Source organism: Uloborus diversus, chromosome 3, assembly GCF_026930045.1.
Source record: "Uloborus diversus isolate 005 chromosome 3, Udiv.v.3.1, whole genome shotgun sequence".
In the NCBI taxonomy this organism is placed as follows: Eukaryota; Metazoa; Arthropoda; class Arachnida; order Araneae; family Uloboridae; genus Uloborus; species Uloborus diversus.
This window is the reverse complement of record NC_072733.1, coordinates 18,383,366-18,455,454: the sequence shown is the minus strand read 5'-3', so window position 1 is coordinate 18,455,454 and position 72,089 is coordinate 18,383,366. Positions and strand designations below refer to the sequence as shown.

At 34.3% G+C, this 72,089-nt stretch overlaps 1 protein-coding gene across 1 annotated transcript; it reads right to left on the bottom strand.

The window, feature by feature from the left end:
* Nucleotides 1-14,733: 14,733 nt before the first annotated feature.
* LOC129218145 (lysyl oxidase homolog 3B-like) lies at nucleotides 14,734-71,009 on the bottom strand. The gene is made up of 8 exons (XM_054852358.1): nucleotides 69,463-71,009; nucleotides 35,279-35,460; nucleotides 33,194-33,376; nucleotides 27,674-27,830; nucleotides 19,542-19,682; nucleotides 17,591-17,708; nucleotides 15,977-16,229; nucleotides 14,734-15,101 (listed from the first exon to the last, which is right to left on the bottom strand). The coding sequence occupies exons 1-8, from the start codon at nucleotides 69,761-69,763 to the stop codon at nucleotides 14,979-14,981; spliced, it is 1,458 nt and encodes a 485-aa protein (XP_054708333.1). The 5' UTR covers nucleotides 69,764-71,009; the 3' UTR covers nucleotides 14,734-14,978.
* Nucleotides 71,010-72,089: the final 1,080 nt, after the last annotated feature.

Here is a 72,089-nt window from a genome sequence, read left to right as displayed (position 1 = left end):
CTATCCAGATTCTACAGCACACACCCACCTTTCATCATTTCTGATGTGTTTTTCATATACAGTTCAATTTTACAGAGGAAAAAAAAGAGAAAACACATTTTATGTTTTCATTTATTAAATCTGAAATTATTGTTGCTTTCACTTGGAATTATTTTACGTACTACATAAATAGGATTACAGTCGATCACAAAACTAAGGAGCGATGGGAGCGGTTCCGATCCGACCCTCCCTTGTGTGCGCCGCTGCTCCTTTGTGAGGTGACACAATTTCATTCTTCTGTGACCAAAATCCATACAAACTTTATTAAAAACTTCGAAAAATGTCGTCAGTATGACAGTATATTTTGTGATTTGGTTACCATTCGTTATTTTCTAAATTAATTTTTCGGTCTCACAAAGTCACTCATCCCTGCTTTGTCTTCTGTGTCCTTAGACGAGGTGAAGGGCTGTTTGTCTTTTCTTTTCTCCGCACTGCTTTTGACTCCTGCAATTAACTTGAGTCATTTCACTAACTCCGAAATAAAGTACTGTTTTGAACTTGACGCATATGTCAGTGATCCATTCGTGTTAAGAGCAATTTTTTCGGACTTTGTCCGAGTTGGGTTCCAACATACTCGCAGATGCGAGTGTGTTGGAACCCAACTCACCCCTGCGTCGGCCGATGGGCGCGCCGGCTCATCGGCCGACGCGCCCTCCCGCTTCACAGTTGGGCAGATTAATTTTGGACATTGGGCGGAAAATTAAACCATTTAATATTTAATTTTTACTGTTGTATTGACAAACTAAGAACATGTTTGAACTAAACTAACTAGTTTTTAGCATTATTACCCAAAGTTAATACTTTTTATTCGAAAAACTAACTTGCTATTTCGTTAGTAGACAATTTAGTAAACAGTAGGTAACATAAGATAAATAAATACCTTTGTGCTGAATAGTAAAGTCAGACAAAACAACGTAAGTAGAAGCACAAATTTGTAAATTACAGCAGACTCGTGTTTCGGCGTTACAGGGAACGCCTTTTTCAATGCAAAAAATAATGAGCTTATGGATGAAAAGACTTTGTCGCATGTCTTTTCATCCATAAGCTCATTATTTTTTGCATTGAAAAAGGCGTTCCCTGTAACGCCGAAACACGTGTCTGCTGTAATTTACAAATTTGTGCTTCTACTTACGTTGTTTTGTCTGACTTTAGTAGGTAACATGTTTAAAAACTCAACAAATTTAATTCTGTGAGGTGCTGTGCTTTATGCTCCCCTAATAAATAACAAAAACACCCAAAAACATATCTTAGGAAATAAGAAAAGTTTCGAGATGATTTTCAAAATATTTTGAATATATTTTTGAATTACGAAAATCGCTAACAAACATTAACAAAACTATTAAATCCCACCCATTGTAGAGCGTTTCAGCTTTTATAACCCGGTGTCAGTTCTTGCCTAAACCTGCCTATTCAAAAGATATTGACAATTAAAGTCAAGTAATCATTTTACATTTTTCAGTTCGTTTACTTTTTATTGCAAATCCTTTCAATTTAATTCCTTCGGAGAATCAGTTTCATTTTATCCTTTGTAGAGTGTGGGACGAAAGCATGAAAGAGACTAAGAAACATGGTTTTGTTTGCCAATTTCGAGGACTACAAAAATTTTTACTTTTCTGAGTTCTTAGAGTCGACAAATGAAACTAGTATGTTGTGGACATCACGAAACTTTCTCCTATTTCTTTCTTTTGAATTCTGATCCCTTCCATGCTCCACGAGAAAGCAATATTCATAACAAAAACAAAACTGCACATGCAAGAACTTGACGAGAATCCCAATTTCCGAATGATCGCAAAAACAAAGCAAAGAGCGAAAATTGACAATCATTTTAAAAGCCTTGCTTGAATTAATTACAAATATTTTATTTGTTAACAAAAGTAAGATGGCAACAGTGAAAATTTTTAAATCATTAAGATATTATTTCCGACCATTTCCGAGCAATTAAAATCACGCGAAATAAGCAGACGACAGTCTATTACATTTATCTTTCTTATTGTATGCATTATTAAAACTAGTATTTTTATTCGCACAAAAAAGAAAAAAATCAGCCCCCCTCGGAGCGATTGGCGTGAAAAATTGAACCAACGTCTATTTTCATATAGGTTCACATTTAATCCGAACTTCATCCAGAACGTAGCATTAATTCATGAGATATAACACTCGCAATGAAAAAGGAAGAACGTTCGAATGCACCACCCCCTTTTCAGATATTGACGCGAAACTAGAACCAACTCTTGTACCCTCTAAAGGCTATTTGTCAATAAATTTTTGTTTGATTCCGTACATTATTTCTTGAGGTATAGCAGTCACAAGTGACGACAAAAAACGTTCGATTGCTCGTTCCCCCGTTCGATAGCAAACGATAGCCCCCGTTTGAGCTATTGACACCAAAATTGAATTAGCACCTGTACTTGTTGAGGGCAACATAGGGACCAAATTTTGTTTGATTCCACCTGTTACTTCTTATGGAATAGCAGACACGCATAACTCAAGAAACGTTTCATTGCTCCACCCCCTTGGAGGAATTCGCGCCAAAAACTAATGGGCACAAGTTCCATAAATAACAATTTATTAATCATTTCTGATCCTCTGATTTCAAGTTTGCGATCAAAGGCTTACAATTTGCAACACGAAATGCCTCAAGAAGTGAAGAATTTGCTTGAGGAGGATGCAATGGAAATTGGATAAATATTAATGTTTCATATTTCTATGAAGTTTGTGTTTAATTGTTAATTACTTACTTTATTCTGCATTAATTACTTAGTATTTCATTATTTTTACACTTTAAATAATAAAATACGATCAAATTGTTAAATAGAAATTGGTTTTACCGAAATGTCCAACCTCTCCATACACTTGCACCAGTGTGGGCCAGTACGCCCTCTCTGTACCTTCGGTTTTTTTTTTTTTTTTTTTTTTTTTTTTTGCACCCTCAAACCTATACGCCTTCGTTTTTTACTTCCTTTTACAAAAAAGGATGTATCGTATTCTCGAAAAAATTTTCATTCAAAAATCGACCTTAATTTCCTTTTTGCTTGCCCCCGAATGAATACTGATTTTTCTTTTCAACCCGACTACACGTGGATACATGCCTAAGAACGTATAGACACCTGTAGATTCCATTTTGACGATTCCCGAGTTAATTACAACAAGTTTTCTCGTAACGTCTGTATGCACGTATGTATGTATGTGCGGATGTGCGTATGTATGTCGCATAACTCAAGAACGGTATGTCCTAGAAAGTTGAAATTTGGTACGTAGACTCCTAGTGGGGTCTAGTTGTGCACCTTCTCTTTTGGTTGCATTCAGATGTTCTAAAGGGGGTCTTTTACACCTTTTTGGGGTAACATCATTGTTAATTTCAATGTAAACTCAAGCGGTGCTATAAGTTGGCAAACATTTTGGCAATATATCGCCAAGCTTTGTCGCCAACTTGGCGACAAATTTTTTTTTAAAAGCTGGTTTCAATTTGGCCATATTTAGAGAGTTAACCATTGAATCACATTAAAACTGTCAATATTGCGAAAATTTATCTCTATAAAACGTTTTCTTTGCTTCGGTTCGCAACAAACTTGAGGTGAAAATATTTAAAGTGTTTCTTTGCTCACTCCGAGGCTTTAAATAGGAGTAAAAGGAAGTCATCTGATGCACACATCAGCTCAGCTCGTTTATTTATTTATTTATTTTCGTTCTTAAACTTGTGCGCCTTCGGGTTTTTTTTTTTTTTTTTTTTTTTTTGTGCCCTCGAATCTGTGAGCCATCTGTTTCTTCTCCCCGCCCTCTAACCATTTTTCTATTTTTTTTTAATCTCATTTGCGCCCTCGAAAGTGTGCGCCTTCGTTTTTTTTTCTTTTCACTTTTTATTTCTTTTTGTGCCCTCAAACCAGTGTCCCTTTTCTTTTTTACTTTTGCACCTTCACATATGTGCACTTTTTTCTCCCCCCCCCCCCCGCCTTCAAACCTGTGCGCCGTCATTTTTTTTTTCTTTCATCGCCCTTTGAGAGCCAACGTTGGCGCCCCTTTGGGGTATCCAGTCCACACCTGCATACTCGTATATACATGCATGAAGCAAACTTAAAAATAAATAAGTAAATAAAGTTTTAAAAAAATCAAGTATCTGTCAAAAAAATAGTTTAACAATTTACAAAAATCAAAGTTGAGTCGTTAATTGATGATTTAACTGTTTTTTTGCTACATGCAAAAAAACTACATGCAATTTTTTAGCAGTAAAAATTTTAAAAGTCCTAAAAAAAAAAAAAACACACACACACACAATAATTGTGTACCTGTTGAAACATCAAACTTAAAAAAAAATGTTTTCTAAGAAACTGTATTTTATAGAAACTTCATTTCAGAAACTTTACATATAGACACTTTTATAATGGAAACTTTTAACTTCTAAAAAATCAATTTTTTCATCTTTTCCAATCAGTGGCGGCGCGAAAGCCAAATTAGACGTCTGCGATGCAGTTTTGCGAGGCCCTTTTAAACAAAAAATATTCTCAGACAAATAATTGAATTCATAGAATTAATTTTTGTACTAACTATTGGCACTTAAAATTACCAATTCATTTCATAATTGTTATAGCAAAAACATTTCGTTACTAGTAGCGCAATCAAAAAGAAGTTATTTGGTGGTAAAGGGCGCCATTTCGAAGGGGGGGGGGGGAATGACCCTATAGAAAGTGGGTTCCAGGGGCTCTACCCCGTGAAAATTTTGAAATTTGAAGTTTAAAAACGCCATTTTGGGCTTTCTTTGCTGATATAGGGAAAAAAAGTACAGGGGTATCAGTGGAAATTTCTAGAAATCGAAGCCTTAAAAACACAATTATAGGCCATATTTATTAACTCTAGGGTCAGAGACTATCCCCGATCGATTCTTTTTTTTAATAGGTTGAAATAAATTCCTCCCCCCCCCCCTGCTAATTTTCAAAATTGAAGTTTTAAAACAGAATTTCAGTCAAACTTTGAAGATTTTATGGAAAGGAGGTTCTGGGAGCTCTTCCCTGGAAAAATTTTGAAAACTAAGGTCCTAAAAACTTAAGCAATATTTATATTCAGGAGCCATTCCACTTAAACTTTCTGTTAGTGTAGTTTTAAAAACCTAATTGCTTATGATATATAAGAAAGGCGGTATGAGGACCCTTGCCCGAATATTTTCGGAAATTCAAGCCTTAAAAATGCGATTTTAAGGCCATATTTTGTAATATTAGGCTCAGTTATTTTTGAAATTAAAGCTCCAAAAACGCAATTTTAAGCGATTTTTGATGTTGTTGAGTATTTGGGGACTTTCAGATGGAAATATCGCGAAATTGAAGATTTGGAAACGAAATTTCAGATGCTCTATAATACGTTCGGTGTGTATGTGGGGAGGGGGGAGGGGAGTTCGGAGGAGCAGCATTTTGACTATTTTCTCATTTTTAGACGAACTAGGAAAAAAGAGAAAGGAGAAAGAATTAGGACGGGGGTGGGGGGAGTAGAGTTAGTTGATCAATAAGCTGTAACTATTGAATATTTTTAATTCAAAGATTTCTTCTTACAAGAAATTTCCCTCATTAATTTCTTTCAAAAGAATAAAATAAATAAAACGTGATGTAGAAACTTGAAGGAAAACGGATAATTGCAACAGTTTCAAGTCTTTTCCTGCGTCGAAAAAATCGACAATTAGGCACTGTTCAAATTTGTACAGTCATTTTGTATAAGGCCCAGACAGAATTCTCCAACCGGGCCCTGCATTTTCTAAGGCTGGCTCAGTGCAGTCTCCCCTTCTCGCACTATTTTGAAAACTTTTGTGTCAGTTGCATTTAATAAGAGCTTCAACTGAAAAAAATTTCTTATAACTTCTGAGAATTTTGCGAGGCCCTTTCTGCGCGAGGCCGTCGGCAATCGCCAACGTCGCCGACGCCTAGCGCCGCCGCTGTTTCCAATTCTAATTTTTCCAGACAAAGAACTGTTTTTTTTTTTTTTCCACTGCCTCAAACTTCCGAGAAATATTACATTTCTGGTGCGGTGGCCCTATGAAGTGTTTGACTTTGAATCTGCAAAGGTTAACTATCATATTAAACTATGCAGATTTCTGCTCTAAAAAATGCTGACGCGTCATTATATTTCTTCTACTCGTGTTCAATCAAAAAGTTTTCTTCGGAAAACTCCTCCCAGGCGATGGATTCAAAACCGGTCATTAGTTGGATGGGTCAACATTTACAAAAAGACTGCACAACCGCAATGCAACCCCGAAAGTATTCATTTCTTTGAAGGAAAAAAAATGAAAAAAAAAAAGAAGTATATATTATTTGAAAATGCACTTTTTTTTTTCAATTTAATGAATTCATGGTTGACGGATTTTTATTGTTTGGCCAAAAAAAGTTAGTTTAGATTACTTGGCCAGCTTCATTTTTAAAAGAAGCTATCTATGTATTATTTTATTTTTAATAGGTTATTTTGAATCCAATTTACAGGGTTTTTTTTTTTTTTTTTTTTTGTTGTTTTTTTACAATAAAAAAGTTATTATTTTGAGTTCTCTGAATCTCTCCCTTCCTGCTACAATACTATTCGTAATTAAAATCCTGAATCGCAGAATTAAGTAGCGACATGTTCGCCATCTTGGGGCTAAACGATGCGTTCTTCCTATGTCTGATATGGCTAGGTAGCGTATTTTGCATCTTGATTGTGGTTTCTAATTAATTATGTTAATCCACAATCAAGAAGCATAACACGTTACTTAATTGCAGCAGAAATACGAAAAAAGCGGCATTACCATAAGATGCCGGACTTGACGCTACAGTCGAACTGGCTTATAACGAGCATGAAAGGACCGCGATATTTGCTTGTTATAACCGAGTTCTCGTAAAAAAAAAGTTCAAGAAAAAACCATACAAATGCATGCATATAGCCCTTGTTTATATATATATATATATATATATATATATATATATATATATATATATATATATATATATATATATATATATATATATATATATATATTCTTTTGCTTTCAGTACTAATGAAGTTGATTAATTAGCTTTTAACTGTCTTCTTTGGCTCTTTCTTGTGTTGCGAGTATTCGAGGATTAATCAGGACCTGAAAAACATCGTTAGTAGGACCCCTGGGTTCAAAAAAAGAAAAAAAAAGAAAAGTTTCAAACAGAAAAAACCATTGAGTTTGTTGAGAGCAATTCAGCTTCAAATTCTTCACATTTGTCGTTCTCGTCGTGACTTTTATTACCTTTTTCATCTTCATTAGTTTGGATTTGAAACACCATGTCCTCGGAAGTATATCTTGGAAGTGATAATATTGGTGTCACTAAATTTGTAATTTTCTAATCCATCCCTAATTTTTACATGACTTCTGAGTGCTAATGGAATTTTTTTCAATAATGGATATGCTGAGCCTTGAGATCAGTTGAATGAATAAAAAATAAAAATATTGCTCGTTTTAAACGGGGTTTACTCGTTAAAAGCGAGTTATGCTCCTATAGATTTAACATTGTACCAGCCAAATTCTGATTTCCTCGTTAAATCCGGGTTCTCGTTAAATCAGGGATCGCTATAAGCGAGTTCGACTACTTAAGCTACGATATAGGGCTTTATTCGTAACTACAGCAAAGTTTGTTCGTGATGAGTATATTTACTTCAAAAACTCAGCTCATTACAATAAAATGTAAAGCATGGTTGAACATTTCGCCAAGAGAATAATGCGTACACATTAAGGTGGTCACAAGGTATATGGGGGAAAACTTTTTTCATCTAACCTTTTGCGGCACCCCCCTGAAATGTGCCAATAGACAAGAAAACGTGATTTGCAAAGTTTCTTGTCATTTCGATAATATTAACATGTGCCTCAAAGAGGTTAAACTTATGAAAAACAGCAATTTTAAACAAAAATAGTAGTTTTTCATCATTAAAACCAAAAGTATTCTTTCTAGAACCTTCGCTCTGGTTTCATTATGATCTCATCATCAACAAAATACGGATGCATGAATGAAATTATGGTTTTTATAGCTATATGATATCACATAAATATTTCCATTTCGTTCTTATTCCATTTACATAATTTTTTTATTGTTTCATTGCAATATGCTAAATGTAATAATATTTATCCACATGTCAAAATTTCAATATGTCTAACAAAAGGAAGTCATATAAGATATTTTGGAGATTTTTCTGAAACAGAATGGAAAGAAGCTGCTGTATTAGTGATAGACAAAGGATACAGTGAAAGCATTCCATCCTCATCAAATGCTACATTACAAGATCTAGAGCCATCAACATCATATTCTATCTCAGTCCTAAACAAATACGTGGTAGAAGTCACTACTGTGTGTTAAGACCAGGGCTGTGGAGTCGGAGAGTCGGAGTCGGACTGATTTTGGGGTAAAGGAGTCGGAGTCGGAGTTGTTGGAAAACATGCCGACTCCGACTCCGGGCTTCTTTTTTTCTTTCCCTTACTCTCCTTGCATTTTTTAAAAACTGATTACCAATTGGTTCGATTACATGTATAAAAAGATACTAATGAGAAAATAACTGCCATTATGGCAATCAGCTAGCTTGAGTGCTTACCGAACTTTCTGTAGCCGTCTCCTAGTTTGCTTGCTTTTTAACTTAACTAATAGCAACTGTCAGCAAACGGTTTTGTTGCCTAACATTTTCAAGTAATCACTTTCAAATAAAAATGGAAATATAGTGTTTTGTTCGATCTCAGTTACAAAATAGTAAAAGAAACGTAACAAATTAGTAAGTCGAGGACCGTAGCTAAGGTTGAAACGTTTAAGGGTGATCGGCAAATTCAAAAAAGTTAAGACGCGAAAGCACGAATCCAAAATATCCGATGAAATAATCTAATGTTTTTCAATAAAAAGTATGGAACAAAATAAGTGTAAATGATTTCTTGATTACAACTTTCAATAATTGCAGTTAATCTTGAAATCTTCATATTAAGGTTAATTCTAAAGCAGCCAATAAAATTTAAATTAAAAATTTAGCGAATTAGAAATATAGGTACAGTAAAAGCTATTCGTACAAATTTGTATACCGCCGCATTTTGTGTAAAATAAGCTCCTGACGTATATGTGCCCTATTTTCGTTGCAATTTTATTGATGAAATATAATTTAAAATATATTCGCGAAAATTTTCAGAATTAAAATATTTATATTTTTTATAAACTCTGAAATTAACTTTGGGTGCCATCTACCAGATGGTTGTCACCCGGGGCTCACCACCCCCTCTCAAGAACTTGGATTTAGAAAAAAAAGCTTTTTTTCAATCAAGTTACAGCTTTCAAAAATTGAAAGCACACGATTTGATCAATGTCTAGTTGTTAAACATTAAAAGGGGGTAAATTACAGATAATCCTTTTCAAATTTTTTAAAAGGGATTTTTAAGCCATCTCACTTTTTAACTCGTAACTATTGGAAAATTTGAATTTAAATTGAATTTCTGACGTTGTATGCCTCTTGGGTTTACAATAAAAAACAAAATGCGAAATTTTCATAAAAAGGAATTAATACTTCAGTCTCTGTTTAGAGGTTTTCCCCCTTCTCCTGAAGGGAGAGAGGGAGTTGAAAAAATACAATTTAAAAAAAAATCCGGAGTCGGAGTCTGAGTCGGACGTTTCAAAACCCAGGAGTCGGAGTCGGGGTCGGCCATTTTCCTTCCGACTCCGCAGCCCTGGTCAAGACGACATGAAATTTACCTTGCCTTCATACGAAAACCAAGCCACAACAATCGTTCATATTTTTCCATTTAAATTTAGATTCTTTCAAAGCTCGCTTATTCAAAAAATAAGTTTCTCGCTGTCCCCCTTTACCAGGAGAAAAGTGAGGCAAAATTGCATTTCATTTTTATTGAGCAATCACGATTGCTTATTGTTCTCACTTGACAGTTTTCGTGTGCTATCATTTTATTTTCCCGCCAGCACCCTCTGCCAGCACAACCGTCGCGTCGACCGGCGTCACGATGCTGCTCCCCTTGCGAAAACCGTCTCCAGGTTGCGTCCATATCCTACACACGCGCATACACACACACATGCCTACTCACACACACACTCATGTCTGCGCACAGACAAAAACACACACTCCTACACACACACGCATACACATACACACTTTCATACCTGCTCACAGACACAAACACGAATGCGTACACACACACACACACGCTCGTACACTGTAACACACAGTACTGCATACACAACACGCACACACACGGACCCACACACATGCGCCTACACAAACACACAAGCGCATTCATACACACACAAGCTCGTGATTGCGAAAAACATAATTTGAATTCAAGATGCCAAAAATTCAAATTAATATTTTTTTATTTATTTATTTGTTTTCTCGTTTGTGCGAATTCGAAGTTTTTCCAATATCCATTTTTATAATACCTATCACAGTGACAAATATTGTACCATTTGAAAGAATTTAATTTCTGTGTTTTTAATAATAAAAAACGTAGTTGAATTTTCGTGTCTCACTGTACGCACTTCCCCTACCTACTTCTCAATTTTTTTTTCTCGACATTGAACGTTATTCCAAGGTAATTATTTTATGATACGGATAGTCACTGGCACTGAAGCTTGAAAATCAGTAAGAATGCTCAACTGTATTGTAAAATTGATCGGATAACGGGGTAAATATGACCCTCATGAAAATATGCTAGAGCTTCAAATGTATTTTAATGAAAAATATTTGGCAGAAACCACCCAATATTGTTTTACTAGGCGTTTTCCCTACATGAATGTTTGTAAATGAAAAATCTTCATAAAAATAATATGTACATTTTTTTTAAATCTCGAAAATGCAAGGGGAAAGGGATCATTCTCGGTTCTTTACAAAAAAAAAAAAAAAAGTGTTTGACAGCCTTACAAACAGCCTTACTTCAGTCCCCACTCGGGTGTTAGCACCAAAGATGATAGCGTTGTTAACTTTTTTTAAAAATGTCAATGTGTTTTAAGGGGTCTAAGGACCTTTAATCTTCAGAATTTTCGATTTTCTGGAAAAAATATATGTTATGCATAATTTTATTCTGAACAATTTGATACCTTATTTATTACCATACGCCAAACACTTTTCGAGTTATTGTAAAAATGCGTAAACTTTCCCCGTAGAGATTAATGTTAACAGCAGCTATTTAAGCCTCTTTTTCTCAGGTGTCGATTTCTTCGGTTTTCTCGTTTTGCGCGCATGATATTTCAGAAAGTTCTTTATATATTTCCGTAAAACTTTTCACGCATGTTTGTCTGATACATCTTAACAATCTGAACCTAAATTTCAACTAAAAAGTTAAAGTTAATATTTAAAATTTAATATTTTTTACCCAAAATTTTGGAAATTTTCGATATTAACTTACCAAATTTCAAAAAAATAAATAAATAATTTTAATAAAATAAATAAATTTAGGTTCAGGTCATAAATATAAACTAGATAAACATACATTAAAAGTTTTACAGATATATATATAAGAAACTTTCTGAGATATCATGCGCGCAAAACGAGAAAACCGAAGAAACCGGCACCTGAGAAAAAGAGGCTTAGACAGCTACTGTTAACATACACTGTTAAAAAAATTTCCTGAAAATAACGGAGAAAGTACCGGCAGCAAAGTTGCCGTAAATATTACGTTTACGTTCAATGACTTTCCGTGATTTAACAGAAGTTCCATTTCTTATTTCTCCGTAGTTGTAGTTTTCCGTTTTTAAATTTCTCGTGACTGAACGAAAATTCCATTTCTTATTTTTCCGTTCATTTACGATCTTTCTGTGTTTTAACAGAATTTACGTTCCTTATTTTTTCATTGCGATATTTTTTCCATTTCTCACTTTCCCGTATTTAAGTAAAAAGATTTTATTTTCAAAAAATATTCAAAAAGTTATGTCAAGTATTGACTTTTCGTTTCATTAAAAATTTAGTTCTTTAAAATGATATATAATACAGATATAGTTAACTGTTCTAAAATTATTACTTTTTTTATTTGCATTTGTTACTCAAAGATTTTTTAAATTAACATCTGGAGAGAGAACTTACCTAACATACCAAGCATCCATTTGCTGACCAAAACTTTTTATATCAACTTCAGATGAGTTAAATTAATCAAATAGTACTAGCAGAAAAATTGATGGATTTGAATAGGACACCAATTATCCCTGCTGATACTGTTCGATATTCCCTTCGTCGTACATTGTCTGGGGTGGCATGGAAAAACATACATGAAAAATATGATATTTTTATTTGCAGAATATGTCAAACAAAATGCTATTAAAAACAGGTTGACGTTATCATATAATAATATACCTGATAGAGAGTACCGCATATCTATTGTGTTTAAAAACAGAATCATTGACATGCACGTGAAGAATTTTTGGTTCAGATACTACATCCCCCCCCCCCCCCAATGATATCCAAATTTTTCACTCATTGGAATCGCAACATAGACTTTTAGTACATAATCATTATTACTTAAGCATATATCAATATCAATCAGTTCGTTTTACCCGAACTGTTTTTCCAAGAAACTTGCAATAATCTCAAATAAGTTTGTTGGATAAGATCTTAATAAATTAAGTACTTACTGTTGCCAAAACTTTCATTGTATATATCAAAGATCAACGATACACCTTTATTTAGAGATTTAAAATAGTTACTTTCAGTATTCCAAACTGTGAAGCGAATCCCCCCCCCCCAAAAAAAAAACAGTGATTTTTTCTATTTTGCTCGCACACCACGATAATCTCCGGTATAGATACGAAATGGCATTTAGCGTATTAATGACTTTCAAGAATGCGTAAGAGCAATAAAAAATAACTCTATAATAGTTGTATAAATTCTAAATAAACTATCATCGGAATTCTAACAAATGCATATTAACAAGGAAAATACATTTGTATGTTAACATGTATAAAGATATTCAACTACACTTACATATGACCAGCGGTGCTAAATGCATCTGGATACAGCTAATCCAATAGGCTTTATTTTAAATTGATAACACGAGATACTTAAACTATTCTCACTGCTAGAGCACACAATATGACTAACGAATAGAATTGTTCAAAGTATTGAGCAAAATATTAAAACCTCAAAAATATTCTAATACTGACTCAGTAAAACCCACATCAAATCACCAGGGCGATCAAAACACATCTGCCAGTCTAAAAATGGCGCGAACATTTTTCCAAACCTACAAAGCTCAAAGGCGTATAAATAATTTTGACATACGAGTATATTACTCTCCAGACATGAAATAGCAAGCTATCTATTTTGTCTACAGCATCTGAGTTGTTATTCTAAATATGCTATTAATAAGCACTACCAATAAGTGATGTTTATCATGACTTGAATACTAATCGGAGCAAAGTACAGCACAGCGGCAACCCTAGAAATGGAAAAATTCTGTTTTCGTCGGGATGTTTACGTTTTTGTAAGGAAAAAATACATTTTGAAGCATTACGGAAATATTCTGTTAAAATCAGTCAGAAAACTACCTGAATTTTCAGTTTTTTTTAAACAGTGTAAATCTCTATGGGGAAAGTTTAGGCATTTTTACAATAACTCGAAAAGTTTTTGGCGTATAGTAATAAATAAGGTATCAAATTGTTCAAAATTAAACTGTGCATAACATATTTTTTCCAGAAAATCGAAAATTTTGAAGTTTAAAGGTCCTTAGACCCCTTAAGCTTTTTTCTCCTTTTCTCACTCATATTTAATTCATTTTCGGATGCTGTTTTTTAAGTCGAAGAAGAAAGATTGACAAAGCTCAAAGCAGCTGCATGGTTCAAAAAAGTCTTATTTTGAAACTAACAATTTTAGCTTGAGACTACTATTTTACATCCAGTCAACTTTTTTGTCGCTTAACTTGTTATGGAAACCCTTTCAGACGGAATTTTGAATAACTTAACCAAAAGTGTTTTTATTTGGTAGAGAGTGTACTATAGTCAAGAGTATCTAATAGACAAAATTTCAAGTTTACAGGTGAGAAATTAAAAGAGTTATGACACATCCAATAATCCGGACATATATTATTGAAATACACATTTCAGCTAATAAAACGATGAAACATCAAACAAACTTCTTTGTAAAATATTCTCTAAACAATAAAAACATACTATAAGCATTTGAAATGATTAATATAAGATTATATATTTTTTAAAAAATCAGGAAAAAAACTCGCTTTTGCGACGAGAATCCGTGGTTGGGAAAATGAGCCAGTCCCTTTCTCCCAACCCCTGTTTCTTTATGTTGTCAATCCCAAAATGAGAAATTCTTGTACATATAATAATAAGCAGACTGTAAAGAGTCATTTACGAAAAAAATCGCGTAGTTTATTCGATTGATAAATGATAAGCAGCTGTTTTAAGTTCATGTCCGGTATACCGGACGCCACGTCTGAAAGGTTTAAAATAATAACAATAATAAAACTAATTTGAATTTCTAGTAATTTTACGCCAAGACTTTATATATTATTCCGAATATTGTTTTACTCATGTGAGATTTTTGTGCAATAATATGCAAAAAAGAAAAAAAAAATCTAAATAAATTCACAATAGAAAATGCGATCAACACACAATTTCACAATAGAAAATTAAAAAAAAAAACTATATATATTTCAATTTTACTAAATATCAAAGCAAACTATAAAATGTCTCACATTTAGAAATAAATTAGCAGACATGAATGATTTGACAATGACACAAATGCAGATAGATTTATGGTTTAACTGAAAAATTAAGTCATCAAATAAATAAAATAAAAGTAATACAAGAAAATACATTACTAAGGCGTGAAAACACAAACACCACTTTTGAAGGAAACAAGCAATATGAAGACATTCGTAAAGAAGACAAACTCGTCGAAGACAAACGTAATAAAGGTATCGATACATCCGTTCATTTTGCTAAACGTAATCCACCCAAACAAATGGTCATCCAAATTTGAATTCTTCATGGTCTTTGCAAAGTACAGTTGAAAAGACGAGCAGAAACAGCATTATAGTACAGAGTACAGACAGCTGCGTTATTATCGTAGTTAAGTTCGGCTACTTTGAACTCGGGATTGATAGAGACCTAAAAGCAAAAATGAAAATCAAAGTTTTAAATGAATAAGAATTTGCTTCTGAAAATTTAATAAAATGGATACACAATGAATAATTGTAATATGTAGTAATTTAACGAGAATTACTAGACACGGATCCAGGGCTTTGATTTGGGACCAGATCTGAGACGCATATAAAATGTTGTCTAATACTCCTTGAAAAAAAAATCGATTTAAGATCCCCCCCCCCACACACAAACACCACACCACTACCACTGTAACACTACATTAAATCTCTTCTTTCTTATCATTAGATCAATACAGTCGACCCTTTTAAGTAAAAACAAATTTTACAAACAAAGGATAAGCTGCGCTGTAAGTCAATAAACATTTTTATAATTACAAAGTATTGCTCGCTTTAAGTAGGGTTTGCTCGTTAAAAGCGAATTGTAATTCCATGGACTTAACATTGCATCATCCAAATATTTATAATTTCCTGGTTAAATTCAGGCTCTTTGTAAGCGAGTTCGACTGAAAGTTAACGTATAAAACATCGTCTCAGCCGACCGATAATTTTTACTACTACATAATGCACACAAAATCATGATCCCGTTAAGTTAAAAAAAATGTTATATTTATCTGCAAACATTGTATACTTGGTCATGCTGTTAAGTTAACTGCGGGTCCTGGGGCCTTCTGCAAGCTTCTTCAGAAAGCAACGCTGAATTTCAGATTGCCCCTATCCCACTAAGTTACCAACGGCAAAAAAAAAAAAAAAAAACAAATTCGTAATAACGTGATATCACGTTCATGACTGTAAAAGGGTTAAACATTACGTATTAAATTCAAGTCTTTAAAGTCAGAGTGAAAACATAGATATACGTATAAATACGTATAATCGACTTACTTTAAAGTTGTAAATTCCTGGAGGAAGCTCTGTTATGTCAACCCACTGACAATCGATATTGTGTAGATAAGTATCCGTGCAGCCCACTGAGATGCCTTGATCACCATAATTAGCACAGGCATATTTTTTTTCAACACCTACTTCACAGTTGTTGTCTTCCAGGCAAAAACTCGCCTTGTGGCCCTCAGCCACCTTTTGACCTTGTAAGTTGATGATATCAAAGTGAGCAAATACTTCCATGCTGTGGTAATGCCTAGAATTTACAATGAAACGAGTGCTCAGTAAAAAAAACAATGTAATTTAATATATCTTTCATTGAATTACTCTCAGAGCCTGATTTAGCACACTATTTGACTCTCGGTCAGACTAAAGTCCTAGGTCGTAGTTTAAGTATAGTGACACGTCCGCCATCTTGGGGCTAAATGCCACTTTCTTCCTATGTCTGCTATAATGAAGTAGCCTGTTTTCTTCTTGATTGCGAAGCTCATTGATTGTGGATTAACATAGAGTTAATAAGAAACCACAATCAAGAAGCAAACACGCTACTTCACCATAGCAGACATTGGAAGAAAGCATCGTTTAGCCCCAAGATGGCGGACGTGTCGCTACTTTTTCTACGATTCAGGGCTTTAAGTCAGACATCTGAACCGCAGATTGAAGACTCCTCATTGGTCGAAAACAGCTTTAAACGGCTGTTTGACAATCTGGCGTGAACTCAGGTTTAACAATGAAACAGGCGGCAAGTTTCTCTCTCATGATTTTAAATAATTCACCAGTGTAATTAGGCTCACAATAGCTGTCATGTGTTTTCTGATTTCACGACTTGAGCGAAATTTGTCTTATGACTGAAGAATCCCCATAAGTGAGCGATTCCGTTCTGAGAGTGAAGTTTGAGGCAAAAATCATGTTTTATGAGCGTCTCTGAATTTAATTTGAAATTTAAAAATATATATGTAATAATAAAATGTTCTTCAATCTTATTTATTTGAACATCAGACGGAGTGATTCGGGGACGTTTTACAAATGAAAAGCTTAGAAGATACAGACAATACGGCAAATAATAAGTTTCAGAAAAACAGAGATAAAGTTTTACTCTTTATTCAAACAATTAGTTTTTCTTCCTACACGATGTTGATTTGTTGACATTTAAAAAAGGGTGCGAGTTTTGGGCTTTTCTACAGCTTTCTGTAATTGAAAGAAATAATAACAACTTCATCTGCAGTAAGAAGCCTTTACTCTTCTGAAATATCTCCTGATATGTTTATCTACCTGTAAGACGAGAACAAAATTCCTTTGAGTAAAACACTCGTTAAGTTCAAACCCTATAGTTAGGCTTTCATTGAAAAAAATTCCTAAATCTTGCTGCATAGCAGTATCTACCAGTGATACTAGTACCAACAGTTTTACTAAAACAGTTGAGTTTCGTTTACTAATTGTACTCCTAGGCATCATTAAAATTTTTGATTTTGGTGCTTAAACCCTTTGCTTCAATTGTTAACGAAGCGCAAATAATATTTTATTGCTATATGTTCAAAAGTGCGTTCATATATTTTTTAAAAACAGACCGAATTATATGTTATGAGACTGAATAATATTATTTGAAAATGTACTTACAAATGACACATATGCCATTGCCAAGCATGCTTTGGTAAAAATGGTCTGAAATCCGTTGTACCAATGTTACCTATTCGAGCTGTAAACCTAAGAAGTCGTCGTTGCTCATAAAGCCAGCCTAAATGTCAAAGAAAATATGTGAATTATCTTACTTCTTACATATTGTTTAGCATTTTGTAAAAAAATATTGTTCTAAAATTAGGTAAACTTCATTGTTTATCCCTTTGAGAAACATATCAGGTAGAGTATAAAAATTTAAGTTTTTTTTTTAAGTATACTATTTTTTACACAATCACTCATTATTTTTTAAAATATAGTATAATATGATGCCTAAATAACATGGAGGAAATGTAATTTATAAATCATTTATAATCAATTATTAGAAAATAAATTTTGAGCTTAGATGACTCATATGTCCTATGATCCTTAAATGGTTAAATGAAGCTGGACCCTTAAGGTATAAAAGTATAAGCATGAGAGAGAGAGAGAGAGTGTGTGTGTGTAATTGATAACTAATTTACATTTGCTAATTTACGTAATAATTTTTGAACTTGGGGGACATATATATCCTTCAAGGATTGAAAGAACAGAAAATTAAGGGTATCTTAAAGATATTTTGTTCTTAAAAGTTAAGAAACGATCATCGTTTTACATTATATACTACTAGCTGTACCTGAACCGACTGTGCTCGGGCTATACGGTTTAAGAAAAACTCTTTAAGCGAATGCAAATTTCCCTTTCCACTCCAAAATAGAATAAACGATTATTGTTTCTCTATTAAAATGTACACACATAATTTTACCAAAGCTCCAAGCACATTCCATGAGGTAATAAAAAAATATTTCTATAATGACATCAATTGCCCGTCAAAACTTTCTCTTTCAAAGAAAATCCGAAATGGTTTAATGCCGCCTCCCTGGCACTCCCCCAGTTTGGCCAACCAAAGGCATTTCTTTCTTGTATGGCCATCTGACGCCAGGTTAGCTTTGGACGCCCGCGCTTCCTCTTGCCATCAGGGGTCCACGTGAGAGCAGTTCTTGTAGGGTCTATTGCCAGCATTCTGAGAACATGTCCTATCCATGACCATCTGTGCTTTTTTTTTTATCAGTGTGGTTATCGGCTTGCAGTTTGTACGTTTGTACAGGTCTGAATTTGATATTTTATTTGGCCAGCATATGTTTAATATTTTTCTGTTTGAAAGGCATCAAGCTCTTTTTCTTGCTGTCTAGTTAGCTTCCACGTATTGCTGCCATAGAGTAGGACTGCTCTATCTGTTGAATTGAAAATTTGTATTTTGAGTTTTGTGTGTATGTTGTTAGATTTCCATATTTTATATAAAGATTTAAAGGTGCATTGAGCTTTTTTAATTCTTATTAATATATCATTATTTGTACCTCCCTCAGATGAAACATATGCTCCAAGATAAATAAAACTGTCAACTTCATCTATTTCCTTTCCATTACTACCGTTCTTGTACGTTATAAAATAAGAAAAACAAACAAATTACAATTATCACATTAATCATTGGCCATGACTCACCTCTATTGAAAGATTCTTTGTAGCAAGTTTCCCTGACCAAGGATTTTATAATACATTTCTACTAACAGTGTGGAGTACGATTGAAATCACATCCATTCAACTTTGGTTCCTAGTCTTTGGCGCCTTTTGGAAAAACAAGCTATTTACAATTATCACATTAATCATTGGTCATGGCTCGTCTCTACTGAAAGACTCTTTGTAGCAAGTTTCTGACCAAGGATTTTACAACATAATTTTATTAACAGTGTGGTGAACGATTGAAATCACATCAATCGAACTTTGATTTCTAGTCTTTGGCGCCTTTTGGCGTGGTGGTTAAAGCACGGAACTACAAAAGCCGTGGTACATAACTTTTACGGGAAATTAAGTTTAAAAAGAAAAAAAGACTCGATTTTGTGAAATTGGAAATTACCATAGTCATTTTTATCCAATTTGTATGCTTCAGATGATAAACAATTTTCTTCCATTGCACATTGAAGAAAAAGAAGCTGCCGATCTTCTAAATAAGCCGAGCGTTCAACTTCAACCTCATCAGGCACCAAATCAGGAAGTTCTATCGACAAGAAATAACCATATCTTAGTACGTATTACACAATACAAGCATTAAAGGATTATCCTGGTAAAAATTTGACTTAATGAAACTCAGTTTTAGCAGTTACATCTTCAGCATTTTTTCGTATTTACGTATATTACCATATTATTTCATTAAAAGTCCTTCAAAAACTTTTCCTTTTAAAAAGGAATAATTTGTTAAGGAGAGCTGAGAGTAATGTCGCCTTTTTCAAGCAAGTAAATTTTTGTAAAGTTTTATTTTTAACCAATGATGTACACTGCTTGACAATTGCTAAGGAACAAGTGATTTATGCAAATTTGTACCGCAACCACCTGGCCAATGGAAATAAATTCAAGTTCAGATGACATGGTAGATCAAGATTCGTTATCCGTATAAAAGGCAGTGCATACACGCTCAAGATTCGTACGAAAATTCATGCTGTTTGGTTTTTAACAAAAATAGTGCTGGATGTTAAAAAAAGGTTTTTCTCCGAAATTCTGTTTGGTTCTTGAAATACTTAAGAGTAAAATGTCAGCAAGACATCATTTGAGTATCTACGATCGTGGACGAGCGGTTGGACGACTGGAGGCAGGTCAAAGTGTCATCACTGTGACTGCTGCAATGGGTGTATAAAAAAGTGCCATCTCCCGATTAAAGACGGCCGCTGAAGGTGGAAATGTTTTGCAAAAGCATGCTGGGGATTGTAGTAGGAACACCACACCTTCAGAGGATCGCTATGTAGCCCTCGTAGCAAAAAGGATCAGAAATTTCACTCTTGGACAGATAGCTGCAAATTTAACAACCGCTACCGGTACGCATGTTTCTGCAAGAGCCATCTCACGGCGAGTAAATAATGTCGGTTTGTATGCAAGGAAGGCCGTACGTTGCATCCAAGTTCAACCACGCCATCGTCGAGAGAGATTACGCTGGTGTAAGGAACATGTTCGTGGGGTCATCAAAATTGGTCTAGAGTGATGTTCTCTGACGAATCTCGTTTCAGCGTCACAAGTGATTCTGGTCACCAATTACTGTGGAGAGAGCGTGGAACACGTTATGAACAAAAATTTGTTTGCGAACGTGATCGGTACGGCCCAGGTGTCATGGTGTGGGCAGGCATAATGCACAATGGCAGAACACCACTTCACATTTTTAAATAAGAAAGCGATACATCGCAAATGTATTGCAGATATGTTATGCTGGACCATGTTCGTCTTTTTAGGGGGGGGGGGCTGTAGGTCCAGACTTTCTCTTTACGGACGACGATACACGGCCACACTGGAGCATTGAAGTGTCAGACACATGAAAAAGTGAAAACATTCTCCGTATGCAGTGGCCTGCTTACTTTCCCGACTTAAATCCAATTGAACTTGACTGGGATGCTTTTGGCAGACGTGTTGCGCGAAGAACCGTCCTTCCCAAAACAGTACAAGAACTCAAATGCGCATTGGGAGAGGAGTGGGAAAACATCCCCCAAGCACTCCTCAATAATTAGTGGGGAGTATGGAAAACAGATGTGAATTGTGCATCGGTGTCCCTTGTAATCATACATCATACAGGGTCCATTATGAAAGTAATGAGCACAATGTTATTGTGACGCGACGATAGATGGCAGCACGGTAAAACTTGCTGGAAAATGTGGTGGGGACATGCCCTTTCAATGCATCCGGTCGTCAGTTGAGTTCGAGCAGTGTGAGAGGAGATACGTGCCTCCGCTTGAAGTGTGTTTTCAACTTTTGTAACATGACACGATGGAGCGTTCGCTTAAACAACGAAACGTCGTAAAGTTTTGCGTGAGGCTTGGAAAAAATGCAACCGAAACATTCCAGATGTTGCAAGAAGCCTTCAAGGACGATTGCATTTCAAGTCACAAAGCCTTCATCATTACCAATTTCCTGGCCCGGAGCAACACCCCGGTGATCCCTCACCCCCTTACAGTCCCGACTTAGCTCCATGTGACTTCTTTTTGTTTCCGCGACTCAAGAGAAAGATGAAAGGAAAACATTGGGAAACCGTGGAAAACATCCAACACCATGTTACAACGTTCCTGAGAGGCATTCCCTTCAAGGAGTTTCAGGGTGCTTTTCAGGCGTGGCTAACACGTCTCCGCAAGTGATTGATGCAGGAGGAATGTATTTTGAAGAATATTGAACATTTGTACAAATTACGATCAATAAACAAATTTTGCCAGTAAATGCTCATTACTTTCATAATGGACCCTGTACTAAGGTACTCATGTCTCCATCATTATGACCTAGATCATTTTTTTGTGGTTGTATGAAAATCATCTAAGTAGGATTATTTTTTTATTTTTAAGTTTTACTTCATTGATGCAGTAATATCTGTATTATTTTGTACTTATAATAAAGACACATCCTCCCTACTAACTATATATTTCGTTCTGTTTCTTTAATCTTTATCTATTCTTAACTATTCCAAAAACCGTAATTGTTCCTTAGCAATTGTCAAGCAGTGTATTTTTCATCTTTATCAACTACAGTGGGTAGCCAAGTTAAAGTGGAAAATCAGAAAATTCCATGATTTCCCATTTTACGTAAATTTATACGTGTTAAGATTAGAATAAAATGAAAATACTGCTTCTCACCCGTAAAAATAGAATTTAATTAACACAAGCTCCATATAATTTGAAGAATATAAAAACTCCGCTCCCACCGAACAAAAATTATCTTGTAAGCGAGCAGCGAGCTTACTTTCTTTAAAAAAATGACTACCAAAAGTGCAAAAGTGTCTACCATTTTTAATATATATACCAAAGACCAGATGGGCACCCCATACCAAAGACCATGAGCTAAAACCAAAACGGAGAAATATTCCATTCTTGCTTAATACCCCAGTTGATTGCATTCTAGAAAAACTAAAACATACTATTAAAGCAATACTGTAGGCAGGGGTGCCCACCTGGGGGGGGGGGACCATGGCGCACTCTGCGCCTTGACATTTTTATAAGGGGTGGTGTTTTGAGGGGTATTTTTCTCATTTTCGGGTGGTGGAGGCTTTTGCTTCTGAGAGGGGTGGGTACTTCTGTTGTAGGGGAAGGTGGGGTTAAGAGTTCCGGGGGTAAGTTGTTCATTTTGAAATAGCTCAATGAAGAAAAAGATAAATGCATTTTGTGAAGACCTGGTGAAATGCAATGTTGCAGTGCACCGATGGCAACCATTTTAGTCAATGCAGAGACGTCCGGTATATTAAAATCTGAACACGTGCATAGCATTACTGATCAACTTTTGCAAAGCATTTTTGTTTTTGAACTTTCTGGTCATATTTATGAATTTTAATAGATAGTTCTTAGGTCTTTGGTGTTTTTACGCAAATATAGATTGCATTCTAATAAACTACGCTGAAACGGTTTACATTTCGTTATCTAAACTAAAATTTGATTTTTCATGGACATGTGCATGTGGGGCTAGTTTCTCCTTTTTTTGTGGGGCATTTTGTTCCGAGGAACAACCTGTCTCAGAATAAAGAAGCAGCTTCCTCCAACGGAATTCACCATAAATATTCGGTCTTTCTCCAATAAACAGATAAAGAAATATGAAATTTTCGAAGACCAAAATATCTTCTATACTTTGATATTAAAATATGACATTTTTGAAGGAATTTTGTTCTAGGAGTTTGTTGCACCATCTTTTGGAGATTTAAGAAAGTAGCCAAAGAGGTAAAAAATATTTCAATTTTGCTCGGACAATGCAAATGTCTCATTTCTCATTGGGCAGATCTTATACTACGCACGCGGATAAGCAGAGCCCGATCAATCTTATATTGGACATGGGGCACATTTCTATTTCAGGGCCCCACCCCTATGGGGAGTAAGGTTTTTTGAAGACAATGGGCATGAAATTCATTTTGCGCCCCCCCCCCCCGCCCCCCCCTCTGTTTCCGCTTATTCTGAAGCTATAAAATATTTCGATACTTGCGTATTAACACAACTATGCTAAATTTAAATTTGGTGGTACCTCATATCACAATATTTAAAAAGTAGAAGAGATCTAGTATACGACAATTATATAAGACGTGGTTAAACTTTGCCAGTTTACGGTAAATATCAAAGTTATCTATGATATGACTTTCAATGGTAAACGCTGACTAAACTTGGAGTGGTTTTGAGATTTGCAAAGAGCTCAAATTTTTAAGGTGAATTTTTATCAACAAATAAGAGATTTTTTTCCTTATCTTGGCATTTGCAAAAAAACCAATGACATCATTATACTCTAGATTCTGAATGAAATCGTTATTTATTTTTAATTAGCATGTTAATTTACGGGGATTTTGGGCGCTCAGAAATCTTAGAGGAGGGACCTGTGCTCCACATGCCCCTGCGGTAATCAGGCTATGCGGATACGTCTAATCTTTATCTTTTTAGCCGGCACTAGCCAGAGACTGCAGCTCCTCCTTTGCCTTTGCGAGTTTAACATGGTCAAACCTGTGTAGGACTTTCATTATCAAAGGTGTAAATTAAAAACGTAACTAACTTTCTTTTCGTAATCTGAAGGAAGGTAAGATGTGACAGTTGCTGAAAGTAGCAATCAGAATATTATGCATGTGCAGTAAACTCCCACTGTCCCGATCTTTCGCGGAATAGGGTGTCACTGTAAACGCGGATAAGCGAATTTCGTGGATATTCGTTTAATGTTGCACAATAGGTGAAAAGAACAATACCAGTAAATACAAGAGCAAAAAAAAAAAAAAATCAAGAACACTGACATACATTTAAACCCTCAATCTCAAGCAACGATACTAGAGCCTAACGATTAAACTAGTAACACTAGAAAATGTACGCAAATGCAAAAAAAGAATTGTTTATTATTTCAAACAGACACAGCAAATCATGCAAACATGAAATCAAATCAAGTTAGGTGACGCCAGAAACGTGGAAAACATGTTTCAAGCGTAGGGACGAGGAGTGTAGATGTAAAAATCGAGTTTCAACTAATGGATAGTCTGGTTTCGGTGACCTAGGAAAGTTTGAAGTCAGTTATTGTGAAGGTGGGAGAATAAAGAAATACGAATGTCTGAATAAAAGAATTTGTTAAGTAAAAATGAGTTCGGTGAATCAGGGGTGCTCATCCCCCTTAAAGTAAAGCTGATCCCCCTTCCCCCCAAATATCAAAAAGACCACCCAAATTGACAGCCCCTTAAAAAAAAGTGAAAAGTTCCTCTGACCCTACCCCCTCTAAAAAATTTTAGCCCTTAAAAACATGACCCCTTTCTCCTATCCCCTTTTAGGTGGACATCCCTGCAGTAAGTCATCACTACAAAAATAATTAAATAAATAATAAACAAATCCGCAATAACAATATCACGATAATCGGGAGTTTATTGTACCGCAAAATGGTCCAACTACTTTTTGATGTTTCGACAGGCCGATGTTTTCAATTAAAATTCCGTGTGCATCTTTGATTTAGAAATTTGAGGACTTCAGCAATGGTAGCAATACATCTCTTCTTTCGAATGAAATATTTAAGAAAATCTAAGTTTAGGAAATGGAATCTAACAAGAGGAAGGGGGAATTTTTCCCCCGTGGCCCATAGCTGTACCTCTACGGGGTACGGCTATGGACTCCAACGTATGACTCCAAAGATACCAGAAACGTTTGAGATGGGTCGCAAGCCCACGCTGGAAGAGATACCTTTCACTGATTTACCGTTCAACCAGCTCATAACCCCTAGAACAATTGGATTTGGTCTGTAGACACTCGAAGCACCTTAAAAAATGTTAAACATCGCCAAAATCCGAAGTCAGGATTTTTCTGTGATGGAATCAGCACAAGTGACAAAAACTCTCTGTTTTTTGTGGATGAGGGAAACAAAATGAATCAAAAAGTGTACCAAAAGGACAGTTCAAGAAGCTGTTGTACTTCTGTGGACCAAAGAGCACTTCAGCACAGCAATGTAGACAAGACATTTCAATTTGACATCCACCAGTTCATACGGCCAAAAAGACAAGAGTGGTGCAAGTCGCAGTGTTTTTGACATATTATCTTTAGATTGGACGCTCTAGTCGCTAGACCTCAATCCCATTTATTACACTGTATGACCTATTTTAGAGTCCAAGATTTACCCTAAACTACACATAAGTTTGAACTCTCTAAACCAATTGCTTTTATAGGGAAAGGATTGATTTGATGACTTGCAGCCCTTGAATGAAAATTTCAATAAGCAGTTGCATCTCTGTATTACTTTTGAGTAATACAGAGTTTGAGCTAGTTTGAAACCAATTAATTTATTGATTGCTAAAGGTTTTCTCATATTACTATTTTTTGTGTTTTGTTAATTTATTTATTTTTAATAAAGTTACATGGAAAACTGCTTGCCCAGTTTTTTTTTTTTTTTTTTTTGTTTTTTGCCGCACCCTGTACATTTGGTTCGCTTAGTCAGCAGAAACATAAATTTGTGATTAAAGTTATGCTTGTTAGTTTTATGAAGAAGGAAAATAAATTCTTCACTGAAGATATTGATTTATTTATTTATTTATTTTTTTTTTTTGCAAAAAAAAAATAAATAAATAAATGTTTTTTGATCTATATGCAAATTATATCATCATACAACAACTTGCATTATCAGAGTTAGACGGTATTTTAACATACAAGGAGGGGGGGGAGGAAATTGCATCAGAATTTAAGTATGAGAAATTTCTAATCCCTTTTTGCAGAAAATTTCATTTAAAACTTCCTGAAAAGTTGAAAAAATTCATTTCTTTAATTTTTCTGGAGGGGAAATAAACCCTTTCGGAAAAACTTTTTTTCCGTTTTTTTCGGAAATTTTCCGTTTTTTTTTTCCGACTGTTTTCATCTCTAAACGATATCAAAAAAATATTTTTGAAAACTGAAATGCGAAATCACATTTCTTATTCCGAATCTCATCAAAATAAATACTTTTTTAAAATTATCTCAGTTTGTATTTGGTCCGGATTTCAATGAGCACTTTCTTCAAAAACTCCTATGAGTACGGACGATAGGATGACCCCCAAGCTTTCTTCTGTCTTTTCTTGCCATTATTGACAATAAATAACACAAAATATGACGAAAGCATCCTCACAGACAATAAAACGAAGCTCCAAGCCACTAAAAACCGTGAAAAATAGGTGGCCCATTGGTGTACCCCGACATTCCCATTTTCGATAAATGTTGAGAGCTTGGGAAAACTATGAAACATTTTAAGTCAACAAGCGGCGTAATTCATAACTGACAAATTAGTGAAGCAAATCTGAACTTACCAGATCTTAGAAAACAGTATAAGTGGTCTGCCCAAAGGAGACTTTTGGCTTTTACACGAGTGAGTCGAATCATGCACTAAGAACGACTAAGCTATCTAAGGTATACAAAAACAACGGCAATCTCTGATAAAGCGTCTTTAATTACCTAAATGATCACACTACCTGGTGATTTTTTTTAATTTTTTTTTTTGGAGCTCGTAAGTTCAAAAAGAGGCCACTAGAGAGCAAAATCATCACCATGGCAACAGCGGCCCATTGTTGCCTCCTTCGCACACAGTTGTACTGTTTTACGGTAATTATTTACACTTATCTCTTTTAAGGATCGTGTGCGAAGTATCGTATCATTTTTAATCAAAGATAGTTTTCTGTTATGAGTGAAGACTTAACTAGTTATCGTAGTTTATAAGCTATTGAAGTTGTTAATTGTTACATGTAATTTTACTACATTACTCTATACTAAGTAAAATACTAAACTAAAGCAAATGTTATGGGCAAAAAACGGTAAAATTGGTGTAACTTCCCTATTAAAAGAAAGAAGTGCTTACGACTTCAATTCGTCTCTCTGTGCTCTAACAGCAGCAGAAGGATCAAGAAAAAAAAATTATCCAAAAGTTTACAGTACAATGAAGTAACGCTGACATTTTCAATTTATAAAAGTGATTTTCACAAACACTGGAAAGATAGACTTTTCGACTTTCTTCCGTAAACTCGTTATATATAGTTGATACATAAAATACACACAGTACAAAATATACATTTACCTTTCGCACAGATTACACCTGCGATATTTTCATCTTTTCCAGGACAAAACACCTTTCCGAGGTTTTCATACAAACAACTAGAAATGTTCTTTTCACGGCCAGTGCATTTGACGCCACTTATCGAAATATTTTCATGATGCCCTCCGAAGTAGGAACTCTGCACAGAAATTATGTTCAATTATTATTTTTCCTACTTATACAGAGGGACAGACTTCCTTATACAGACAGGAAAACATAGAAATGAAAAATAATGATGAAAAAATTAACTCTTTTCTGGCAAATTGAAAATTAGCAATCAAAGCTTACAGTCGAGCTTTTAAGACACATTGTTTTCTTACTTTTTTCAAACTTTCTTTTTTTTTTTTTTTTTTTTGAATTTCCATGCACTATTAATCAATGTTTCCAAAAGTCATTGTATAAATTTCAGATTATCTTTTCAGACTTTTTGTTCAACTATCGTTCGGAAATAACGTTAATAAATCGAAACACTATAAAAATTATACCATAATGCGCAAGCAAACATTAAAAAGTAAACTATCTAGTCTGTAAAAAAATTGCCTAATTGCAATATTAAATAATTTTTATTATTAGAATAAACAAACATTTTCAAGCAGATTCACTTAAAAGCATATTCTCTAGTCTGATTCTTAAATGAACTGAAAGGTGTCAAATTAAAGAAAAATAGCACTTCTGAGTTTTAGAATAAATTGATACAATTTTATCTTCAAGATGTACTGATATTAAAATATTTTTTTTTAATTTTAATTTCAAAATTTATGATTAAAAAATGGGTAATGATTCTCCGTTTAAACTGATGAATTAATCTTCACATTTAAAAACAGTACGAAACGCCAGTTTCATTTTATCCGTTTATTCTAAAATTTTAAGATTTTCAAAATCTTTTATTGCTAGAGTTTGTTGCGGAAACAGAACAATATGTTTTTCCATGCTGGTTACTAATTTTGAAACTATTGACAAATCACATTAATGCTACCTTTAATAAATGACATTAAAATTATTCCTCAAGAATTAAACTTTTGAAAAATAAGACCTGCATTTCCTACAACTTTTGAGGTGAGGATTCAATCAGCGTTCGTTTATATTATTTTTAAATAAAAGGTGTTGGCGCAGACGTATGAGTTATGAGTCTTTTATTTTGAAAGTGGAGTAAATTCATTTTTGAAAAAAAAGTGAAGGTAATGGTCATTACAGATAAAACTTAGTATGATCTTTTTATCTGTAACAACTAGCTAAAAACAAAAAATCGGAATCCTGAAATTTGAGAGAAGGAAGTTTCAGTTCTTCATCATTACACATTTTTGAAACGTCTTACCTCAAATATCTCACAATAACAAAATAATAATAATAATAACTTGCTCCAAAAAAGGATTATATAGCTAAGAATAAAATGCTTCATTGCAATTTTAGCAGAAAAAATCATTAAGGAAAAATAAAATATGAGAAGTAAACGGAGATAACGTAAAATTCTTCGTTTTCTTACTACGCATTTCAACCCATGTTGAGTCTCATCCTGCCAGAAGCCAGACGACTTTGTCTTTGGCCCGTATTATTAATTTTTTCTTTTTTTCAGTTGGTAATCTTCATGATTTGCTGGTCCTTAAGGACATCATCTACCCATAGCCGTTTTAGTAAAACAACGTAATAAGAAGTTCAAATAAAAAGAGATTTAAATTATTTCAGTGGGTAATTTTGACCCTTTGTTGTAAACGAATAAAATAGTATGCATAAACGCTGTATTTAGTTAACTGAAACATTTAAAAATATTAATAATAATCAATATTTCTCAGCATGGACGTTAAATAATTTGAATAAAACGAAAAACTTAATACAATTATTCCAAAATCGTATTTAAAATTTTTACCGCCTAAATAGAGTATCTCATTCAATATGTTTAGACATGTTTTGAAGAGAAAATGTTATGAGTTAGATACTAGTTTTAAAAATTATATAATTCAGTTTATTTTTTATGACACTATGTTTTGTACATTTTGCACAAATGAGCGCTTTATATTTTGAACAGATATATCTATAGGTTTCTTTTCCCATTTTGAACTGTGTGTGTGTGTGTGTGTGTGTGAGTGGTATCGAACTCATTTAGTTCAATTTGTGGTTGACACGTCGTTTTCACTTTTTGCGTCATACAGAATTCTTTAAGCATTCTTCAATGAACTGCTGCCTACGAACAGATTTTTTAGTGTCAGTTTGACATAAAACCCAAGCATTGATTGTCCTCAAGGTCCAGAATACTACCAACCAGAGCGGATTTCATATCAAAGTGTAAAAATTCTTTATTTCTCGAACTTAGCCTGTTGAGGCAGAGAGAAGCACAGAGGTGTAATAGCCAAAATTAAAAATTTGGAAATAACAAGCACACAAATGGTAGGTGAACCAACCACTCCTCTGTTTTGGGGCCAGTGATAGTACTAGATGCTGCTATACAGCGTGATTAGGAAAAACTTTTTAATAAAAGCCTACCTAGGACCGGAACTTTAAACGCATTTTACTCAAAACTAGAAAATGTCCACGTACATTTCTTTGCTTCTCAGTCTCTGTTGGCGTTGTATTCTGGAAACGTGACCGTCCCCAGTCCTTGACTAAAAGTTATGCAGTTAAAATAATTCCGTACAGAGTAAATTGGTATAAAAGCATATATTTAGTCTAATGTTATGTATTCCATTCCCTGTCGTGAGTCTACTGATATATTTCATCTTCAGTACATTTCCTTCATGTGCTTCAATATCGATTCAGCTACAACATGTCTCCAAGCACTTGAAGGACTGTTGTGAATAGACAGCCTTTAGCACGTGGTTTTGGCCTCAAACTTCCCTCCAGAAGCACATCGTTTGTTCCTATTTGAGAGACATTCAAGCCTCCTGTTTGTCAAATTCATAACTTCCAACTTTGAATGTTACTGCTGATTTTTTTTTTAAATTCATTCCTTATGTGTATCTTTCCATGAAATGAATCAATTTTTTTAACAGATAAATTATCATAATTTTTGCAATGAGAAAGATCAGAGCATTATAAGTAATATTTACATTCATCTACTCAAAATTAAAACACTTTCAATATTATCATCTTCTGAATTGCTTTGAAGTACTAATTGTTTTGAATATTCAAGAGCTTCTTGGAAAGTAAATTACGGAGTAGTTACGTCTCTTTATTCATACACAGAATAAAAGCAACTTTAAGAAGTCTTTCAACAATTCGATGTTGCTTTTTTCTGCATTCAATTGTAGTTTTGCATTTCAAATCAATCATATGTCCTTGTGTGACCGAAAACGTTCCCTTTTTTCTCTTCTAAGGCAGCCCATTTCAGGAATTTGAGTTATTTTCTGAGAAAGTGCATATTTTTCGTCATTCGTGCTTCAACACTTCTTACGTGTCAAATTGACCCGCATCGCGATTCTAGAAGTGCTAATACAGTCGGCAAATTATTTATGTAACAAGATTTTAAATCTGGCAAATCATTGTTCACCTTACAGAGGGTGGCCAAATTATTGTACTCGAGCAAAGTGTCTGTATCTTTATAGTTTTTTTTTAATTGTTGTTACATATTTTGTTACTTGAACACATTTTAAAGTTTATTTAAAATATGGATTAAACATATTAAACGTAAAGTAACTTCCGATCGATACTATAAATGAGTAAAAAAAAACTATTCAATATTTAGTAATTCCGCCTTGTTCAGCGTGGATGCAGCGTGTCATCAATGCATGATATAGCTACTTGAGTTACCTAGTATTCTAAATAAAATCGTTAATTTTTTCCAAAAATTACTCTCAAGAAGAAGCTTGTAACTTGAAATTTTAACGGAGACTGACCCTGACGTCTGTCACATTTAAAATAATAATAATAATAAGTAAAGTTTTGCCAGAATAAACTTTAAACTTTTAAATGAACTTTAAAATGTGTTCAAATAATAAAACTATATAACAACAATAAAAAACAATAAAAATACAGAAAAGTTTGTTTGAGTATAGTAATTAGGCACCCTCTGTAAATAATTAAAAGCTAGAAAGGGAATTTTTTCTTCGATCCATATTTTTCGCTTATTCATAAATTAAACTTCGCTTTGGGTCAAATGGACAGGCTCCGCGGTTCTAGTGTTAATTGTGTTGCCTCATTTTATTTCTCACATTTTCAGGAAACCATATGATAGTCAGATGATGAACAAAATGTAAATGAGTAGTACAGTAAAACCTGTAAAGTTGACCACCCTTGTAAGTTGACCGCCATTTTCAGACACAGAATTAGATCTAATCATAAACAGTAAAACCTGTAAAGTTGACTATCCTTGTAAGTTGACCACCTCTCTCAGTTGACCGCTATTTTCAGACACAGAATTAGATCTAATCATATAATTCAACCTCTATAAGTTGACCACCTTTTTAAGTTGACCACTAAGGTAGTGCACCGCAAGTGGTCAACTTACACAGGTTTCACTGTAGTTGAAAGAGCATAGTAAATCATGTTTCTGGATGCATAAGTTCTTTGCTCTCATGTCTCCGTTATCGAAATAAGATATTAAAATTGTCGAAGTGTCAAGAAAACTCGCCAAATTTAGCGAGTTTCGGTGAGTAATGGAAGATACCTTTCACATTCTTTGCAGATGGATGTTTTGCCACATGCAGACGGGGAAATCGCGTTTATGTTACATTTCTCGCCAAGTTTTAAAATTTGGTGGTTTTCATAAAATTTCGGCAGACTTTAAGACCTTATATCTCGATAACGGGTATACGAGGGCAAACCATTTTTGCGCCAAAAAAAAAAAAGTCGCACAGTGCTCTTTCGATAGCTATTTCTATTTTATTTTTATTACACTATTTGGATGTTCCCGTGGTAAGTTTTTGACAGTTTTCACAAGTAGTAGAACCTCGATAAACCGAAGAAATCGGGACTGGACCACATTCGGTAAAGCGGAAGCCGGATAAAAGAGAGTAATTAAAAATGACCGTCAGGAGACCGTGGAAACTTTAACTCTGGATTTAAATATGTACACATTTACGAATTAAATGCTAAATATGTTTTTAACTATGTTTGATGTTATTATAAACAAAAAATTTGTTCAATAAAAGTCACGCGGTTCAGAAAAAAAAATGCAATAGGGGGGTTGACTTTTGAAGAAATGCAGTAAACTTTAATTTTACTGCATTATTAGTCATATCATTAACTTTATATTTTGTCTCTTAATTTTAAACATAAATACAAGGTTAAAAAATTATTACTATAAACAGTACTTTTCTTTCAAATTTTGTCACTTTCAAATTTAAAAGCATCTTAAAAAATACATATATTTTCACAAAGATGGAAACCGACGACGGGTAAACAAGATTCCGGTTAAAAGAGTTTCGGATAATCGAGGTCCTACTGTATCTCTTTTATATTTCATAGATTTTTCATGAAAAATAATTTCAAAGGATTGTTTTAATGTGACATGAACGTTACAAAAACAATGTTGCTGGAAAGAATCAGTAAAATTAATGACAGCGTCTGTACCTGAACAGCTGCCTGTCCATATCCGAGCTGTAACTCTTGGCAAACGACAGTGGCTTCAAGCAAACTCCAACCATCACCACAAACAAGTCCCCAATCCCTTTTTCCAATCTTAACCTCAACACGTCCTTCATTTGGGTATCTTCCTCCTTGAATTCGAACTTCGATACTTTTCTCTTTGTGAAACTGAAAAACAATCATTTTTTAAGAAAAGAGTATGAATATTTATTTTACTACATGATTACAATTTTACGCTGGCGCAAGAAATTGTATCAGAAAGAAGAACTTTTCACTTACTCTGAGTTAGCACAATTTCATAAGTTGAAAAAGAAAAGCAAACAAATAAATAAAAACCGAAAGAAGTAAACCAGAAACAGACCCGGATCTACGTACCTACAGACCCCGCAGTGTGAGGGGGGGGAGGCCTGTTCTAAAGGGCCAGTACTCTCAGTGGCATAGAAAACTAGTAGACTAGACAGTTACAGACCCTGCTGATTATCAGCAGGGGGGGGGGGTGCAAAATTTACAGATCCGGGCCTGACCAGAAAGGATAATTTTTCCCCTTTTATGTGTTATACTGCTGTGCTAAGCACAGGCTGCCAAGCCTCCCAGTTTGACCGACACAGTCCTGGTTTTCTGACAAAATCCCGGTATTCCGGCCAGTCTGGGTAAAATATAAATTTGATTACAGATGACTAAAAAGTCTAAAAATAATTAACTCGGAAGGATCATATAGGATAATTACTTTCTTATTTGTAACATTGACTTGAAAAATTAATATCGGATTAGCTTGCGAAGATTTTTACAACAAGATTAAAACCAAAAAAAACTCTCTAAAAAAGTTCTTGCCAATGAAAAGTACATGTAAATATTGTTCAAGTTTTTATTCCTCATTCAAAGCGTTTCTTCTTACTAAAATAACTTGTAAATAAAAGCATGAAAGAAGTAAAATTTAAAAATTTATCTGCTTGTGTCATTTCCTACTACTACTACCCTTCTTTCAGGTTCATAATTAGTAACCATTTACTCATAACTAGGTAACACATCATTATAAATGAATGATTATAATCTTAGAGCAGGAATTAAAATGGAGGGAGCAAGTTCAATCACTGGCTTAACAAACGCTGACCCAAAGACCCCAAGTCACGCGACTCAACAACGACGAATGGTTGGCACGTTCTGCGTGAAACAAGCGAAAGAAACCTGATTTCTTCCAATACTTCGCTTTAAAATCTATCACGTGATTTGGGGTCTCGGTTTCATGAATTAAAGTATTTTTTTATTTTAAGTAGAAGGTTATGAGATGGTTACTTATGCTGTGTTTGTCAGTTCCATCTCTCCCCCAAAACGTGGGATGGAATATTCCGATTTTATTATTATTAGGTTTTTTTTCGGTTAAATGCAGTTTATTTATACAAATTTTAGTATTATTAAATATATTTTGATTTTTTTTAAAAACTTTATAAATATTTAAAGCAATGTTTTTTTTTTTTTTTTTTTTTTTTTTTTTTTAATTTTCCGATTTATATTGATCTGCATATCTATCACATGAAAAAAATTGCTCACATCTCTTTTGCCAGCCAACCTACCTTTAGTATTGTGCTGTAAAATTGTCTTATATTTTTCGTAAGGATTTTTAGGCTTGCATAAAATGGCTATTAATTAGTAAATAAGTCTAAGCCAAACTAAAATTATCCATCTATAGACAACGGTCTACTAACTAATAACTGAAAAATTGTTTTATAGAACTTAAATAAAGTTTTGAAACATTAAGGAAAATTATGTAAATATGTAAAGAAAAATAAATCATCGCTCACACACACAGAAATAAATAAAATATTAACTATTTCTGAAGAGCGGAAATTTTAGTTAAAACAAAACAAAAAAAGGTTGATGGAAAAGTTGTAGTATGAAAAATCATCAACAATACACTTAATCGGGAGCGGATTAACTTTCGTCGACTAATCAGTGATCCGGTAATCGGCCAATTTGCTTATCGGTGCAACCCTAACGGCATGGCAATGCTTTAAATTAACATGACGTGTGATTGAATGATTGAATGAAAATTATGTTTCTCTTAACTTTTACCTTTAACTTTGGCTTTTTTACGAGCAAGGCATTGGACTTATTAATTGCTGTATTCTCAAATTCGCAGGCAACTCCCGCAGCTTCCGTAGCAGAGCAGTCGTGCGATCCCCAGCCATCAAATCTGCAGTCTTCTAATCTTTTTTCGTCTCCTTTACAATATAAGTTATCCATCCATATGACCCCTATAAAATAATTTGCAAAATAGTTTAATTATTTTTCAATAAAGTACAGAGAGAATGAGCTGTACAAAGTGTGATCTATTAAAAAAAAAATTAATTTGAATTTTGACACCTTGAATTCAAATTATGTTTGAATTATGTTTTTCGCAATCACGAGTGTGTGTACGTAGGCGTGTGTGTTTGTGTGTGGGGGTATGTATGTTTGTGTGTAGGCATGTGTGTTTGTGTCTGTGTGCATCCATAATTGTGTGGGTAGTTGTGTGTATGAATGTGTGTGGGGGAGGGGTATGTGTATGTGTGTATAGGCATATATGTGTGTGTTTGTGTGCAGGCATGAATGTATGGGTAGTTGCGTGTATGTGTGTGTATGTGTAGGTGTCTGTATGTATGCGTGTGTGTATGTGTTTGTGTATATGTGTGCAGGTGTATGTGTGTATGTGTTTGTGTATGTGTAGGTGTCTGTATATATGCGTGTGTGTATGTGTTTGTGTATGAATGTGCAGGTGTATGTGTGTATGTGTTTGTGTGTGTGTATGTGTGTGTGCGTTTGTGTGTGTGTGTAGTTGTGTATGTATGCGCGTGTGTGTAGGATATGGATGCAACCTGGAGACGGTTTTCGCTATGCAGCATCATGGGGAGCCGGTCGATGGTGATGCTGCAGAGGGTGTTGGCGGGAAAATAAAATCATAGGACATCAAAACAGTCAAATGAAAGCAATAAGCAATCGTGATTGCTCAAAAAAACTTTTGAGTGATATAACAAAATAAGCCTGGTAATATACGAATAGTTTGAAGCTAATATTTGGTCAAAATAGGATTCATTTAACTCGATAAAACGTTTGAACGGTCAACCAATTTATCCATAGAGAGTCGGTTTCGGGAATGTTCTTTAGCACCTATGTGTAACGGATGCTTGAATGACTGAAACATCATCGTGAAAAGCTCTTTGCATTGCAGTTTTCAGTTTCGGAAGCAGAAAATAGTGACACGGTGATAGATCAGGCGAACACGGAAGGTGATCGAGGATACAAATCTATTTCTGTAACTCCGAAACACGTATCTGTAAGGGTTTTCTTTTCTTTTCTTTTTTTTTTCTTCTTCTTCTTTTTTTTTTCAAATTTATACTTTTGTAACGTCTTTGGACTTTTTACCACTGAGGCATCAATGTTTTTTTTTCGGGAATAGGATTTTTCAGCCGAAAAAAAATGCTTCAAGAGAACACCGAAAATCATATTAAAGAATGCAATAAATGCTCACGTCAGTCACCGTTATCTGTTTTACTTTTTACATTTTCAATAGTTCATTGTTATTCCATATTGAACATTTAATTATATTTATTAATCATTAGTTATTATTATTTATTAGTTATTTTTATTTATTTGTATTTATTTGTTTATTGTTTTCTTCTCAACGAATCATAAAGCGTCATCACAAAAAAAAGCAGAGAGAGATGAAGAAATGAAAAACGAAACTTTTCTCATAACCAAAATATAAAAAAATCTGTAAAGGTCGAAAAGTGACCTACATTTACTCAATTCTGTTACATCACACGACCAAACAAAATTTCATTCATAATTTTTTTGTCATCATAGAGACGGACGGATGAATCACATTTCACAGCTGTTTTGCTGTCAGCTGTGGGATTTCCTAATAATTTGCATCTGGTAAGCCAAGTTCATGCTTCGAGAAGCAGACAAGGATGTTAAATAGAAGTTAATCGAGAGCAAGGTCAAACACGTTGAACTCCTCAATTGGAAACAGATTTTTAACCAGGATGATATATATTTCTATTTCCGCATTTTTAAATGAATGATTCATCACGATGAAGATATTCTTACAAATGAGATTCAAGAAATGAGTCTGTAAATTATGCAGTTGTAACGTTCTTTTTCAGAATACATGATGCACGAAACGTTAGAAATTAGTTATGAACTAATGAAAACAAGGCAATTCGAAAAGTTTTACGAAAATATCTTTTTTACTTATTTTATTGGAATAATTTTACAAATTGTTTCGCTCATTATAATTTATTCAGTGTTTTAAATGAGCCAAACACATTTTTTTTTTTTGAATTTCATTAAAAGCACGGTCACTAAAAAAAAAAAATTACACATTTCATTCCGTCACATTCATTCCATCCCCCCCCAACACAAAAACTTGAATTATTTTAATATAATGAGTGAAATTTTTTTAAAGATACGTTTCTTAATGTTACTGTGGAAAATCTCCATAAAAATCCTCGAGTATACCTGTGCGCAAGAGGGCGCTTTTCGATATGCAAATTTCCCACCTGTTGGTTCAATTTAGTTAGATGTCTTTCTGTTCATGTATCGTGGATTCGTGGCATTCGATAGCTTGATTTTTGTTGATGTTGGTCGTCTCGTGGCAGTTCGAATAGCAAGGGCAGTTTGGAAGCCCTTTCGTATGTAGAATCCAAATAAAGTTAATTTAGTTTTTAGATAGTTGCCTTAACATTTTCTTTATGGTGCATCGGCCGCAAGGTACGCATAACCATTTGATAGTTAGAATTCGTCGAGTAGTGATATGTTATATTGACATCGTTGTTGTTTCGTACCATTGGATATAGTAACTGAAGAAACTTGGGTGAGTTATTTGTTTTCAATTTGTATGTCAATTAGTATGGATGCTGAAAAGATAAAAAATAAGCGTAAAGCGCTTAAATGCAGTGCCACTAAGTTCGTTAAAAGTTTAGACGTCACTTTAGCAAATGAAACTAATGTGCGTAATTTAGAAGTATTATTAAATCAATTAATTGATAAAATTGACTGTCTTAAAGTGGCTGATAATGAGCTTCTTAATGTAATCGAAGCAAAAGATATCGAAAAAGAGGTGCAACAATGTGAAGACTTCATGGAAAATTTAATTTTCTATAAATGTCAAAGAATAGCAGCTCTAACACCTCCGGCTGTACCTTCTACTATTAATCCCGCTAATTTATCAAATTCAACATTGGAACTTAGTAGTCTAGTACATCAAGAAACTAGATCGTCGATTAAATTGCCAAAGCTAACTGTTAATAAATTCTACGGTGACCACAGGTATTGGCTAGAATTCATTAGTCAGTTTGAAAATGCAATAGATAAAAATAGCGGCTTATCTAAAATTGAGAAGCTTATTTACCTTAAGAATTTAGTAGGTGGTGCTGCAGCTAAAGCAATTTCCGGATTCGCATTAACAGAAAGTAATTATGATGCAGCCTTGGAACTTTTAAAATCTAGATTCGGACAAAAGAATTTGCTCATCAATGCGCATTTAGGATCGCTTTTGAACATGACTCCCATAAAAAATACAAGTGATACGAACAGTTTGAGAAAATTATACGATAAAGCTGAAACTGAAATCAGGAATTTAGAAAGCTTGGGAATAAATTCAGAATCGTACGGTAATCTCTTAACACCGATAATTTTGAAAGTATTGCCCTCTGAATTAACTCTTGAATTTAGTAGAAAGAATAAAAGCGATAATTGGGATTTGAAAGCTCTTCTCGAGTTCTTAGGTGAAGAAATACAAAGTCGCGAAAGAGCTCAATCTTTTCATTCTCCCATAAAAGAAAAACAAAATTCGACCCATCCGCTCCAAGAACGCAATCGAGGCGCTTCCGGGTCAAAATCTTTTACCAGAGATACTTTTCGAAAACAGAAAAGTTTCAATTCTTCAGCGGCTGAACTCTTAGTCAATCATACAGTTGCTAGTTCAAAATGTGTGTTTTGTGGTTCGAACTTGCATGATTCAGTTTCGTGTGACTCGGTAAGCATAGAAATGAAACGGGATTATTTGAAAAGAAATAGACTTTGCTTTTTTTGCTTTTCGAATAGACACTCAATTTCTTCTTGTCCAAAGCTTAAAAAAGAAAAAGGTTGTTCGTTTTGTGGTTTAAAATCGCACCCCAAAACACTTTGTTATCGGTTTTATCAGAATTCGGATAAAACAACTTTCACCCCGCCCCAAGAAGAATCTGATGATAATGTTACTAACGTTTCTTCTTGTCAAACTGAAAACAAATCGCAAAGGGTTTTATTGCAAACCGCATCGGTCGTTGCTCGTTATAATAATCAATATAGAAATTGTCGTTTGTTAGCCGACACAGCGGCTCAAAGAAGTTTTGTAGATAGGAAATTTTCAAGATTGTTGAAACTTCCCGTTATTCGAAAAGAAAATCTAACAGTTTATTCCTTCGGAGATAAGTCTCCTATTGAAAAAACGTTTAATGTAGTTAAAATAAGATTGGAAAATAAAGAAGATCCGAATTTGTATTCGGAAATCGAGGCGTTAGAAATAGAAAAAATATCCGCGGCACATATTCCGCCGCCTACAATAGATATTTCCATTTATAGCAAGCATTTGAAAGGTTTGAAATTAGCTGATACTTCGAATAAGGACGCTAGTGTTTCAGTTTTAATCGGTGCTGATAACTATTATGACGTCATGACAGGTAGAATTAAACGTATTAATCGAAAACTTGTAGCTGCTGAGTCGCTCTATGGGTGGTGTTTAATTGGAATATCAGGCTCTTCAAATAGAAATTCAGGTGATTCTTTCGCCATGAAAGTAATGGTTGAGGAAAACATATCAAAACAATTAGAGACATTTTGGCAACTAGAAAATCTTGGAATCGAATCAGCTAGCGATGATGTAAGTTGTAATGATAACAAAATTTTACGAGAATTCGAAGATAGTATTCGCTTCCAAGATGGTAGATATGTAGTTAAACTCCCTTGGAAGGATAATTTTAAAGAATCGCTTGAAAACAATTACGAAGTGGCATATGAAAGATTTTCAAAATTGTGCTACAGGTTTCAAAATGATCATTCTTTGTATGCCGAGTATAGGAAGGTTGTAAATAATTACATAGAGCAAAACATTGTAGAGCGTGTTCATGAATCAAGTGTAGCAGATAGCCCAGAATTCTATTTGCCCCATAGGGCAGTAATTCGAGATGATAGGGTGTCTAGTAAGCTGAGAGTTGTTTTCGATGCGTCTTCGCATAAAAAGGGCAAGTTTTCGTTAAATGATAGTTTGCATAATGGACCTAATTTGTATCCTAATTTGTTTGAACTTTTGTCGTCATTTCGAAAGCATCCAATTGCGTTCACAGTTGATATTAAACAGGCATTTTTGAATGTAGCAATTGACGAGTCGGATAAAAATGTGACAAAGTTCTTTTGGACTGAAAATCCATATTCCTTTTCAGACTCTTTAGAAGTTCTAAAGTTCAATCGTGTTCTCTTCGGAATAAATAGTTCCCCCTTTCCCCTATGTGCTACTATTAAACACCATTTGAAGAAATATTCTTCTATTTTTCCGCAAACTCACGAACTGTTAAACAAATTTTGTTACGTCGATGACATCATAGGAGGTCAAAATACTCTTGCATTGGCATACGCAACTAGTTTAGAATGCGTCCAGATCTTTAGAGAAGCAAATATGCCCTTGCACAAGTGGGCTACTAATTCTGCTGAATTGCGAAAACTTTGGGAGAAGAACGGGTTTTCTACTGAAACGTCATCAAACCCAATTGGTCAAAACATGATAAAGTATAAAGTATTAGGCATTTCCTGGGACGCTGACAGGGATTTATTTTATTTTAACGTAGAAAATCTGATATCCCTTGTATCGAAAGGAATTGATACAAAAAGATTCCTGTTGCAAGTTGCTGGTCGAATTTTTGATCCTATAGGATTTGTAGCTCCTTACGTAATTCGTTTGAAGATTCTCATTCAACGCGTCTGGGAAATGGGTCTTCTTTGGGACCAGGAAATGCCCCAAGTTATCAAAAAACCTTTCAGACAATGGTGTCTTGAACTGAAGGACTTAAGTTTAATTGAAATCCCTCGCTTTTATCATTTCACGGACTCCTACACAGTTGATGTGCAACTGCACTCCTTTTCGGATGCATCTAAAAAGGCCTACGGAACTGTAATATATTTTCGAGTCATTAAGACTGACGGGACTATAACGACTAGTTTTATCACTTCCAAGAGCAGGGTTGCCCCGTTAAAGACTCTTTCTTTGCCGAGGTTGGAATTGATGGGAGCACTGCTTTCTGCTAGGTTGTGTGCTAAAGTCTCTAAAGCTTTAAAATTTGAGAAATCCTGCTTTTTTCATACGGATTCCTCTATAGTTTACCATTGGATTAGAGGGGAACCGTCCTGTTACAAACCTTTCGTCAAAAATAGGATAGAGGAGATTCAAAGACTGACTGAACCACCGAAATGGAATTTTTGTCCTGGGAGGGACAATCCAAGCGATATTGTAAGCAGAGGAATATCTGTTCGGGAATTGAAAGATAGTCAACTTTGGTGGCACGGACCACCCTGGCTTAGCCAAACAGAGCAGTTTTGGCCAAAAATAGAGGCCCAAAACGTCAGCAATCATGACCTAGAACTAAAGAGTAAATTTAGAGAAGTTTCGCAAAATGAAGTAATCCTCGAAAATCGCGAAAAGCTCATAAACATTGATAAATTTAGCAGTTATCTCAAACTATTGCGAGTAACTGCCTTCGTATTTCGATTTATACACATCGCAAGAAATACGTCGAAAAATAAAGGTGCTCTCGAAACAAATGAGCTTAAATTGTCTGAAGAATACTGGATTAAAGAAACCCAGAAAGAAGCTTATTGGTTAGAAATAGTCGATTTAGAAAGATCTCAAAAAGTTAGCGATAGTTCAAAAATTCGTTCTCTAGTACCTTTCTTAGATCCCAGGAATATTTTGCGAATAAAAGGGAGATTAGATGAATCAGAATTTTCTCTAGACGAGAAACAACCCATCATTCTACCGAAAAACTCTAAATTTTCGGAATTATTAATCTTACATGAGCATACTAAGAACTTTCATATCGGAGTAACAGCTACTCTAGTAATGCTTAGAAGAAAGTTTTGGATAGCGAAGGGGAGACAACTCGTGAAGAAAGTACTTAGAAAATGCTTCATTTGTAGAAAATACAAATCCAAACCAGCAAACGAAATAACAGCGCAACTTCCGAAAGACAGAATTGTAGAAAATCCACCTTTCGAAATTTGTGGCCTTGATTTTGCAGGAGCTATTCTTTACAAATGTGATAAGGAAGTTAAAAAGGCTTATTTTGCAATTTTCACCTGTGCTGTAACTAGAGGAATTCACTTAGAATTAGTGTCCTCCATGTCTACAAAACATTTCTTACTAGCCTTTAGAAGATTCATTTCCAGGCGAGGTAGTTGCAGTGTTGTTTATTCGGATAACGCAAAATCATTCAAAGCCGCAAATAAAGATCTAATGTACTTCTATAACATTCTACAAGATTCGGAATTTAAAGATTTTATATCTTCACGTGGCATTAATTGGAAGTTTATCGTAGAAAGGGCGCCCTGGTGGGGCGGATTTTACGAACGTCTCGTAAAATCAGTGAAAGATCCACTCAGAAAAGTTCTCGGAAAAGCTCTTCTCACGTTTGAAGAACTTTCAACTGTTTTGACTGAAATCGAATATGTCGTTAATTCGAGACCTTTAACATACGTTACTGATAATTTTTCTGAGCCCAAGCCATTAACTCCTCTTGACTTTTTGCAATATGGAAGGAAAAATCACGACTATCCATTTAATTTTGCTGAGTTAGTTAATAGAGTGTCAACTAGAGAGTCCTTATTAAAAAGAAAGCAGTATCAAACTACACTTTTGAAACATTTTTGGGTTAAATGGAAAGAACTATATCTACTTAATTTGAAAACAGTTCACCATTTCAAATCGCCTAACATTCACAAAGAAGTAAAGATGAATGATGTAGTGCTCGTCGAAGGAACTTCAAAATCTAAACTACAATGGGACTTGGGAATCGTTCAAGAAACTTTTAAAGGTAGAGATGGACATATCAGAGCTTGTGTCGTCAAAACCAAAAAGGGACTTTTCAGAAAACCTGTGCAGCTGATATATCCCCTTGAACTTTGTGAATGAACTGGTTTCACGTATCCTTTTTATGATTAATCAGTCGAAAAGTTTATTGAAAATAATTTGTTTTAAACTCTTTTTTCCTTCAAAATTTTGAAGTATTTGTGTTGTTGGACTTTAATTAACTTCTTAAAATAATTTGCTTAAATATTTCATTAATTTTGGAAAAAAAATCTCTTGTTCATAGTAAAATTAATTTTGTTAACTTAAGTTTAAAATTGTAAATATGTTTGAACATAAAATTCAAAAATAGAAATTATATTTCATAAATTTTTGTAACCATATGGTTTATGGTATATTAATCCTTTATATTTAGCAACCTATAGTTATTGCATCCGTTATTGTTTACTGAGGAGAAGAATTTCCTTATGTATTTGCCTTTGTTATAGTTCTTTTTATAGGTTCTATTGATGAACTCTTAGAGTTCATGGTGGGGAGCTGTGGAAAATCTCCATAAAAATCCTCGAGTATACCTGTGCGCAAGAGGGCGCTTTTCGATATGCAAATTTCCCACCTGTTGGTTCAATTTAGTTAGATGTCTTTCTGTTCATGTATCGTGGATTCGTGGCATTCGATAGCTTGATTTTTGTTGATGTTGGTCGTCTCGTGGCAGTTCGAATAGCAAGGGCAGTTTGGAAGCCCTTTCGTATGTAGAATCCAAATAAAGTTAATTTAGTTTTTAGATAGTTGCCTTAACATTTTCTTTAGTTACTTCTGTATCTTAAAAGTATTCATCAGTTCCTAGACGGCTGGTGCACCAAAAAAGTGGAGTGGGAAAAAAGTGTACGGGTTAGAGCAGTGCTTCTCAACTTTGTTTTTTTTTTACGGCACAGTTGATAGTTAGCTTTTTTTTTTTTCGTTTTACGGCACAGTTACTAGTTGGCTAGACTTTTGTGGCACACTGAACCAAATTTCATATGTCAATATGAATTCGGTTTTCATCATTCACTATTCAAATCAAGTAAGAGAAAGAACCAGCGTTTACAAATGGATTTAATATTTAATCTTTTAAATATATCAGTTTCTTTAGAAATTGAATTAAAGTTCATCATGAATTTTAGTGACTATTATGACCAGCAAGTCCCAAACTTTCACTTAACACGATTGAGAAAGTTATGCCAGAGAAACTGACGCTTTTTATTCAGCTCTATGATGAGAAGAGCTACAGGAAGTTTTATAGTCGAGGATCTAGCCATAATATTTTATTGTTCTAGAAAAGTGTCAATGCTAAAAATAACGGTAACAGTAACAGTTCATGAATAACTTGATTAGATTTTTTTAGGCTCTTTTTACTAACAGCCAATAAACGTTCAAAGGTGCTAAACCCCAGTTTTAAGGAGCGGTCACTCCTGCGATCAATAATTTTTTCTTATGAAGAAAGTTCCTTACTGATGCGTCAACGGATCACGAACCCAGTCATATTGTTCTATTCCAGTCAACTTGAAGTAGTGCTTAAACTTTGTTTTGAATCATGACCAAATGTTCTACCACCATTTTAAGCTTTTCTTTCAAGGTGTATATATAGTTGGAGCAAACCTAACCTGGCAGCATCGTAATTCTGTAGTTTGAATCAGCGTAGCCTTTATAATGCTGCCAGGCTAGGTTTTCCTCAACTATAGTTGGTCCGTTTAAACGTATGAAGTGGGTCACGATCGAATTTCTCTCTACACAGCAGAAATTTTGGTTTGAATCCGTTTAATTGTGCTTACATATGAACACGATACTTGCCGCGTCCATGAATTCATCGATTCAATTCGTTAAAGTTCTAAAAAAATCAGCCGCGCACGCTTGTTTTCCCAGAAAATATTTGTCTTGTAATAAACTGGTATGTTACGTTTCGCCGTGAAACATCAGAAATGTGTACCTCGTCCCCCAACTCAAAAAATTCTTGGCTGGGCCTTACTTTTCAGAAAACAGCGAACCATACTGTGAAGAAGCAGGGAGTGGTGAACTGCCCAACGTCTTCCAAAAGTACAATGAAAACATGAGAATTACGTGGTCCTAATTGTATGAAGTTGACGGTTTTCACTGCCTCAACCATGGCCAACTTCAGCTCATATGTCATATTGTTTGCCAGGAGAGTTTCACGATGAAGGAAACCAATTTGAGTACTTGGATTTTGGTTTTTTGCATTTAACATAAACCCTTCGATATTTCCCATCTTTGCAACTGCTCCATCACTGCATGCGAGTGTGCAGTTGGTGAATCCCGTTGCTTTTTATTAATTTAGCTGCAACGCTGAATATCTCATCGCCCGTTACATGATGAGAAAGTTATTTTCAGAAAATAAAATGATCTTGAATGCCGTCCCCATCAGCAAGAATAGTGCACCTTTCTTTTATATCTGTTGATTCATCAACTTGAAATTTAAAAAAAAAAAAATCAGCTACTTGTAGTTTTTCAATCACTGTTTTTAATGTCTCCCGTCATGTCATAAATTATTCGCCTGATAACATCGTCTGGAATTGGCACTTTGACGACTTGATTCATTGCATCGGAACCCTATTGTTCCCCATACGATTTTTTTACATGTTGGTAAAATAAATGTTCACACCGTTGGTATTAATTTAATGAAACTAGTAGTAATTGATGAAACTAGGAACATTACATGTGATTTCTTGCGCAGGTAAAGTAGGTGTTCTTCCGTATTCTACAAACTCTGAAAACACCGCGGCACACTAAGGACCTTGTCGAGGCACACCAGTGTGCGAAGCCGTGGCTTTCGAGACGGTCCCGGCGAGGCACACCTGTTGAGAAGCTCTGGGTAGTGATTTTTTTTTTTTTTTTTTGAAGCTGAGCAGTGAAGCTGATTTTTTTTTTTTTTTTTTTTTTTTTTTTTTGTAATATTTGACTTTATTACTGACTTTAAATCTTACTGATTAAATACCTTATGAAAATGTGGAATGTGGTATCAGAAATCGGGACGGATGGCCACTGTACACTTTCCCCTTCCATTTTAATGCTTTATTCTTGTGAAATCAGGTGAGAAAAGTTTATTTATCTAGACCTTTTAGTTCTTACCTTCATGAAATGAAATAATGAATCCTATAAAAAATCATTTTTCAATCAATCATTAATTATTAACCGACTTCAAAAAGAAGGCGGTTATCAATTCATACCGTATGTATGTTTTTTTTTTTTTTTTTTTTTTTGTCCACTCATAGCGTCTCACCTAGTGAACCGATTTTGATGATTCTTTTTTTAATGGATAGGGGATGGCTCAACTTAGGTCCCATTACTTTGACCATATTTGTTCTTTAGAAAAAAAGTTATGGGCAAAAAACAGTAAATTTTATGCACTTTCCCTATTAAATGATTAAAATGATATTGTAGCGAAGTTCGCACTTTTCATCCGTGGATAACGGTGGCTCAGTGATAGAATTCTCGCTTCCCACACGAGCGACCCGGGTTCAAATCCCGACTAGGACAAAGTGAATTTTACTAAAATTTCGTTTCTACTGTTTCCCGTATTTTCTCGAATCTTCTATTAATTTCTGTATCTTTCCAAATCTGTAGGACTCGACCGATGCATCGGCCTGGCCGATGCATCGGCGCCGATGGTTCAACAATTTAGCCATCGGCATCGGCATCGGCGGCCGATGCTAACTTGCAGGAAACATCGGCCCATCGGTCTTAAAATACATCGAAAAGCCGATGGAATTGGCCGATGTTTTTGAAAAAAAAAAAAAAGGACCTTTGCTGTTCTACTTTTCAATACAAAGTAAAGAGAGTTATTGTTTTCATATAAAATTGTTTACTTAAATTTCAATATGAATTTCTATTTTAGTCACCCCTGAAAGAGTTTTTAATACTGCATTCAGATACCAAACAAGTTAATTATTGCGTTGTTTCTTGCAGCTGGATGTACGTATATATCTCTCATAAGTCATAACTCTAAGATGGTAAGCTGTAGAAGGTTAAGTTTTCGCATGTGGGGTGTGCGTACGTGCCAGTTGTGCACTTCTTTTTTTGTTTTCGATCGGGTGTTCTGAAAAGCCGGTTTACTCACTTTGGTAGCTATTAATTACTTATTTCAATACAAAACTAATCTAGCGTCTCAGACTGACAATCATTTGGTGATATATTGCCGAATTGGAGATTATGGAAACAAATATGAGATGGTGAAACCGGTTTTTGTGTCATTTTGGTAGATTCCTGTTGAACCGACGGTATTTTTAATTTTTCAATACTTGTAATATGAATCACAGTAATGCAGTCTTTTCTGTATCGCTTCGGAAGAGTTACAAGTTTAGGGCCCGTCGAAATACATTTTGGGGCCCTATTTCTCTATCGCAGAAGTTGTGAAACATTTATCATAAGCATTTTTGTAACTCCTATGGTGCCCCGATGGTTATGGGGCCTCTCGTGCAATTGCAACATTTGCTATATTTTAAATCCGCCACTGCACGTCAAAACAAACTCGGGTGCAAGTTTTTAAATTTTTTTCTGCTCCATGTTTATGATTATTTTGAACTCTATTTTTTACGACTATTTTTTGAATTTCCGAGAACACTTGCGTGCCCCTCCTCCCACTCCCTCAATTTCTGAAATTAAATTCTAGTTATACTTCTCACTTCTGATCTCTTTAAATTAACACCATTCATAAAATTAGAGATTTTTTTTCAAACTTAATTTATTGTTTAGAAATAATTTAGAGCATTAATGTAAGAAATTAATTAAAGACGTTTTGAATGGTGACATAATTAAAAAATCAAAGGGACTTCTGAATTTTTTCTTCAGAAGTGCTGAAGTAGATTCAGAAACTCTTCCGAGGCGTTGGTGGTAGCGGTTCTGTACTAAAAAAATGAGGCCGAGGTTGGGACCGAAGTGTGAGTTACTCAAAAATCAGAGGGTGACCCCTCCCCCCTTAACCCTCCCTCGTCGTTTCCAGCATTTCTTAAATATTTATAGCGATTATTTATTTTGGTCAAAAAATGCCATTTTGCGTACTTGTCATACTTGTTTCACCTACATTTCGTAATGCGCGATCTTTTTTGCATCATTAATAGTGATCGATGATTTTTCTGTTGTAAGTAAATATTTTTATGTATTTATATAAAATCAATGAATAAGTTATTTTCGTTTTTATAGAAACGTTTCAAGGATTTTCTATTATGCAATTTTTTAAATTTCAGAAAATTATTCTTAAATTTAAAAATTTAATTTGAACGTGTTTGTAAAGCTTCAGAAAAGATTAAACAATCACATTTTTCAACATTATGTGTGCAAACATCAGATCAAGTAGTATATTTATTCAGTTATTAACTTGGTGTAAATATTGAGTTTGTTTATTGTAGCTGCGTTTTAAAGAACCTCGCTCTTTTTATGACTATTTCTTTTTTCAGCAAAATGTATGTCACTGTTATAGCTTTTATGAAAAATGCAAACTTTTCTTTTCATAAATTTTAAATAAGTGCAAAAATATTCCTATTATGATTTAATGTTGTAATTTACCTGTTACCTTTTTTGTTTAATTTGATGACTAAAAAATGTCTACGTGCAATCTTTTCACTTTAATTGCGTAATTTTTTGACGGTTTCATAGTTTTATTCTTTTTTTTTTTGAATGATTAAACAACATAATTTAATGTTTTTTAACTATTTTAGTGTACCTAAATCCATACATTATTACAATATTACTGAAATCTTAGTTACATGTTCAATTTAAAAAAAAGAAAAAAAAATCAATTGGTTATTAAACAGTCTCTTTGTTTTTCTTCCCCCTTTTTTTTTGGCTGTTGTTCTTGCTCTTTCATCATACAGCAGCCAAAAAAAAGAGAAGCATAACTACACCCTATATATATTGTACGTAGTACGATCCAAAAGTTCGGGGACAAGCTGTATAGAACCTTACCCAGAATAGTTCACATTACCGAAACACATTCACCTTTAAAAGGTCACCTTGAGGGACTATGTACTTCTGCTAGTGTTCATAAAACTTTTAGAATCACTCCTGGAAGCCATTTTTCGCTATCTTCTGTGATGCACCTTTATCTTCACCTGACGGAAGAAAGTGGCGTCCATGCAAATGTTTTTTTGCTGGGAACAGGTAAAAGTCACACGGAGCTAACTTCAACGAAACGTTATTTTACTTGTTTGTCATATCAGAGTATTGACCAATCGAACCGTGCATCCTCAACATGAAAGTCGCCTTCTTCCCCACGATGAAGTTAAAAGCAGCCGCGCAAGAGGCCTTACAGGAGGTTGCGTAAAATGTCTTCCAGGAGTGCTTCGAAAAGCTATACGAACGTTGGCAGAAGTGCATAGTCGTCCAAGGTGACTATTTTGTAGATAGATGTGCTTCGGTAATGTGAACTATGCAGGGTAAGGTTGTATACAATTTGTCCTGAACCTTTAGATCATACTACGTATGTATGTGTTTTCAACTTACTATTTCATAACGTTTTTGAGTGACGCAAGTTTACGCGCATGAAGACATCACAAGAGAATTTACGATAATTAACTGAGGAGGCGTTCAAAATGGATATTTCGGTCATCTATATGTTCTTAAATACATATGCATGTACAAATGTGCCGGAAAAACTTGTGAATTTTAAACCGTAAACTAGAAGTTTAGTTCGAAATCTGTTTTTTTTTTTTTTTTTTTTTTTTTTGTGATTATGCGATTCCTTATTCGTAGAAAGAAAGTAAAATGAAATGAATCAGCGATCCTTTAAATCCCTGATAATCTTATCAATTTATTTCTGTTTGATTTTTTTTTTTTTTTTTTTGGCCATCGGCCGACGGCATCGGCAATCGGCCATCTGGAGGAAAACAATCGGCCATCGGCCGTCTTTGAACAATCGGCCAACAATCGGCATCGGCCCATCGGCCAAAAAATGCCATCGGTCGAGCCCTACAAATCTGGAGAGTTCCAGCACTTTCTCAAGTTGTATATAAGGAGATGTAACGTTCATTCGTCGTTCTGAATAAAGATCTCGAGTTGAGACTAACGAGTATTCGCTTCATTTGGCTTTCACATTGTCTTCGCTATCTTCATCTACGCGACAATATGAAACTCATTGTTATAAAAGTTTGGTGCTATATAACAGTAATATTAATAGTAATTGTAATGATAATTTTGAATGAAGGCTTCTCTGAAGCAAGCATCAAATTTCTTCAAGGGATATTTCGATAATGGGGAATCTGGCGCAGTCGTCTCATTTTTGGCGTAAATAATTTTATTTTAGTAACCCTGCTGATTTATAGTAACCTTATGTGAATTATCAAAATCTTCCTTTCTTCAGTGCTATTTCTCCATAGTAGGGGTAAACCTAACCTGGAAGCGAGGTGATGCAGTGATTAGGATCTGCTTAGCCTTCACAATGCTACCATTAGGTTTGACTCAACTACTCTGTAGTATTTTTATCGTTATTATCTATGCCGATAACAGATGATCGGGGCTAAGTAAGAAAATACAGGATTGCATCATGAGCACCTTAGATGCTGTGGAATGAAAATTAGTTAGGAAAAACGTAATACTTAAATGGTTATAATTAAATTAAGTACGCATGATTTCCAGAGAGGAACAAAGATAAGTTTTTAGTGCCAATCGCTTAAAGTTTGACGCGTGTCAATAAAAAACGATAGATAAAATCATTCACAGTCATAACTCAAATACAACTATAAGTTTAACCAGGACCAGTTTCTTCACTATCACATACATTATGCATTGATGACAACATATTTGAATAGCGATATAAATGTTTCGTTCGTAACTTTGGATGCTTTTCTGAAAAAAAAAAAAAAATATGAACGAAGCGTGGTCACACTGGATTTTCTATTCTATTCTATTCAAAAGTCACAACTGACTACAACTGTATTTATGTCGAGGACTGCATACTAAGTGCCTTGCCTCCATTATTTTATATACCGATAGATGGCAGCACCATCACCGGATCGAACAGTTAATGAGAATTTAGAACTAGTCCAAGAGCTAATAGCTACCTGGTACTAGCACCCCCAGAGGTATCGTTTCACTTGGAGGACATTGAGACCACGAGCATATTTAACGTCGCCCAGTCCCCTTTAATGACGACGGTGGGTCTTCGACCAGCGGGGATCGAACCCGAGCCCCTCCGGCACCGAGTCCAATGCCCTACCGATCAGGCTACCACGGCCCCACACTGGATTTTACGTTTTGTTTTTGCGCCAACTTCAAAAATTATGTTTAAAAGCATTATGGATGGTGTTTAAAGAATAAAATTATTTTTCACTTTTTAGAACAATTTTGAAGTCGGTTCTATTTTTTTTTCAAAATTTTAATCGAATTTTATCAAAATTTAATCAAAATTTTGATAGAACGAAGAAACGATTAAAATTTTGATTAAACTTTTTTCTTTTTTACGATTTGTTTTTTTTTTCAAAATCATTTTTCAATCAGTCATTAATTTTTAACTCTTGAAAAGTGAAGGGGCAAGGCACTTTTAATTTTGAAAGTGAGGGGGCAGTTGCCCTAGTGAGAACCACCTATGCATCAGTTAAAAAACGAAATAAAAACACAATTCACAGAAATTCCGTTTTGTACTAAGAAGTTCAAAAACTTCGTTAACACAAAGGTTCATCACAAAGCAAAAAATAGCATAAAAGTCGAAAAAAAGCAAAAAAAAAAAAAAAAAAACAATAAGCATTCCCCACTCCCCTGTTTTGCAATGTTTGGCCCACCGAGATCCCCATATCTAACATTTCTTATCATTTTTTTGAAGACCAAATGTTTGTGCTTCCACTTCTGCAGGACTTACACCTGTAGCTCCTGGAGAAATCTTTTTGTCTCTTTCAATATGAAACGTTCTGTGTATACAAATAGATGGACAAAGAAAAAACCATCTTTTTTTTTTTAATGCAAAAGATCAAACGCCCTCCCCGAAGACGTTCGAATGGGTCTGTTGCAACTTAACTCATGTGGTTGATAACTTTCATCTCTAACAGTCAAATCTTTAGGTTCAGATTCGTTTTTTAACTTTTTTTTCTCCCCCCCCCCCTTTTTTTGAGCAATCACGATTGCTTATTGTTCTCACTTGACCGTCCTTGATGTTGTGTTTCCTTTTTCAGCTTGGACCAGTGGCCTCTGCGGCACCATCGCCCACCGACGTAGCTCCTCTGGTCCTGCGCTCTGTCCCCCAGAATCCACTTCTGCTGGACGGTGGCGTCCATATCCTACACACGCATGCTCATACATGTTCACACTCACACTGGCGCGCCTTAACACACAACACATAAACACGCCTACGTGCACACACCTAAGCCTAGACACACACACTCAACTTTACACACGTAACCAACCAGGAGGAGGGATATGCTTGGGGGGGGGAGCCGTTTCTAGAAACAATAACTCCAATGAGTAGGGTCATGTTGCAACTCGTGATTGCGAAAAACATAATTTGAATTCAAAGTTTCAGAATTCAAATTAGAGTTGATTGGGGGAAGTGGGGGTCACAGGTCTTTTTTTTTTTTTTTTCTTTTTAATGCAGTTATACTAGTCAACATATTGGAGAACGAAATAAAAATTCTCATGCATTAAATCGACCAAAGATGTAAATGTTCTTCACACTACAAAAAATAATTGTTGTTTTGACAGTAATATACTGGTTTTTTTTTTCCTTCAGTTTAATACTGCTCTGCTAAAAAACAGAAAAACTGTAAAACTGTTTTAGATTGCGCAAATCGATGCGCAAAGGGTGTTTCTCTTTATACGGGAAGTTTCAAAGAAAAACGGACGAATTCAACACATCGGCAGCGTCTGCCATGTTTGTTGATAGTTTATTTACTGGGGGAGGCGGGACAACTAAGCTGTAAAGTAGTTCAAGTTAAAGGTACTAGTTATTTTTATTCCTCCCCTTTTCCTTAAAATGTTATATAATTCTTTATCATCGGTACTGTGTGTAAAATAACGGTGTTTATTTTAACATCGTAATTCGTATTCCAATATTCGTTGATGTTGGCTTTGCAATTTATTTTAGTCGCTAAATTGTTGCGATTGCTTTATGAAAAAAATCCTAGTAGTTTTTGTGATTTTGAACATTTTACTGTACTCTGTGATAGTATTGAAACATTTTCTGAAACTCTAATTAGATTAGAAAAGTAATCGACTCCTTTCTTGTTCGAATTTAAAGTTATTAGAACATTAAACTTTTTTTACAATTGTATTTTGTGTAACATCTTCTTTCTTTCTGTTTTTTTTTCTTGTGGTCAGTTTTAAATTCTTTAATAATTTGTACTTGACCAATTAATTTGTACACTTTCGATGATAAATTTTATAATAACAAGCTTCAGATACGTCAGCACCTTTTATATACTGTACATAATTCGTTGAATAAAGAATAAATATAATAAAAACGTGACCGAGAAGCATACAAACAATATCAAGTTTACTGATATTGTTTGCATGTGTTCTGCTGAACAATTTGCTCAGCTGAACACTCTGGAAATATAATACTCTGAAGTCGGAACAACTCAAAATACTCTGAACTCTGGAATCAGCCTTCATACTTATCTATCAAAATTTAAATTAAAATATCCTCAATGAGGCATTCCAAAAAAAAAGCTAATAAAGCTTGACCATGAAAAGAAGGCGGATGACCTTGAAGCGAAACATCATTTCTATCATTTGTAATAGGTAGAATCTGACTGAAAGCACCGAATAGTAATAAGAGGCATGGTCTCCGGGGGGGGGGGGGGGGGCAAACCGGGGTTCTTGCCCCGGGCGGCGGCAACTTCAGGGGGAGGCGGCAAATTCGAGAGCTCCAGACAGGACCATAGAAAGTAGAAGGGCTGTTTCAATGCTTTGATCTTTTCGCCTGCCGCTGGGTCCCTGCTTCCACTGGTAAAACTAGTTTCTGACGTCACGGCGCTGACAACGCGTCAGCCAGGATGGGGAATGTTGCTTTTTCTTCGTAGGGTCACTACAGTTTTAGTACGTCTAATAACCCGCTCTTGTATTCTCATAAAATTATTGTTTCAAGAATGTCAAGTTGTGCTGTTGCGACCTGTAAGAATCATTACAGGAAAATACCGATAATTTATCATGTTTTTCCAAAAGATCCCGGTATTTTAAGAGAATGGCTGCAGAAATGTAAGAGGAATGATAAAGTTAATGTTCAATGCGCAAGGATCTGCAGTATTCATTTCAAAGAAGATGATTATGAACTGGATCTGAAGAATAAACTCCTGGGATTGCCAGAGAAAAAAATTTTGAAGCTGAACGCAGTGCCAAGTCTTTTGTTACCTTCAAATAAATTTAAAGAGATTAGTACGGATAGAGAAGAACGCAAACGGAAAAGAAATATCCGAAAAAGTGCTGTAGAGCGATGAAACATCACAACTCCCCGCAATTAACGAAGAAGCTGATGAGTGCAATTCCTGTTCCAGATTAACAGAAAATAATATAAAGCTTCAGAAAAAGAATGCAATGCTTGAAAATGAATTAAAAGAAATACAGAGACGACATACAAAGAAAAAAAATAATTTGTCATGTTTTCTTCATTTTTAAGCGAGCTTTTTTACACTTATCTCAACAATGAAGAATTATATATTTATTTTTAAGCGAAGCAAGCTCAATACCTAAATTTTTTTAAGAAGACTGTTCTTCAGAAAGCACTCGTAAGCTTCAATGTTTTTAACAGCTTCACTGCAAAAATTAGTTGCAATTTTTTTTGGAAAGAAACGAAGAAAGTACGCGTTTTCTTTAGAATGCATATGTTTTTAGGTTCATCAGTATAACGCTTACTGATATTTATAAATCGAAAACAAGTAAATAAATTTATAAATTTTATAATACAATGGAAAAAAAATCAAATTTTTATCACGCTTCAAAAAAAGGAAAAAGAGATGAAGATTTCTCATACCGTTTACTGAGATCAGTAGTTTAACATTGAATGGGGGAAAATGTTTCAGCGTGATGACGTCACGAGCCAATCGGTTGGGTCCCCGCTTTTTCTCCCGCTTGAAACAGCCCTTCTACTTTCTATGGTCCTGAGTTCCAGAGGCCGAGCACCGGTGTGACCCCCCCTCCCCTTTATGCCCCCTTTCGGCTTCGGGGTTTTTTTTTTTCTTTTTTTTTGCACTTCCGAGACTGTTTGCCTTTGCTTTCTTTTTTCTGCCTTGGAAATATGCACGACTTCCGTTTTTTTTTTTTTTTCTTGCGTCCTCGAACCTGTGCGTCTTCGGCTTTTTACACAAACCTGGACTCCCAAAGGGCTTTGGAAGTACAGGTTGACGCCCTCTTGGGGGACCTAGTCCACCCCTGGGTGCTTCCGGCAGGGAAAATAGGCGCAAGAAACTAAAAAATTTTAAACGATAGGATAAAAATCGCATAGATGGGATTTTTTGCTTTCTCGTGTATTTTGCTGACAATTGAAATTGATTAATAGTCTTTTATTTTTAAAAACAGTTGCATCTTTTCAAAAGATGTCAGTAAAATGAGGTGGTGAGTCAGCAAGCGATTCTTTACACAAGCGTTTTTATGCGAGGAGGGATAAGTAAGCACTTTTAGTGGGACTGAACTGGAACATGTGCATTAGCCGCCTAAATAAGTTTCGTCCTCATAATAAATTAAATAATAATTTACTGAATATTGATTGCTTTCCCGTTGATCAACTTTTGGCTGCTGTTGTAGTCGCCGTCCTACCACCAAAGGCGGTATATTTCAAGGGGCGGCACATTTCATGCTCAAAACCATACAATCGTTTTTCCTTTAAAAATATTCTAACTCACCTTATTATTAGAAACGAGGGGGGGGGGGAGTCTGCAAACTTTGCCGCTGGCATTTACAAGCACCAGCGTATAAACATATGGCTCACCGTCATGGCCACAAAAAGGAGGGAAACAGTGTTGACTGTTGAAAAAAATACTGCTTTGTTCTGTAGTCTTCATTGTGCAACTATAAAATAAGAGTATTTTTAAGATTTAAGTGTAACATTTAACTTAGGTTATAGCTGAATCATCTTGCTAAGAACATTGTCATTGAGAATTTGCTGCTTACTAACAGAAATGCTAAGGATCATATATTGAGATCTTATTTCAAAACATAAACCTTTAACTACATTTTATTGAAAATTGTGCTGTTGGCTTAGACCCATGTCACAATGGTGCAACCAAAGAAGGAGGGGGACGGGCCCCCTTCCCCCATAAGTCTGCGTACAGTTTGTACGGTATTTTTTTGTTCAAAAACATTCCATATTGTTAAAGAAAAGAAACGGACGCGCCTTGGGAAAGCGAAGTAATTTTAATAGGAAAAAAATATTGAATGTTGGGGAGAAATCTGAATTACTTTTAAAAAGAGCCTTAAAAATGTTTATAGTTGCAAATTGTTTATTAGTTAATCGCTGATCACACCTCCTATTGCTCTCATTTTTCCTTCTTCCTCTTTTTTTTTCTTTTTCCTAGACGACCAAAAAATAGGAAAGTCTTCAAAATGCTTTGGAAGCCCCCTCTCCCAGCCAAAGCCATTCAAGAACATCTCAAATTTCGTTTCCAAGGCTGCAATTTCGCAAAATTCCAGGGTAGAACTAACACACCTCGCCTTCTAACAACATCAAAAATCGTTTATGACTGCTTTTTTGGAACTACAATTTTGAATGATTGCCGAGCCCCAAATGTGGTCTACAGTCGAGTTTTTACGACTTCAATTTCCGAAAATTTCCGGACAAGGCCCTCGAACTCCCTTTCTCTAATACCATTCAATTCGCCAAAAATTGGTTTTTTAAAACGACAATTCATTGAGGCGCTTAGCACGCAGTCCCCTTAATATAAAGTGAGCTAATGCTCCCGTAATCTGAAAATGCAAAAACTACAATTCCGAAAGGTGAAGAGCTTTGAACTCCTCTCCCTGTTACCGCTGAATATTGTTTAAAAACTTCGTCTTTTAAGACTTCTATTTCGAAATGTTTTTTTTGGGGATAGCCACAGAGCTCCCTCTTCCCTAACATCATCAAAGTTTGTCGGTAACTTCGTCTTGGAACTTCAATTTCGAAAAATTGGTGGAGGGGGTGAACGATTTCACTCTAGTTTTCAAAAAAAAATAGATGAGAAATAGCCCCTAAGTCCCATCTTACCCCCCCCCCCCTCTTACCCTAACGTCAATAAATATTGCCCATAAGAGCATTTTTAGGACTTCATTTTCTAAAAATTTCCTCTTAAGTCCTCATGAAACTTTCTCCCCATAACATCACCAGAGACACTCTAAACTTGTGTTCGTAGGACTAAAATTTCAAAAAAATTTCCGGGGGAGAACCCCTAGGACCCCCTTTCGCATAGGGAAAATTTTATGTGCGCCCCCCTTTCCCCAAATATTTTCTGGTTGCGTCACTGACAGGTGATTTTTTTTTTCAACAGTAAAAAGGGGGGGGGGGGGGCAAAAAGAACTTAAAGACATTTGCTGCTGATTTTACTGCAATATGTAATTGCTTCAAATGCACCAAACCCTCCTGAACTTGTTGAGCAAATGAAGAAACCTGTATGAAATTCTTTCTCAGAAACTATTATTTCCAGAAGCAATTATCTCACTTCTACTTGCAAAATAACTATCCTCAGTAGGATTAAACTTTTTAGTCCACTGAAATATTAATTAGAATGGCACATGTAGTGCTAAAGAAACTCAGTGATGCAAAAAGGCATTTTTTAGTTAAACAGTGTGCGTAAACAATTTATGATAAAAAAGGAGCAGAAAAAAAAGCATTTTCTGTTTATGTTTAGCCAAGGGACAATAGAATGTGTAGGTAAAAATAAACTTAACGAAAACATTATCATACATGAAGCTGCTATTTTCTCCCGATACGTACTGCTTTCAAAGTTTTCTCTCTTTTTCTCCCTTAATTTTTGTCACGAAACAAATGAAAATAGCAGTTGGATATCAACACTTGTTTATATTACGCGTTTCTTTCTCTTTTATTATTTCTCTGGGAGAGAATTGACTTCAGTTATTTTGTAGTTCATTATTGTTTGTGCCCAAAGTACTTTATTTAGCATTATCGATTTTTAGATGAAATTCTTTGAGTTTTGCCCGCAGATGCCTATTCTACACATTTTTAAGCCCTTTAAAAATGGCCTTAAATAATCATAAGTCCTTCTTTTTTCACACGTTTACTTTTAATACGTCACATTTCATTTGTATCATGCACTAAAAGCTTTGCCTGAAAAGTTACCGAACCGAATCGGAATAAACGTGAGAACTATTTTGGGGAAAGTTGGGTAATGACGCTCAGCGGGCAATCGCCAATACCCAAATATCACGCTTAATACGAAATCACGGCTGATGCGAACATTTTGTTCGATTAAGTTTGGTTCGCTATCTAATTACATTAAAAACTTCCTGTATTATACGTACATTAAATTGAAAGTATCGGTTAAAACGAACAAAAAATTTCTGTCCTCTTTACTTAAAATGTTTGTGGTTGAATACTGTAATTTTATTTATTTATTTATTTGTTTATTTTTTTGAAACTATTCATCATTTTGTGAATACGTAGTAGAAATTCCATTGTGTATCAAGAAGAAAATCCTCATATATATATATATATATATATATATATATATATATATATATATATATAAATGAATGTTTGTCTGTATGTCATCCATGAACTCAAAAACTACCCGGCAGATTTGGCTGAAACTTTCACCGTTTGTTATTTTTGGTACTGGGAATGTTTATAGACCAGTTCGAAAAAAATCCGCGATCGATAGTTCCTTTTTTTATTCCAATTTAAGTCACAATCCATTGGATAAATACGAATAAAATTATCGGCTGCAGAAATTAATTCGCGTGAAAGATCTCATTGATAAGAAGTTAGCTGTTGCCATTTTTCTTGAGTTTGAAACAAATAAATTCTTTCTTTATTGTTTTATTGCTTTTCATGCAACGGGGGGATTTAAAACTTTTTCTATTTGATATTTTTAGCGACTGATTGATCTTGCAAACTGCGTGAGTACAAAATTTGAGTATAGTCACGGCTTCACTTGATACCTGGACCGATTATTATGAAAATTGCTATATATATATGTATTTTTCCACGGAGAAGGTGCATAATATGCTCATTGAAGCCACTCGCCACCAGGTGGCATTGCAGAGTAGCAACTTCTACCCCGTTCAACCGATTGTCTTGAAAATCAGTATAATGATGTATTTTTTTGTTAGCGTAGCAACGCGCGTCGGGTACAGCTAGTATATATATATATATATATATATATATATATATATATATATATATATATATATATATATATATATATATATCAGGCTTGAAGTAATCGCCGATTACATAATCGTAATCTGTCAATGGGACACTCGTAATCTTGTAATCGTAATTTTAATCAAGTATTTCTTGCACAATCGTAATTGTAATCTAAGTTTAGATAATCGTAATTTTGTTCCGTAATCGTGTAATCCCGACTTGCTGAAAGTGAAAACTTTCAAGTTGTGTCTCTACAATGTTATGCAGACGATGGGATCTGGACTGAGGAAAAGATAAGACTTCAATAGAAACGTACAAAGGACTAGACAGCAGGGCCTTTAGGCCCTGCTGTTCTGCTGTTAAGTGCTCGTTAGCGAAGGGTCATAAACAAGCCACATCTTAAAAGTAGTTTGCGGGTTTTGTACCTTGTAGGCAGGGCTTCCGAATAGGTGTCATTGACAGGAACGCGTCACCAAGTTGGATTGGTCATCAATTTTCCTTTTCATCTGTGAATGACAAACAAACAAGCGGAGCTACCGCCTCGGAAAGAGAACAATATCAACAGTGCTGTACGAACACATGCTTTCGTTTCGAGAAAGTTCTAAAAAACAGTTATATGCCTTTGGTGTTTTTTTTTTTATTTTTATTTTTTACTTTCATTAGCGGAAGAGGAGGAATTTTGTCAAAAGAAGAGCGAATTTGGATTTGCACTTCAGTGCTCATTCACGCGTATTATCTTAGCGGTTCTTTGATTTTTGTGATGACATCACTCTGGTAAATGATTTTTTAAAATATTTTCACATCTAATTTTACGCTTTATATTTTAATGCTGATAATTTTTAATAGGTACATAAAGGAAAAAAGTTTGCATTTAAAGATTTTAAAAACATTTGTTTTAACGTCTATGAATTATTTTTAAATGTTAATTATCGTTTTGTGCTTAGAATATTGTCAATATATGCCTTTTGAATTTTAGTTTGTTTTACATTCATGTTTTTTGAGGAAATAAAAGCACTTCAGTGTTCTTTAAAAACTGAGATATAAAAATATTATTATAAAATGCTTATGCATGTGGGGAAAAAAAATAATGCCTGGAAATCATAGCAAAACTTATTATACTCATTTTTACTTTTCAAAGTGCTTTCCAATTATATTGCTTTAAGAGTGTTCAAGCACCATCTTGAGGACCTCCTGACCAAAAATTTGCAAAAATCGAATACGACAGTAAAAAAGCTGTTGTCAGCACTAACTTCTAGAATGAATCACTATGAAGAATCGGAAGTATTTCAAGTGGCTTCATTTTTGACCCAAGGTTCAAATGCAACTGGTACGATTCATGCACAAAAAATAAAATAAAAGAAATTATCAAGGAAGAAATAATAAAGTCTAACAAAGACTGTCATAACATTTGCATTGAATCAGAAGCCAAGGACACAAAAGATGTGTCCCCAAAACAGCCTGCAAAAAAAGGGAACTAGTTCGCATTTTTAGAAAACCAGCCAGCACTTACACCAATATTCATGTATACCCTTGACTGAGCAAAATTGCTCCCAAGTACTTGTCAATTTGTGCATCATCTGCGCCAGTTGAGCGGTTATTCAGTATTGCCGGAAAGTTTTATACCTCACAGAGAATGATGATGAAACGTGATACATTTAAAGCATTGATATTATCAAAATGCAATAAAAAATTGTTTCTATTGCATTATTTAATTTTGAACATTTATTTTCCTATCATTTATTTATACTATTAGAATATGTTTTAATACTATGCATGTTTTGCAAAATTAAATACAAATGTTTTTTTTTTTCAAAAAATAGGTTGAATTAAATAATATTATAGCAAATTGTAAAGAACAGAATGTAGAAATATAGTACATAAATTTTAGAAACTGTATTGGTTGTATGAAAAATAATAATGAAAATTTAAATCATGTACAAAATGCATTATGATGGGGCAAGTCATTTGGATATGGGACACCTAATTACCTGTGCAGGATATATGGTCAAAATAGTTATGTAGCATTTAAAAGCTCAATCAAAAATCATAATTTTTTAACTAGGACATTGTTGCCGCAAAATAATAATGAGAATAATATAGTATATGCGTGCATGTATTTTCCTCTCACGAGTCTGTAATCGTAATCAAAATCGTAATCGGCACATCGTAATTGTAATCGATTACATTTTTGACATAATCTAATCGTTGCTGTAATTGTAATTACGTTTTGGCAGAGGATTATAATCGTAATCGTAATTGTAATCTCCTATTTTTCGAGCTGATAATCATAATCGTAATCGATTACATTTTCTCGTATTCAACTCCAAGCCTGATATATATACAGGGGCGGCAAATAGGGGGGTCAAGAGGGGGCAATCGCACCCCCAAATTTTTTGCGCAGAATGGTAAAAAATGGGTGAATTCAATTTATGAAAGTCGCAATTCAATGTTTATTTAAAAAAATCTCGCTGGTTCTCAGAAACTATTTGATGAAACTCGACATATTCCCAGACTATAAAAAGTGTTTTTCGTTATTTGGATGATGACTTAGAAATTCATGAAGTATTTTCCGGCATTTTCAGAACATAGAAAACTGATAGAGAACCATGGTTAATGTTAACTAAAGAAGACATTTTCTCATATAGGCTAAATATTTCATACTTGTGTGCCCAGAGTAACGATGGTATGTCTGATATGAAAGGCTCATCTTCAAAGATCCACCTACATGCTCCACAAGATATGCCAAGAATATAATATGAAGATCTCAATCCCGAAAACTAAAACAATGGCATTTAGGGGTAAAGAGCCAATTAGAAGTAAAATTGTTATTGATAATAGAATTATTGAACAGGTGAAGCACTTCAACTACCTAGGATGTGACATCACCTTTGACCACGACAATGATGTCCAAAACAAACTACATAGGTTTGAACATATATGTGGAACTCTTACAAGAACCCTAATGGGAAAAACGAGAAAGGAAACACAACTGAAGTTCTATAAGGTTATGGCAGTGCCAATCTTACTATACGGCTCTGAAACATGGACTTTGAACAGTCAAGAAACTAGTTGAATTCAAGCAGCAGAGATGAAGTATTTGCGATCACTGAAGAACTGCACTATCCTAGATAAAATAAGGAATGAATCTGTTCGAAGGGAATTACAGATATTCAGTCTCAATGAAAAAATTGCGGAATATCGTAACGATTGGAAAAACCATGTTCGACGTATGACACGAGGGAGACTTCCAAGAGCAGCCTTTTATTACAGACCAAGGGGCAAACGAGACCGTAGTAGGCCCAGGAAGCGGTGAGGCGACCAAGAAGCCGGAACAGGCTTTTTGCCTAATCCTTGAAGAAGAAGAATGAGAAAAAAATTCAAACGAAGTCATAGATGCTGAAGGGCATGAACCTTTTCATCATCTTTTATGTTTAGCTGTACTGGCAAAACAGCACGTCACTGGGTACTGAACACTGATAGATTAGTTACATGATTCCCTGCCTCTTCTGAATTCTAAAACTCATGCATTAAAACTTTTCCAAAAGGTATAAAACTTTAGTATCGAGTTGTTTTGTATAACAACTTATTAGAAAGTGATTAAAATTTTTAATTGTTTCTAAACACTAATTTTTAGTCATATTATACCGATTTTATGACCACTTCCTGTTAGCTAATGTGTGTTTGGGACCGCACTGTGGTAATATATATTTAAGAAACTTGACCCCCCGAATGAAATGCTGAAATGCCGCCCCTGTATATATATATATATATATATATATATATATATATATATATATATATATATATATATATATATATATATATATATATATATATATATATATATATATATATATATATATATATATTTGATAGCAATATAAGGATTGAACACGAAAGAAAAATTCTTTTAAAAGAAGGAAAAATTAAAAAATCCCAAAATACCCTGGGGCCTCATCAGGGGGTACTCCCCAAGGGTAAAGAAAAACCATGAGATGTTTCGTGAGTGCTGCTGGCGAAAATGCCTAAAAAAGCAGCACTAGTCCCCGACATCTCACAAAACAAGCAGTTGGGGTACTGAAAGCCCAGAATATCAGCATGACATGAAATACAAACATTGAATATTTTACAAACGAAAAATACAAGTTTACAAACGAAAACTACAAACTTGTATTTTTCGTTTGTAAAAGGTTCAATGTTTGTATCTCATGTCATGCTGATATTCTGGACAAATGTGTTGTCTACCAGTATCATAGAGCGGCCTGTGACGCCTATTGAACTGAGTAGTGAAGTTCATTTTGGTTGACTTGTCCAGATTATAAATACAATATATGATAGTGTTTCTTTATATATATGTATATATATATATATATATATATATATATATATATATATATATATATATATATATATAAAATGAATGTTTGTCTGTATGTCATTCATGAACTCAAAAACTACCCGGCAGAACTACCCGGCAGTGATCCGGTAACTTAACTGTTTTACTAGTAAGATTGTCATTTTAGGGGAATGAATAAACGAAAAAAAAGGTCAACAATGAACGCTATGTCTGGAGTTTAGAGTTAATCCACTGGAGGTCTCCACTAAGGGTTAAAATGTAAACTATCAAAATATCACGAAACAGCCAATTCCTTCGTTCAAATGTAGAAACGATTTTAACCCGTCATATCATGACAGGCGATTTTCTAGCATTAAATATTTCGCGCAGAAAATAAGACCCGCACATTTATTTATCTGTGGAAGTTTCAATTCACTCGAAGATAAAACTGTTCATCTTCCATTGTGGATTACACCTATTCCGCGATTGTGGATTATCATCATCCTTTTTCAATATTTTCCAAAAACATTCACTTATAAGAAATAATTGATTTTTTTCTGAATATTTGAATAAATTATGTGTATTAGTAGTAATATTTTTTAAATATAGCTAAGCATTCCATCGTTTTTTCACAGTATCATTCATTCACGGTTGTTACGAGTAACGGCTAATACGAACAAATTTGATGAGTTTTTACATTTCGTATTAATCAAGTTCAACTGTAGAATTAAACAATCGCTATCTATTCAGGGGCGTGCACAGGGGGAGGGGGAGAAGGGACACCTGTTGGTCCGAGCCCCCGCCGGGGGATGACAGACTCCGACCATTCGGGATTTAAGTCTTTAACTCCAACTCTGATTTTTTTTACCCCAAAATCAGCCCGACTCCACAGGACTTTCCGAGTCCACATCCATGGCAGATTGCAAACTTGGAGGGAAAATGACCGACTCCGACTCTTGGATCCCAACTCTAAATTTGACACCTTTTCCCCAAAATCAGTCCTACTCCGACTCCGCAGCCCTGATAAGTACTGACTGAGAGAGTTTTCATTTTGCTCTCTGCTTAACTTTAATGGCCTGTTTTTAGATTAAGCTTTTCAACATTAATTCTGCTTTTCATAGAATGCTCCCCCCCCCTCCCACACACAAGTGACATAGGGTGTATGTAGAACATAAGGGTCCCGCGTAATGAACCTGGACTTGAATCGTGGTCAGGCTATGGATGTTATTCATTGCTGTAGCACTTCCAATCATGCCCCAGTGATTCGGACCCTACTTTAACAGTGTCCTGGCACTATTTCATCGAATTTTCATGTTATATTTTGTTCGTGTTTTTTCCTAAAATTATTTTAATCTTTTGTTTAAAGGCATATTATTTCAGTGTAATGCATGATTTTTTTTTTTTTTTTTTCATTTGACTGTTGTTTACTCGTTTTATACAAAGGAATCCCGTTTTGATTATTTCAACCACACCAAGACTGCACAACAAAATTAAAAAGGTATTCATCTGATTGTTAGAATAAGCCGTTCTTGTAATGAATGTATTACGGTGACGGAAAGTTGTTTTTTACTTTCCAGCAAATCATTTTTTACCAAGTTTTTATTATTAGTGATATAATGTCCCTCATAGAATATTGCTAAATAGGTAGCGCTGCAAACTGAAAATATTTTACGATTTCACTTTGCCCCACATTCCCCTCGTTTCCAAGGGACGAAATAGTGATTTAATAAAAGCTACCTATGTCGATAAAAATCGAAACATTTTGCATATCAGATCACTTTTCAAGCATATTATCGCATAGCGATGTGAATAAAGGGAAATCAGGTAGTGCAATGTTGGGTCAGCACGGTGGATTAGGCAAACCACCGAAGTTTATTTATTTATTATTTTTTTTTTTACGGTTCGTCTTGAGCAGTGTGGTCATGCATAAAAATGTTTCAATATATACTCGCCTGACATTGTATTATCTGATTTCCTGTTGCTCCGACCGCTATAGTAGAGAGGGGAATGCGGGCAAGTGAAATGTTTATAAGATAGCTTACCTTTTTTTAAAATGAAGAAATTGGAAATTGGCTTTGAAAAGTGCTGGACATACAGAAAGAAAAAAAAATATTTTCTAACAAACTTGAATTGAAATATTATTTTTCACGTTTGGCAGGATATTTGTACATTACGAAAAAGGTGGAAATTTTTCACTTTGCTCCATGTATGAGGCCAAGTGAAAAAAAATTTCTCATGAAATAGTTTCGACTATTAAAAATATTTTTTGTCAAATGAATGAAAAAAAAAAACAGAAATAAATGAATAAATCAATAAATAATGCAACAATAAGCAAATAAATTGATTAATTAATTAATTTAACGTGAGAGAAAAAAATAAATGAGTAAATAAAATAATGAACAAATAAGAGAATGAATCACGGAAGAGAGAAATGTAAATGAATTAATTAGTAACTGAATATTTAAGTGATTTAATAAATGAACGAATAAATAAACGAAATGAATTATTTCACTTCACAGCATTCACTTTATCCTACGTGCGTACGTGCGCTTGACAAATTTTATTAAAATTTTAAAATCAAAACATGTCTAATAATAAACTAAACATGAAACTAAACATCCACTGAACATGAGTTGATATCAATTAATGTTGAAAATGTTGTTTGCAAAAACTTTATTATTTTACAATAAGAAAATTATTTTGATAAGTCAAAAAATATTACAGTGAAATAATTTGAAGCAAATTTTGAAAATGACTTGTTTTATTATATACCTTGATCTTTAAAGCTATTTATTTTTTGACTGGAATCAATTGTATGTTTCAGGACATAGTTAAAATATTGCTAAATTTGTAGCGCAGCAAACTGAAAATATTTTACGATTTCACTTAGCCAACTATTTCTCTTTAAACCACATTACCCTAAGTTCCAGTGGACAAAACCTGAAAATATAGCTAATATCTAAAATGCTAGTTCCAGATATTTTGCTTCAAAACCAGTTGAATTTTATTGATCCAAGATAGAAAATTTGCACACTAAAAAGCAAAAACATACGATAGTGAAGGTAGTTACATCATTGGTTAAAAATAACTCTTGATTTAAAAAAAAATATATATTTGTTTAAAAAAAACGGGATTACTTTCTGATCAACCTAATACTTCATCAAATGAGAATTACCATCATGGCCTTAAAATCATTTCTTAGTCAATTATTGTCTGATGTATTAATGCGCCTGCGGCTTTGAATTTTCATTGCATACGCTATAAGGGTATTATTCTGATTTTTTTTTTTTTTTATTGTCTCAGAAATTGTACAATCTTTTCCACTTAACTGTTTTACACGTTTTTCTACTACTAAAATACTTATTTTAATGCAAGATGTTTTTTATTTTTTTCAATACATTTTTAACTTTTTATTTCAGAACCAATAATTCGTTGTTAAGATCATGAAATCATAATTGCTGCTAATTTTAAAAAATCGCCTTCTTATAGTATGTAAATATGTGTATAAATCCGAACTGAAAAACTTAATCCATTCCTCAAATGGTCTCTGAGGTAAAGGTTCATCGATAGGAATAGTTCAACACTGGCAAAGATACACGGGTCATATCACTCTTAAACTGTAGGTCCTTCAGCGGGATACTTTCTTCTTGAAAATAAAATGTTTACCTTTCTGCGAAAAATTAAAAACGTTCCAACTAAGTTAATTAAAGATAGCATTAAAAGTTCGATGAACGTGTTTCGGGGTTACTTGGAATCTCTTTTTCAATGCAAAGGAATGAGCCAATTAATAAAGATGACGAGTTTTTGTAGTATATTTTTTCATCCATAATCACGTTTTTCGCATTAAAAAAAAAGTTCATTGCTGATTCGAAACACGTGTCTGCAACTTTAAATGCTATTTGAAAATTTTACTTCGTGGTAATGTTTTTAACATAAAAATAAAAAGTGCACAAGGTAGTTGAACATTGTGTTACAACCATAGGCCATTTGATTAACCCAAGCCGCGAATTTGGACTTAGCTGAAAACAATTCATACAGATGTGCTTCGCCTGGTTGAAGTTTCGGACAAATTTTTCCTTTTGCAGAAAAATCCACACGAGAAAATCAAATTATTATTATTTATTTTTTTAATGTTCATGAGATAATTCATGTTTTAGCTGGTTCAAACGAAAAGTGAACTTAAAACTCCAAAAAAAAAAAAAGAGTAAAAAGGCTCAAATTGGGAGTTTCGGATAAACGCTTTGAGATGCACTCGCCCATGCTTCAAACTAATTTTGTGCTAGAGTAAATTTTACTAAATTTCATAAAAACCGGCCGAATGGTCTTGGCTCTATGCGGGTGACAAACAGATACTCATATAACATACTTTTCGCTTTATTGCAAGTAAAGAAGATCTTATATAATCAAAATAATATATTATATACATATATTACTGACAAATTTAAAAAATATATTCTTTTTACAATAGGAAGGAAACTACTACAAAGGAAATAATTTAAAGACACTTAAATTTAATTTTTAAACTGGTGTTACTTTTGTTTCTTGAAAAGAAAAAAAAATCAAGGAATAAAACTTCTGGGGGAAAACGCAGTAGCGGGCTCTTACTTTGGCAACGCAATACAGCAAGAAAAATGATGAAAAAAGTATTTTGCTCTTGTATGTTTTGCGTATTAAACATGAATCATTGATGATGTGTTTATCATCTTAATGAAATAATAAAAGGATGAAGCATTCATTACATCAAGTAGACTGTACTTTCAGCATTTTCAAGAAAATTCATAAAACGCGCATTTGCAAAAAAAAAAAAAAAAAAAGAAACACAAAAAAAAAAAAAAAAAAAAAAAAACACTGGTCGTAAATGCACATCCGTGCAAGATGCGCTACCGCAGGCGATTATGTTTTATTTATTCTTCTTATTCACATAGTATTTATTTATTTTGACTCCTTAAAATTTACAAAATTTATTCTGGATAACTTTTACTCGAAACACGTTTCTTACCAAATTGTCTTTCCCAATATTTTTGTAGTAAAATTCATTTGGAATAATAAATATTTTAGTTAGAGGGCAGGGAAAAGCATAATAATTTGCAAGAAATGCGAGCATATTTGATATGCAGAAATGAAAATTTTTTAAAAAATAATGATATTTATAAAGGATATAATGAATGATCAAAAAATAATTTTTTGAGCACAGCAGCAAGATTTCGGATGCAAAGAAAGCTTAATCCTTTTTCTTTTCTTTTTTTTTTCCAAGCTAATATTGTTTACAAACCGAAAAAAAGAAGCACTTACTTCGGCCTCTTCCATAGAATTATGAGTAGCTTTTGTGTTTCATTCATAGATCCTAACCTTCTGAATACATGAAATATAAGCGGATTTGATAATCAACGAGTGGAAAAGGTTTTAAATAATAAAAATGATTTAAAAAAAACATTCTAAGCTAAGCACTAGGAATTCTAAAACAAATCAAGTTTAATGCTGTAAATTTTTTGAGCTTATAATGCTTGCATTTTATCTTGCATAATTCCTTTTCAGAAACTGAAAAATGGAAGACTTACTTCTGCCTCTTCCATACTCAGAATTATGAGTAGCTTTTGTAGAATTCGCATATCCCAAGCTTCTGCATACGATACTCGCTTCACGAATGTCCCACTCGTCATCACAGATTGATCCCCATTGACCTACGTGAAAAATTTCCACATTTCCTTCATAGGACGATTTTCCACCTACCAGACGAAGAGTCCCTTCATTGACACCAACTGCTTGTCTACGGTTCTGCCTACTTCGTGGGCCACAACGGATTAAATTCAGAGAAAATAAAGCTGTCAAGCAACAACATATGAAATGAAACGGACTCATATTTCACAGTTCAAAAGCTTCAGAAAAGAATAATATCTGTAGGAAATTCAAAAAACACCTGGTAAATTGTATTACTGTGTGGTTTCTCTATGCTATCTTCTAGTGTTTGGCGATTACAGTCTGTACATTAGAGTTAATTTTAATAATAGAGTATGATTAATCATTTATGTTTCAATCACTTCATGGAACACTTCCTACTTCTTCATTGATGATTATTGTATATTTATCGCTGTCACTTTACTGAATCACTTCCTAGCACTTCTTCCTGCAATTGACTTTGAAAAGATCATTCGCCAAATAACTCAAACATAAAATTTACTTTCAAACACTAATTTTTTATAAGACGTATACGTATCCGTTGTGAATTTCACGAATAATGTCACACTCTGCAAGGAAATCTAAAATCCGATTTAGAATCGTTGCAATTCAGTTCTTGAAAATCAGACTTCACTGACTCGTAATTCACTTGCTGAAGACGAAGTTTCAAAAGACTAGTTACTTCTGGAAGATATACTGTTACGCAAGATTTAGGTAACTAGTAACTCATTTGCAGCAGCAGCAGTTTTCGAAAAGTAGCAACACATATCCGGAACACAATAACATCAGTTCATTAAGACCAGTTGTCCAGTTCCGAAAAGCAATACAAAGTCAGTTTCAAATGACTAGTGTCTTCCTCCTGGAACACGATAAATCATCTTTTTTAGAGGACTATGGATTTCCTTCTTTTTAGTATACAATACAGCATCATTTTGGGAACAGGGATTCACCTCTAGAATATGCGAAAAAAGTATGGTTTTGCAGCAAAGCAAAAATGATTTAAATTTTCATACTCTATTATAAGGCAACTATTAACTCTTTTATGTCATGTTCCGGTGGCTGACAAAAGTTTTGTACAGTCGTTAACTATTCTATAACATAAGTTCCAAATCAGTAATGTCCAAAAGAAAGTATCCTCTCTTTGTAATCCATCTGCTAAGAAATGATTTATGCCAACCGTAGAACTTATAAATGAACGGAATGCAGAATATAACCTTTGCAGACAAATTTTTGTCATCTGGAAAAATACATTTTAAAAGAGCAAGTAAAAATTGTTATTTTTTTGTTTTGTTTTTTTCGTTGGCCGTCAAAACGTGCTTCCGCTGGGAATGCGACAAACGTGCATTACAATACTTTTGAAAAATGCGAACTTGATATAATCCTAGAAAAGACCTAGTGAGAGGCAGCCTTGTTTACTAGCTCTGTCAAAATTGAGGGAAATCTTTTTTCTGACTTTCCGCCATTGGTTCCATCGTTCAAGAGAAAAAGAAATCGAGGTTGCCAGTTTAAGAACTTTTTATGTCGCCAACAGATGCCAAATCTACGGTTCTTATTTCCGCTAAGATATGTTTTAATTATGACTAGAATTAAAATTGAGTTAACTAAGATTTTTAAGTGTCCAATGACTTTTGTTAAAAATCTAACTCACAATGTTTAGATAATGGTTCAATGCCATTCGCAATGATACTATTTGAAACAAATTGTCATAGTTTTATCCTAACACTTTTCATTCGATACGTCGACTTCGATACATAATACTTGATAAGAAAAAAAAAGTAACTCATTTAAGAGCCGAAAAGTTAGTTCAAAATGAAATTCATTGACTAAATTATTAATATTCATTTATTTTTCATACATGGCGCCCATATGCGAAATTTTAAGAAGGGCTCAGATATTTTCCAAATGGAAACCGATTTCAGTACAAATTAGATTAATAATTATTTAGTTATTAATATTTGACAGTTTTAATAACTTATTCATTAATGGCTGGAGAAGAAATGTTTTTACATTTTTGGAAAGAAAAAAGTACTAAAAGTAAGGAAGTTCTAATTTCTAAGGGGGAGGGGCTTGAGCCCCACTTACTCCGCCCCCCCCCCCCCCAGCCATATGAGCGCCCTTGTTTTCATATAATACTAAAGTTTCTTTTAAACTTTCAAACATGACCTGATTTTTTGTCATTAAATACATTTCAGGTACCTAGTAAATAGAATGATTTTCTGTGAAGTTTTCAAGCTATGAAGACTTCCAACTACCAGCATAGAGTTATTTCTAAATTAATAGTATGAATATTCGGTATATGGCCCAAGAAAGAATTATTGAAATGTTAGAGTACATATTTCCGGATCATAACCTCTGAATGAAAAGTATTTACCTCCTCTTTTCTATTATAAAATAGTTATTATAAAATAAGTAGTTTTTTCTCTACTTTTTTTTCCGCATGCCCCAATGCCATGCAGAAAAAAAGGAGGAACTAGTAGAGTGCAGATATTAGTTGCCATAAAATCTGCAT

Excerpts from the sequence above, each read along its gene's own strand:
- LOC129218145 (XM_054852358.1), bottom strand. The coding sequence starts at position 69,763 with ATGAGTCCGTTTCATTTCATATGTTGTTGCTTGACAGCTTTATTTTCT. Across the intron at positions 33,377-35,278 it reads TAAAAAAGCCAAAGTTAAAG|TTTCACAAAGAGAAAAGTAT; the intron begins GTAAAAGTTAAG and ends ATTGTTTTTCAG. Across the intron at positions 15,102-15,976 it reads CAGGAATTTACAACTTTAAA|GTCTCTATCAATCCCGAGTT; the intron begins GTAAGTCGATTA and ends TTTTGCTTTTAG.